The 72,089-nt window shown below is 36.9% G+C and overlaps 2 protein-coding genes across 9 annotated transcripts; both read right to left on the reverse strand.

Annotated features, from left to right (window-relative positions):
- Window positions 1–854: 854 nt before the first annotated feature.
- rgs19 (regulator of G protein signaling 19) lies at window positions 855–38,374 on the reverse strand. 8 transcript variants are annotated; one of them, XM_052594176.1, is made up of 6 exons: window positions 38,222–38,371; window positions 29,694–29,804; window positions 10,059–10,198; window positions 6,736–6,819; window positions 6,353–6,587; window positions 855–3,099 (listed from the first exon to the last, which is right to left on the reverse strand). In XM_052594176.1, the coding sequence occupies exons 2-6, from the start codon at window positions 29,706–29,708 to the stop codon at window positions 2,911–2,913; spliced, it is 663 nt and encodes a 220-aa protein (XP_052450136.1). In that variant the 5' UTR covers window positions 29,709–29,804; window positions 38,222–38,371; the 3' UTR covers window positions 855–2,910. The 8 variants fall into 8 exon arrangements, with proteins under 8 accessions (XP_052450136.1, XP_052450137.1, XP_052450135.1 ...); XM_052594177.1 differs by lacking the exon at window positions 38,222–38,371 and adding an exon at window positions 37,181–38,210; XM_052594175.1 differs by lacking the exon at window positions 38,222–38,371 and adding an exon at window positions 32,258–32,731.
- A 7,141-nt stretch (window positions 38,375–45,515) lies between these two features.
- Window positions 45,516–52,868, reverse strand: LOC128011271 (protein LKAAEAR1-like). Its single transcript, XM_052593486.1, has 4 exons — window positions 52,824–52,868; window positions 51,319–51,626; window positions 47,943–48,065; window positions 45,516–46,903 (listed from the first exon to the last, which is right to left on the reverse strand). The coding sequence occupies exons 2-4, from the start codon at window positions 51,592–51,594 to the stop codon at window positions 46,844–46,846; spliced, it is 459 nt and encodes a 152-aa protein (XP_052449446.1). The 5' UTR covers window positions 51,595–51,626; window positions 52,824–52,868; the 3' UTR covers window positions 45,516–46,843.
- Between the last annotated feature and the right edge of the window lie 19,221 nt (window positions 52,869–72,089).

Consider the following 72,089-nt stretch of genomic DNA (forward strand, 5'->3'; position numbering starts at 1 on the left):
TTGCACATTTAAATGTCCTTTTTAATAGCAGAAAATTTTAAATATTTAATAAATGGCAAACCCAGGTTACATTATTGAATTAAAATTTTTCATTTTGCAGCAGTGACGTTTCTAATAATAGGAACGTTTAAATCTGTGGCATCGCTCTGATTGCAAAGTGTTCACACTGACAGTGATTTTTCAAAGCAAACTGTTCCTTTCAATGTGAGTTGAGAATTTGAGGCAACGGGAGCGACAGCTGAGTCGAGTTCAACATTACACAAATAAACTGTAAAGACAGTGGAGCTCATGTGATCAGCTGATACAGTACAGTACAGTGTCCTCTTATTCGCTTTCAGTGTGAACACAAAGTGCACATGAAACGGTGAAATGTCCACCAGCAAGCTTCCCTCTTTAAGTGTGTCTTTAAAGAGCGGGACGGTGTGTTTCTGTGTGTATCCCTGTGTAATCAAATGACATTGACATCTCTCTCCCATTGTCTTAAGAAAGTTCACTTAACTTTTATCACACACTGGTTTAAGTTAGACTGGTCACATCATGTCGGACAATAAGAGCAATACTAAATATATGTTCATGTACATATATAACCATATACACAACTATTTTACACACACATTCCAAAATGTACATCTTCATGCACAACTGATGAAAAAAAGCTAAATAAAGGCATCAGTTGTTGTTGCCGTTTTTTTTTCTTTTTTGGTACTACAGTACATTAAGTTCCTCTAAATTGGCACTTGACTCACTTTTAGAGTCCTTAATTCATTATACATTTATTTTCTGTACACACACATATATATATATATATATATATATATATATATATATATATATATATATATATATATATTTTTTTTTTTTTTTATAAAGAACCAAATCCCGAAAGTACCTGAAAGTACACAGCGGATGTGGAGGATTTACCTCATTTCAATGTGAAATGAGAGATCTGAAATTAAGGTTTTTTTGCTCAAACTAAATGAACTGCTTAAGGAAGGAGAACGTTTAGGGAAAGTATGAACAGCAGTTTTTCAGATCAGCGCTGATATAAAAAGACCAGCTCCATAACAGAATTTCTCTATTGTGGACCCACTCACACAGTACTGGTTGGTTTCAGATTCACATTAAGTCAAATATGTTTTGAGGCATACGTTTCGAGCGGTAACACAGTGTTAACATCAGTCCAACCGGTTCTCCGATATTCCTATTATTTTTTAAATCTCGAGCGGGTTCACAGTCTGTTGAAGGCATCTGTAAAGAAAATGAGTTTAAAGCACAAGTGCAGGCGCAACACTGAGCATTAAACATAGAAACATGAACTGTACTGGACCAGTGAGTATGCCTGTGTACAGCGACTCATGACTTCTTTTTTTTAAGTTTTCTGTACAATACTTTAAAACCTGTGCAATGCTTTTCTTATTTGTTAATGCCAAGATATTATCTTTAAAACATGTATATTTTGTGAAAAACTGACTTAAAAAAGTTAAATTCAAATGCTATTATTGCTGTAACATTTATTACAACAATATAAATCTGGATTAAATTACTGCAATTTTGCCATGATTCTTTTTTAGAGGCAGAGCAAGTTTTTACAATTACAAAGACACAATATTTTCTGTGGAATAACGTGCACTGACCGATAAAGTTAATTTTGATTTTATGATGACTAAAGTCATCTGCATTTGCCTAAAGAAAAGGTGGGAACACTGAGAAATAGCTTGCAAAACTGTAGTACCTGAGGCATTAGAGAGACTTGTGATTTTCACATCATACAACCACATTAACACACACACACACATGCACGCACACGCACACACACACAGTGAGGCCAGAGAGAGATACAGCGCAACTGAGCACTCAGGACTAACAGCTTGCTCGGTATGTCACATATGTTCCAGATTTTCTTTAATATATGTACAAGAAAAACAAATCAAGTCACAGTTTAACAAATCAAAAAAGAAAAATACTAATATTAAAATTTGAGTGACCAGTCTAATTAAGACCATGGCATTCTCTCATATCATGTATGTTTGATTTATATAATATCTCTAAAATAGGCAGTCCCCCTCTTGTATATTTTTTTTTGTTTTTGTTATAACAGTTGCTTGAAATCAACAGGCCCACACTAAATCTGTACAATCATAAATCTCAAACAAAACCATTATGCCCTCTTTTACATAATTCCTAGTTCCCTGTTTAGTAAATCTTTTGGCTAATTTGAAAATTCATCAGCTACAAATATGAGTTTAGTACTCTCATTTTACCGTGTTTAAATCCATTCCGCAGATTTTCCCTCAAGATCAGTGCAGAAAAGCTGGAAAAATCTGTCTGGGCCTGGAAATTGATTTATGATCGAAATAGTGTGTAAATATTTTTGTACCTATTTGTTTAGCACCTTGAAGAAGTGCCATTCCTCTATTTAGCCAATCAGCTCTCGACCCCCCCGCCTCAAGGAGCCAATCAGAGGACAGAGACAGTGGACAGGTCAAGGGTCAGGAAAGAGGAGCAGTTTGGTCAGGCCACTCCAGTGTATGTTATTGCAGAGGCCCTCTCAGCTCTCTTCAACTAGAGACATCAGGAAATAAAAGTAGAAAAAAAAAAAAAGATGGCTGTAAAAATCAGTCGTTGATACTACTGCTGCCACATACGCTTGGAATGATGGTGAGAAAAAAAAAGAAGTTTTGAAAAATGAAAACTGCATTTTCAACGCTGTGTCTTCCAGTTTCAGTCTGTGCAGGTTATGTATCAAAAATGATACAGGAAAATGAAGCAAAAAAAAAAGGTTATCCAACTGTGACGACACAAAAAAGGAGTACTTTCTCCTCTAGTGGTTGTGCAATGGAGCGAGATGGAGGGAAATGGGGAGAATTGGGTGGCGAGAGTGAGAGAAAGAAAGAGGAGGGAGTCGGGGGTCTATGACTCAGACGAGGAGCGTGACCCCCCCTGCACCAGTGATCTGTAGACGGAGGAGTTGAGGAATCGTGGGTAGGAGTCTCTGTGCATGAGGGTGTAGATCTGCAGCTGTGCATCCTCAAATATGTGAGGGGTGGGATCCTGCAACCTCCTGTTGATCACTTCCCTCACGCGAGAGTCCAGACTCACCTTCAAGACAGAAAGAGAGCCATGAGAATTCCGATCCACCCTGGTTAGGATAATATTATTAAAATAAAATGCTTATGAAGGATAGTTTTATAGTCATTTTACAATACTCACGGTTACAGAGGTCACATTTTTGGATTTTGGTATATGTCTTTTTAAAACCTGGGTTAAACAAACTTTTGAAATGGGGTTTAAACCCTTCAAATTCCGAATGTTAGAAACCACGCTTGCCTCATTAAATAATAATGCTCAGTGTACATTTGCAGAAACATTTACAAGCTGTTTAGTTTCCTCAGCTCAGGAAAACATTTAAACAGTTTGAACAGTGACATAAAATGCTTCTACTACTTTTTTTTTGACCAACGGATTTCAGTGACTTCTCCTGTCATTAAAAGGTCATTCATGATATTCAAATAAATGTTGTTCTGTAATGCCAATGTTAATGTGTTTGGTCTTGGCAGTACAGATCTGCTATGCTGCTGCCACGGCAGAGGAAATACTGAGACCTGGTACTGCCAATACATCCACAGACATGTAAGAAATACTGCTGCTGCACATATATCATACATGAAACAACCCCCATATATAACATACACAAAATCACCCCATTGCAGATCCACACAGGTGGAGCTGGGGAAGGTGGAAGGTTTCTATTATTGCTGTAACTGTTACAGCAAGCACTAGCCAAAGTTTTGAATGTTGAACAGTGAGCTTATTGGCTGCTGTTTCTTGAGCAGCAAGCAGTAACGTATTTTCAGGACTACAAGTCTCACTTTTTTTCATAGTTTGGCTGGTCCTGCGACTTATAGTCAGGTGCGACTTATTTATCAAAATTCATTTGACATGAACCAAGAGAAATGAACCAAGAGAATGAACCAAGAGAAAACATTACCGTCTCCAGCCGCGAGAGGGCGCTCTATGCTGCTCAGTGCTCCTGTAGCTCCTGTAGCCTACCCCAGAGCGCCCTCTCGTTGCTGTAGAGGGTAATGTTGGTTCTTGGTTCTAAATAAATGTGACTTATAGTCCAGTGCGACTTATACATGTATTTTTCCTGGTCATGATGTATTTTTGGACTGATGCGACTTATACTCAGGTGCGACTTATAGTCCGAAAAATACAGTACAGTTTCTGAATGACCATGTGACCCTGAAGATGAGTGATTTTGCTGAATATTCAGCTTTGCATCACAGGAATAAATTATATTTAAAAAATATTATTACAAGTTAATAATAATATTTCACAATATTACAGTTTATTACAGGATTCCTTTAATTCTCAAACTAGACACTCTGGAAATAGGAGCTCAGGTCAACACGAAGCTCTTCCATCTGAACTCAATGACACCCACTCTCACTCTGCGGCCTATTTGTATAACCACTTCTAGAACTTTACTACTAGAAAGTATGTTTTCCTCAGCTGCTTCTAGAAGGTGGTGGAGTTTGAAGGTGTGAGTTCTTGCTCCAGTGATGAAAAAGCCAAGAGTCACATTCAACATGTCAACACAATGAATTAAACCGCATACCAGCAGCACACATGCGCACAGTAATAGTCTGTACAATACATGCACACTCTGCTGTCTCACATCGAAAGGAGACAAAACATAAACAGATCGTAACAGAAAGCAGAATCAACTGCTGCATATGGTGCTAGATGACTGTATATCAAAATTAAGCTTCAATAAAGCATCTTTGTCACACACAAACTCTTAAACATTTACTCTCTCAGCATTTAGTGGTGTGAAGTTCAAGCCAAGCATCCAAATAAGTTTTGTTTATAGATAAGGCCATAGTCGCTTCTCATTGGACCGAATTCAGCCAATCACAGACCTGCGAATAGCCCGAAATCCGCAAAGCAGAAACAAGACAGAGGTGATAAAAAACAGCTACCATTCTTTCCACTGCAGTTACAACTGGTATTTTATGGTTATTATATTCAGTGCCTTTCTTAGAAAAGATTTACATGCAAACATGCATGGAAATATGTTAATGTCTTTTAAATTACTTTATTTTTGCAAGCTACAGTGGCTGCAAATGAGCTGGCTATCTTTTGGGTTCCAGCAGTGATAGAACGCAGATACTTAATACATTATCCAAAAAAAAAAAAAAAAGAAAAAAAAAAAAAAAAAGAGTGTAAATACTGTGCCTGAAGAGCTAGAATTATTAGGGCAGTAGCATTGAAGGGAAATCTTTGTAGCTTATCTGCCCCTAAAAATGCATTTTAAGGGTAATTTTTATTTTAAGGGTATTGCTCCAGTGGCAAGTTGTAACAGTATTTTTTTTCTGAGGCTAAACAACACTGGAGGCTAAAATATTTCTTACGGTATTCGTGCTATAATCAGGTTAAAACTGCTTGTTACATATATTTAACCACTATGAATATTATTTTTATTTGATTTCAGAAGTTTCCTGAACCATATGTTCTTTTATAAAAACAAACATTTGGAGAGGGGGAAAATTAAAAGAAATATCAGTTCAGATTACATTTTTCATGACTTTTTTTATACATGCATTTTAATTCAGACTATTTTACTGAATACAAATAATGAATTTAATTTAATTTCATTATTATTATTATTATTTTAATATATATATATATATATATATATATAGACACCCTGGTTGAGAACCACTGCTTTACACCTACAGAAATGGGCAAAAAGTCCTTTGCCACAGACATAATCACTTCAGACTTCAATCTCTCAAATCTGTTATCAAGTCAGTTACTTTGGACCAACTTTAAACCAAACCAACAGAAAACTTACAAAAAATTACAAAATCTAAAATCAAGTTGAAAATGTATTTATGAATGCATTCTCTAAATATGTACATACCAGGATGTCTCTCCAGTCCACACAAAGACTTATTATTCCTATTTTCTATAACAACTTGGCCTGATAACACAAGTACATCACCAGCATATCTGTTTGATGTATGTTTTGTCATTTTAAGTGCCATGTGTGATGACAATGACACACTGCAAAACAGCATTAACCGTCCCCTTATGCAAACTGCCATTCAGTGGCTGTTTCGCAACATCTATGATTCAGATTGTATGAGAATCTGCTTTTTTTTATCATAAGTACATAAACAAGAGACTTAACAGAGCACAACAATTTCAGATGACACATTCTTACAGATGTGCTTACAGTATAAACCCTTGACTGTAGAACAGCTAAGTCGTTTATACACTGAACCGTTGTGCTACTTTACTCAGTCATTATGAGTGTGTTGATTAGGTTGTGTGTTTAGGTTTGTACCTCTTTGGGCGAGAGGATGGAGATATAGTCTTCGTAGATCAAACGCGTCTTCTCCTCGATGGCACTCTTGTTGATCTCCTTCTTCAGGTCTTCGCAGGCCAGCCAGAAGAGCATGTTCTCCTCGCTGTACTCCGTCCGCAGGAACTCACGGAACTTGTTTCGCCCTGCTGGGTTCTTCATCAGCTTATCGAAAGACTGCGCCCACTGTTTAATCTCCTCTATCGTCGGTTTGGGGCTGAGAGAGAGAAAGAGAGAGACATTAGGCACATTCTCATACCAGACAAACGTAATAATCCATGATGACGTGGTTGAGAGAAACGGATCAATCCTCATGTTGAAAACAGTATCTGGGATTGTATGTGAGTTTGCATGTGTGTTCTCACCAAGGTTCACATGGAAAGGGCTCCAGCTTTGTCTCCTGGGCTTTCCTCCGCCCACGCTTGTCATCTTCACTCCTAACAGTGAGACTAGAAGGTGGTAAAACGGCATTGAGAAATAACAGCAGTGCCTGAACAAAACAACAAAATCACACTCACATTCAACACGCCAGGCCCTTTAACTTCATGTCCAGGTGAATTCATCAGTATTCATTCATTTTATTTAAAAAAAAAAAAAAGGTTTCTAATTTAATTATGAAAACATATTGTGTGAATTTGTTGGACTACCCAAGTCATATACACTTGTCTGAATCACTAAAAAGGACTTGCTCATAAGAGTTTTTTGTTTGGGACTTGGATGGACTACAGTGCCTATACTGTAGGATTTTGAATAACAACAACAAAAAAAAAATCATTTTGGCAATCAGTTGGAATACACTAATTGCACTGTACGGCTTTAAATGACTAAACAGAACTGGTTCATAAGACCCATTCATTCAGGAATTGGTTGGACAATAATGGTCGCACTATGTATGGCTTTGAATCACTAAAAACAACTGGTTCATAAAAGAGTCAATCAGGTGGGAATCAGTTAGACAATGCTGTTTTTTTTTAAATCACTAGAAATAACCAGTTCATATAAATCATTCATTTGATAATTATTTGGATGCACTAGATCACTCTAAGGCGCTAAATAGTAACTGTCAATTGTATACTATAAGCACTGTCTTCTATCGAATCACTAAAAAAAGAACTGGATTAAGTCATTATTTCAGGAATCAGTTGGATCACACTGATTGAAAGGTGTTGAATTACTCAAAAGAATTGATTTCTGAAATATCCACAGAATGAGCTACATGAATGAAACTTTAAGAGGTCATCAGAGTTTGGACCTCAATGTTCACTGTAAACAGCAGGTATGCTTGAAGAACGAGTGTGAGTGGTTAAGTGTGTGAAAGATGTGTGGGTGTGAATATGGCTCCAATCTCCTCCGGGGCTTCTGGTGAAACGAGAGCAATCTTAACCACATTTACTCTCCTGATTCATAGCACACTTGAATTTCACTCAGAGAAGCTCACACACACAGCAATTAACGTGTGTGTACATTCACAGAAGCATGTATTAACCTGTACTCACAAACACGTCATATATCAGACTGAAAAACATATCACATCTCATTCACACACACATATAAAAATAACTGTGTTTGAGGGATCTTGATATGACAGTTAGGAGGGAGAGCTTCATAACACATTCAGCTTAATGTGGAATATTTCTGAGGGAAACCGAATATTTTATCCACAGGTATTTGATTGTATCATAAAAAGTAGGCTACGGTATTATAGGTTAATGTTATTTTCCTCAAACCAGCAGTAAAGAAAGGATATTACAGTTTTATGAATAATTATGAAAATGTTAATTTTATAGGATGTGGAATGACAAAATGTGTGTTAATGTTGTTAATGTTTCTTTACCATTTTCTTAAAAAAAAAAAGCATAATGTTTTTTATTGTTTATTTGTGCCTTTGTTTTCCATGTGAAATGTACATTTAATTCATCATCACATTAGCCTTCATTAAATACATAAATAATCATTATAAATCAATACAAATTGTGATGAAGCTGAAATGTTCCAGGGCTGAGGGCTGGGACTGAGACCATCTATATAACTTACCAAAAGAAGGCTGCAAGGATGAATTTTTAGAAGTTTTAGCACTTCTGGTTGCATCGTCCTGAAGTCAATGGGTTTTTAAATGGGTTTTTGGTTAAATGCCTGAAATAAGGTCTGTGCTGTGGTGAACTTCATGTTGTTTTGAGACAAAAATATGTCAGTCTTAAAAAAGGTGACTGCTAACAAGTGGCTAAATGGGACAACAGAGGTTGTCAGGGACATTAAAGGATTATTTCATTACCAGAATAAACATTTCCTGATAATTTACTCACCCCCATTTCATCCAAGCTGTTCATGTCTGTGACGAGTGGGGCGGGGCCGAGAGACGTGGGAACAGGAGCGAGGCCGGTGGAATGATTGGAAATGAGCGACACTTGCTCGACCCATCGGTCTCGAGTCCCAACGAGGAGATGGAAGGATATAAAACCAGAGCGACGACAGTGACGGACGAGAGAGGACCAGGCCTGGGTTTTAGTTTGTGGTTGTCAGTCGTCTGTGAGGGGCTGACGCGCTGTTTTGTATTTATTTTGATTATTAAAAATTTGATTTTGATTGTCCGCCGGTTCCCGCCTCCTTCTTCCCATAGTTATGGAGTTTTTATCGTTACAATGTCTTTCTTTCTTCAGTTGAAAAGAAATAAAGGATTTGAGGAAAACATTCTAGGATTTTTCTTCATATAGTGGACTTCAGCGCAAGCCAATGGGCTGAAGATCCAAATTGCAGTTTTAATGCAGCTTTAAAGGACTCTACACGATCCCAGCCGATGAATAACATTCGGACATTTTCTTAATAAATAAATAAATAAATAAATAAATAAATAAATAAATATTAATACTTTTTAACCATGAATGAATTTGTGTGCATGTGACATTTCCAATGTGACTATGAAAAGCATTAGTTCAAGCTAGTGCAAGACAAACATTTGTGGTTAAAAAGTACCGAAATTTGTTTCTTTGCTTTTTTCTTTCCTTCTTTTTTTAAAGAAAATGACAGATCGTTTCACTAGATAAGACTAAACACTTTTCTTTTTTTTTTTTGACTGAAGAGAGAAAGATATGAACATCTTGGATGACAGGGGTGAGTAAACTATCATAGAATTTTTGTTCTGGAAGTGAACTAATTTAAATGTCACCAGGAGAAGAGATAAAGAAGAGATCTACTCACCATACACTTTTTACAGCCTAATTTCATTAACAATTACACTCTTTCAAACTATTCTAACTCAATATTTCAGTGAAAATGTTTTTTTAATATAAACAGAAGAGTTGACGTAAGCTTAGATATGGTGAAATCACACAACCATGGTGTAGTTTGTTTATAGCCAACATTTAGCTTTTTACTTCTGATGATTGTATTTAAGCTTCAAAATTCATAAAAGTTGTGTTCATTTAGGTAAATTATGCTGATGAACAACACCTTTTGAATCATACATTTTATCATTAATCCAAAAGTCAGTAATCCAGAAGCCAACCAAAAGTTTTTGTAGAGAGAACTGAAGTGATGTTAATTCTGGTTGGCCTACAAAATACATCATCACCGCTGCACTCTATGGAGGTGAATTTAATCTTGGTGAAGGAATGGATGTGGAATGCAACACTGGCAGTGGTGATGAGTGGAATGTACCATGTGGAGACAGAGACAGGTGAGTGGGTCGTACCATGAGCAGCTACAGCAGCAGCACCAGCAGAAGCAGCAGGTGTTGGGTTTCTGTGTAGGGGAGGGATGCTGGGCACGGCTGGGGGACGTCTCGCTCCGCGTCATCGGAGACTCGCGGTCTGCCGGGACAGGGCCTGTGTACTGATACACATTAGAGTAAATACCCAACCTCACATGAACACACACACACACATGAAATCCTCTACATCTGGTGACTTAAGATTGGAAATTAACATGCACATGGCCATGAGGTCATAACTGGTCCATCTACACAACCCCACAAAGTCATAATCCTCTGACAAACAGACAAATATTAGCCTTTCCACTATCAATCCATGCTTAAAACGGGCCAAGACTCAACCTGTCACTTAAAACAGCAGATGAGAATGAAGAATTGGAGGCTATTATTGAGCATGTGCCCTCATCCAATCAACACATTTCATATGTCTGGGCACAGGGCTGGTGAGTGGAGAAAATTAACTGGAGCAGGTAAAAGAGATGCAAGGAACAGAGTGTTAGTCCATTGTGATCATAGGATATGGGATTAGCTCAGTTTATGTCACACAAATGCAAACAAAAACTAACCAGTCTAACCTGAGAGTAACTCATATAAACAAATGTATAAACCAACCACTATAAGAACGCTTCTTCAATTACTGGATGGGCACTTCCGGTTCATAAACTTTTAGAAAAGAAACTCATAAAACATATTTTTCACTCCCATTAGATAAGTCTATCCACTAACACGGTGGTTATACATTCTGCGCATCAGAGAAGAATTTTCAGTTTAACAGCATTCAGTTGCATAAATTACATTTTATGGTTTGATTGGAGTAAAATTTGGATAATGCCTCACAAGTATTGCATTACAAATGAAGTTAGAGGTTGCATGCAAGAATTTCTATCGAGTTTACCAAGTCACGTGGTTTAGTGCTTTAAAAAGTGGAAAGTCTGTGTTTTTTGTAATGTCCATTAGTCATTTATTTTCCATGGTAATTATTTGAAAGATAATTTAAATGTATTTACTACAAGAGGCTAGTATTATTCTTACTCTCTGGATGGGGAAAACTGTATTTTTTAAAATTGATTAAGTTGTTAATTATATTAATTATTGGATTTATTTATTTAATTGTTTATAATTATATTTATAAAGTGAAACAGAATGAAAAAAAAAGCTTATGTCTGAACAATTTAAACATTTAATTATATTTGACACTAAAATAATATAAGCATGAGCCCGTCAGACTGGTCTCAATGTTATTCAGAAAACAGGATACAGGTTTAATTCATTCAAAATACTTACACTGTCAGATATACAAAATAATTATATTGTATCTCTTGCTCTGGCTACTGTAAATATACCACCTGGGCAGATATACAGATTTCCTAAAAGAATTAGCAGATTTCCTCTCAGACCCATTGGTTACTGTTGATAAAGTGCTAATTGTCGGGATATTTTAACAATCACGTTCATAATAAAAATGATGCATTAGGGCTTGCATTTACTGAACTAATAAGCTCTTTTGAAGTCAAACAAAACAAAAATGGAGAAAAATAAGTTGGAATCTTTTTAATTGCATGGAAAAACAGTATGTCTAGCTATAGACAGGCTCTAAAAGCTGCCAGGGCCGAGCATATCTGCAAACTCATAGAAAATAACCAAAACAATCCAAGGTTAGATTAAAAAATAACCAGGTGCCACCCAATCTAAATATTCCCTCACAAAGTAATAGTAATGACTTTATGAATTTCTTCACTGATAAAATAGATAACATCAAAAATACAATAACAAATGTAGATTATACAGCGACTTATATTTCAGCTTCATTCATTGTACCCAAAGGAAAGCTGCAGTGTTTTACAAGTAAATAAACTTTTCACTGCCTCTAAACCAACAACATTTTTATTAGATCCTGTACTCACTAAATGACTGAAAGAGTTGTTACCTGTAGCAGAAGAACTGCTTCTCAACATTTTTAACTCGTTCTTATCTTAAGGTGACATCCTGGAACCATTCAAGCTGGAGGTTATTAAGCCTCTAATTAAGAATCCACAACTAGATCCTAGTGATCTGGCAAATTACAGACCAATTTCAAATCTTCTGTTTATGTCTAAACTTTTTTGAAAACCTTGTCTGCTCAATTGTGCTCCTTCTTGAAAAAAAAAAAAAAGATCTCTATGAAGATTTTCAGTCAGGTTTTAGGCCCCACCATAGCATAACAACTGCATTTGTTAAAATTTACAATGCCTTACTTCTTGCGTCAGACCAAGGCTGCATCTCATTGCTAGTTTTACTTGATCTTAGTGCTGCGTTTGACACTATAGATCATGACATACTCATAGATCGATTACAAAACTATATTGGTATTCAAGGGCAGGCTTTAAGATGGTTAGATCCTACCTGTCCAATCGCTACCACTTTGTTTATTTAAACGGGGAGTCCTTTCAATTATCACCAGTAAAGGATGGAGTGCCACAAGGATCTGTCCTAGGTCCTCTGCTATTTTCAATATACATGTTGCCCCTTGGTGATATTATTAGAAAATACGAGATGATGTTATGCTGATGATACTCAACTATATATCTCAACAAGACTAGATGAAACTTCTAAATTGTCTAAGCTAACAGAGTGTGTTAAAAATGTAAAAGATTGGAAGACCAATCATTTTCTCCTATTGGATATTTGGATAAGACAGAAATATTACTTACTGGACCAAAAAACAGTACCCAGAATCTCTTGGATTACAATTTGCAACTAGACGGATGTACTGTTACTTCCTCTACAGTCAAACATCAAGGTGTTATATTAAACCCTATTCACATGGGATTAGTATTACCTGGTGACCTCCAATCATCTGTAATATTTTCGGAGATCGTCTGTGATCTTAATCTCATGCGAATCGGCCATGTCTGTGATTTGGCCAGAATTTGGCCAGAATTTGGCCGGTCGTCTATAATTGTTTGAGGTTTTTGTTTCCTGTGCGCCTTTTTATTCATCTTCCATAAAGAATGGATTTGCGTTGGAGTGTTTGATCAAATTTTGGGTTCTGTCATATCGCTATACCATGCAATTTGCAGAAAGAGAAAACTGAAAAGGTTTTGAGGTTAATGTGTTACAAATAATTCAAGCATAAGGCTTGAGATTTTATTTTAACCTGGTGAAATGTAAATGACTCCGCATGCAAGCCTATACTAGTTTCTTTTTTTTTTTAAATCCATCTAACTTGACCATAGAATGGGACTCTCAAATCCTTGACATTTGGGAGATAAGTAAAATCACAGGCTTCGCTTATCCTGTGCGAATGCACCACACGAAATTCAAAAGTTGAGGGGTAATTTCAAAATCACACAAGGTCACCAGATAATACTAATCCCGTCCGAATAGGGCTTAAAACAGCAACTTGTCTTTTGAAAATCATATTTCCCATATTACAAAAACAGCATTCTTCCATCTAAGAAACACTGTCAAGCTACGAAACATAACATTAACATTATTATATTTATTGTACTTGAGTATAAAAAGTTTTTTTTAAAATCTTAAACATACTTGGGTATTGAAAGTAAAAGTACACTAAGAGTGGCAAGATTGTGTTCAGTTTTAACTCTTCCATTTTGTATTTTTGTTTAAGAATAAGAAGTACTTCATCTGGTAATTAGTGTCTTTCATTCCAACACAAGAAAACATTTCAGGAATCTGCATCTGAAAAAGCACTTAGATGTATTTACATAGTTTATGTATGTCAGAGGGGACATGGATGCATTTAAATAGACATAAAACATTAAATACTGGTATTTGAAGTGAAATTAAAACCGGCAGTAGGTGATAGCAAGTGACTGTCAATGAGTAAGTCATTGAGATTCAACCGATTCATTCAGAAACAAAGCATCTGACTTTGTTAATGAGTGAATCACTGAATCATTTATTCAGCCGGTTTGTTCACAAATCTGATTCATTCAATAAGTACACACCATTACTGCGAGAAGCAAAACTGAGTTTAACTTGCAAATGGTAGAAAACTGATTCGTCAAACCTGCTTTCCAGCAGTCTGTGTTCTTCTGACTATTTTGTAGTAAGTAACAAATATGCATTGGGGAAATGTATTAGAGTAAAAATATACATTTTAATTATGAAATTTAGTGTAGTAAAAGTTGGCTGAAATATAAAAACTCAAGTAAAGATAATCCTAAAAAATACTTAAGTACTGTAAAGTATTATTAGAAAGATCAAATTTTTTTTTTTTTTAATGACTCAGACTGGATTCATCTGAAAAAAGAAAGTCATATACACTTAGGATGCCTTGGGGGTGAGTAAAATGCAGCCTAATTTTCATTTTTGGGTGAACTAACCTTTGAATGGGTTAGCGTCTGTATAACTGACTAGTCTTCTACCACGCTACAACCCATCACGCTCCCTAAGGTCACAAAACGCTGGACTTTTGGTAGTTCCTAGGATAGCAAAGTCCACTAAAGGAGGAAGAGATTTTTTTGCATTTGGCTCCCAAACTCTGGAATAGCCTTCCTGAAAACGTTTGGGGTTCAGACACACTCTCTCTGTTTAAATCTACATTAAAGATCTCTGAAAGTCTCTCTTTGGCCAATCATTCAAATAATGCATCTCATAATCTTGTACTGCAGCTTCGACATTTAGTTTATTATTAGTAAAATGATAATCAATACAGAGTGTGAACACTAGACATGTTTTTCAAATAACTTTTTCATTTCAGACACATTAAAAGAGAACATAAATAACAGGCTTTTACAAACTGAGTGACGAGACAATGATTTTCTGTGGTAATCGACAGCATGAAGCAGTACTGAACCTGCAACATTCCTTTAAAGTGGAACAGAGAGTAGAGTGTTGTGCTTAAACTATCCTCTCCTCTCCTCCCCCATGTGACGTTCTCAATTCAGAGGTTATGTTTAATTTGCTAAAAGGCCTAAGCCATAATTCTTTTCCAATTACATTTGGGCCAGCTGTCCTAAATAGAGAGGCCCTGTCCCACTGCATACCGAACATCTCTAATGCCATCACAATAGACAAACAAATTTATGTGTGTGTGTATTGGGGAAGGTAAGGAAAATCACACAGCCTTAAAACTAAATGCTTGTGCTTTAGTGTTGTTTAATGACAACTTCAGAGAACATGGTCATATTCAGATGCATTTTAAATCTAAACTTCTATATACACAGACAGACAACCACTCCACAGTCTCAGAAACCTCCACGGCCTCTGGCAAATCATACAACAAACCCCTGAGTGTCTCTAGATGGGAATGAGCATCTGTCTGCAAGTGAGGAAAAGCTACTCACTGTAATGAGGAAACGCAAGTTAAAACAGCGAGAGGAAGCATGCACGAGAGTGACAGGGAAGTAGTGCTTTACACCCAAAATGGCAGTACAATGTGGCAGACTGTGTCCCTTTCTTTGTGCGTCTGCCTTTATGGAAGTAACTGGAAGACAGAGCCTTTTATGGAGTTTTACGTCCGGTCGTCCCATCATGATGGCCACCATGATATGATGCAACTGTCCAATTATATGAGACATTATGTAAAATGATCACAGCTACAATGTTTCCAAAATGTGGTTCCAAAATGCCATCTAGTAAAATAAACCATTTAGTTTCATGCACTCCTAAAGGTTCCAAAAGGTTTTTTTTTGCAATGATGTCATTATAGAACAATAATTTTGGGTTCCCCAAAGAACCTTTCACAAAGCATTTCTTTCTCTTTCCTTCTTTTTTGTGAAAGTGATATTTATGGACTTTTTTTTGCTTTTATTGGATAGGACAGCAGTGCTGCCCGGAAAGCTTAGGGTAGAGAGACGGGGAAAAGATCGGCACAGGACCTTGAGATTGGAATCTTACTTGGGTCACCAACAACAAGGCTATCTGCACTAACATTTCTTAAAGAACATTTTTTTCTTAGTGTGTTAAGAAAATTATATATATATATATTCCCACTATAAATAACTTTTTATATCCACCTTTTTCTTCCCATAAGAGCAGCCGCAGCCATTTGTAAATTCCACAGGTCTACCTTCTAGTCTCATCAAGATCCAGCTAGTTTTAGCTGTACAAAACAGCTCATTTTGAAGCTTGATATTGAAAATTTGTGTCTCTTACAATATTATTTTAATGTATTATCTTAATTATTAAAAGGTCCCATTCTTTGTGATCCCATGTTTTAAACTTTAGTTAGTGTGTAATGTTGTTGTTAGAGTATAAATGAAATAAAAACAATGATCGGCCCATTAGGACTACAGCCCTCTAGTTCCTGCACTAAACACCCACAGGAATACACACAAAAGGGGGCGTGGCCTTGTTGCGCTCCGACTGAGAAGAGGAAGAGTTGCGTTTGTCTTTGTCAACATGTCGTCGAAACGCTGTTATTTTCATCTCGGAGTCCATTCACCTTTGTTTGGCCTTCCCATGGACACTGTAATTAGAGATCAATGGTTACAATTTATGTTTAACTCTGTTCCCGAAAATTATAATCCACATGTAAAACTATGGATAGCTTTCTCAATCTCAATCAGTTTAATGCCGAATTCGTACAAAAATTATTCTTGAAAGATGGAGAAGTTCCCTCTTTGTCTGGAGAAGGCGTTGTTTATGGAACACAACCGGTAAGTGCATTTTATTATTTAAGTTGGTGCGTTTAACAGTTTCTATAACTTATTACATAAAGGGCAACGCTGTTTAGCTTTGTTAACTAGATGTTAGGGCTGTGCAAAAAAAATCTTATGTGGTTTTCATGCGCATCTCGTCAGTAAAAACGCTCCTGTGATTATAAGTACATCTCCAGCACGTGCGTTGACTGCATTCAGATCATGATTGCCAGGTTTTCAAAACAAATCCTGCCCACTTGCTTCTCAAAACTAGTCCAAAACGAGCCTAATAGCGTTTCCAGGAGTGCAGCATGCGCTAAGCTGCTGTCGAATCACAACACAGGATCAGAGCGAGAGCGTCGCGAAAAGTCACAAAATAAGTGTGTTTTTGGTTGCCAGGGCAAGACAACCCTGCACAGATTACCCCCAAAAAAACAGCATTAAGGGACCAGTGGATGGAGTTTATTTTTACAGAGCATCAATGGAGTTGTGCAAGTGTTTTTCTTTGTTCCCTGCATTTCGAAGATGCTTGTTTTACAAACAAGGCCCAGTTTGACGACGGATGTGCGTATCGTTTATTTCTTAAGGATGATGCAATCCCAAGGAAAAAGGGTCACGATCGTGTGTTGGAACCGCAGGCGGTGAGTAAAACTGCTTAAAATATCTCTGCCTCCTTGTTAGTGCGTTCCCTCCCATGCCGGGGACCCGGGTTCGAGCCCCGCTTGGAGCGAGTCGTTGCTGCTGCTGCTCTCGTTCAGTTTCAGCCTCGGGATCTGATTCTGGATCATAAATAAACGGCTGAATCTGACTGTAAGCCATGGTTTGTTTTGGATGATGGTTTTTTCCCTCACGGTAATGTCACAGCTTCCTCATGCTCTCAACGCAAAAGCCTACTGGCGCTCGTGATTCTTTAGCTCCGCCCACACGTCACGCCTCCAGCCGGTCGTGCTTTTTATAGTGTACTTACAGTGTATTTATCTAAGAAAGTTCTAGTAACACAAGGTAACTACATAGGGTAGGGTTAGGTTTAGGGGTAGGTTCAGGGTTAGTACCTATTTGTTACATAGTTATTGTAATTACTATAATAAGTACATAGTATGTACATGAGGAACAGGACTGTAAAATAAAGTGCTACCGACTTTTTGGAGTTATGAAGGATGCTACTCTATAGGTACTCAAGATTAACAGGATATTGAGTGAAAATGAGCATTTCACCCCCCCCCCCCCCTTTAAGGAACTTAATAATATTCCGAATAATTAAGTTCTGGCAGACAACTGAAAAATTTGTAATGAAAAGGAAATCTTGACCTTTTTTTGTCATATTGTAATGTACGTCAAAGTGTAATGGATTATCAAAATAAAGAAAAAAACAAGGGTTTAATCCAACAGTTGTTGATTGGATGGAGACAGATATTAATGTGAGGCTGCGGTCGATTGTTAGAAAGTGGGGGGGGGGCTTTAAGCAGACTAAATGATTGGACATACGTCAGCATAGAATAATTTTATTGGAAGAAAAATTATGAGGTAAATTTGTTTAATTTGTTTTTTATAATGAAACACTGACATATTTCACAATAAGATCGATAACATGCATTTATAAAATAGATTAATTTCCATTTCATGTCAAAAATTCTACATTAGCTATTTTGTCTAATTAAACAAAAATAAAACACCAAAAAACTAAAAACAATTGTTTGAATTTAAGTGAATTTAAGCATCACAATGGTATAATGTACAGGATGAAAACATATCTGCTAAAGATTAATAGTGTAATAACTCTGTTAAATGTATTGTTTTAAAAGATTAACTTTAACTGTGCATTACAAGATGGCTAAGGTCACCTAATCCTAAAAACATATTCAATAAATCTAATACCAAATTGTAATATCAACCAATATTGCACCAATATACCATGTATCCCTAAGAGAAACAAAAGCCCCATTTCCACAGCAGGAACTCACCCCAGGAAATACGGACTTTGGGCCAGTACTCAGTGTGTTTCCACCACAGGAACCAGGATCTAAATAAAGTTCTGGGTAATTGTACTCCTCAGAAAGTCCCTTCTCACAAGGTAGTACTTTTTCAAAGGTCTGGAACTTTGGGGCGGTGGGAATTTTGGCGCTAAACTTGCTGATTGGTTGAGTTCACACAGCACTGTATTTCAACCACCAAATATTCACATTATTTTCAAAATATTACTATTATTTGTGTCATGAAATGAAGTTTTAAAAGTTTTGTAGGCGAGAATGTAGTTGTTTAAAACTCAAATCTGCTGTTTATTTATAAAGACAATACTGATTTCAAAATGTGCACTGCTGATTTCAGAGACGTGAGCGCCACGCTATCTGGTAATCTTTGGTCTTTATTTTATTCATCTATTAATATTAAATGAAAAGGCAATGCTGTTTGGCATAATATTTTTTTCATTGTAATGTACGTATGTTCCCTGAATTTATGCGGCTATTGATATGTAAACGAAAAGAGGAAGTGGTGTTTGATATCATGTTTCGAGGAAAATTTCAGTAGCCAAGGTGAGCTGACTGATGTTATCAAGTACGCTGCTGTTTGCAGAATTGCCAGATTTGCGTCATCCTGTCCGCGGGAGTTCACACTACGGAGTCGAAGTCGCAAAGTCCAAACTACCGAGGATGCAAGTCTGAAATTTGCGTACTTGGTATTGAGAAACGCACACAGACCTATGTCACCAGACTATTTGCCTATTCTTCATGGTACTTCAGACCGCGATGGAAATGAAGACACCAACAGGTCTGGGGGAACAAAGTTCTTGGGACAAATTGTTCCAAGTAATTTCAGTGGAAACAATTATTTAATGTACCTTTAATGTATTATTCAATGGTGTCTGTGTTGTTTCTATCAGTCCACCGAAAAAACCAAGTTCCCAAGCAGCTACATAGAACTTCATATTCTGTTTTAATTTCTCTCAGCCTTCGATGGGCTGTAAAGTAGGCAGGAGGAGACATCCCCTCAACACCTACTCCCTCGCTGTTTTCCTTTCCTGACTTTCATTTGGTTTTCTGAAAGTTTTCACAACTTCTCTCCTCGTTCCCCCTCGTGCGTGAAATTCTCTCTCTGCAGCCGCCTGAGGTATTTTTAGCTTTTGGCAGACCCCCATTCACCCTCCCCTCTCCAGCCCTCTTTTTCTTAGCTGGAGAGCTATTTTCTACGCTGGTGTCAGTGGTGGCCAGAAATTTTCACAACACACTCCACACTTCACAAATACTGTCTAAGCAAACAAGGGATAAATCCTCCCCCGTACTTCGTTCTCACAGCACGTGGTGTTGTATTTCCCTCCGGAGAGTCTGTCTGTATTAAACGCCTCTCCTGTTTGCTTTTTTAGCATTGCACAATAACAGTCTCAAATGAGGTCTTGTAAACATTTGTGTTTTTGTTTAGTTTGCATCTTTCTCTTTTCATCTTCTTTTGCTCACTGCAATCAAAGGCTCACAAGTTTCCACAACAGACTACACAGGGATATAACATGGATCTACACAACTGCTTTAAGAATCACAGAATGAATGGCATGTAAACCATAACATGCTTCATTTATTTATGGGTCTAAGATATAATTTGTCCAAATATAAAGACACAGATATGTGTGCATTGGAGGCAAAGTGGCAGCTCAGTCCTTTCTAATTTTGTTAACCCTCCCTTCAATACTGTTAGGAGGGATTTGGTCAAGTTTTGGCAACCCCAAAAACCAACCCAATTGACCCACAGTGAGGGGGTGAAATACACAAAGCAAGAGAAAAAGTGAGTAGATGTGAGACAAGAACGTATGCTGCTTTTTTCAGATTTCTCTGGAGACACAAATCTCAATGCAGGAATCGAAACATAACCGGTAACTGGATGCCAGTTCTTTTAAGTGGCTGTGCCATTTGCTCCAACCAGAATTGAGAAACAAGTATAAAAAACGATCCCTGTAGACATGTAAGAGTGTGGTCCTGTTTACACCTTGTATTGCGGTATGTTTTCAATTAATTTAATCACAAGTCGACAAGGTAGACGCCTAGCAGTTTCCATCTCTTTTGTCTACGTTTGATATCTTTCCTGATTTCTATGGGCAAGTTCATGTATGGGCTTCTTCTGATCTTTTGATGAAATATTGCAAAATAAAAATATTGTGAATAAAAACGTTCACACAATTTACATATGAACATGAAGGAAGACAATAAAAAAAAAATGATAACGAGAGCAGCAGCTTCAAGTTCTGTTCTGATAGTCACAAATTTACGCTGAACACCTTCAATTTGTGTTAGAATCAGGAATGGTAATGGTATATAAAAAAAGTTTAAGAATTAGGTCCGAAGAACACTACAAATCCAGTTGAATGCATTTTCATTTTCAGAAAGTTGACAAACTGTTTCAGACCCCATTTACACCCCGTTGTCTACTTTTGATTGGATTCACAAAAACGCTTCTTAATACAATGTGTTAACAGGGCCTGTGTGTGAAAGGTCAACAAGTATCTTAAAATATGTATGTAACTGTTTAATGACAAGAAAAGCTTAATTTAAGTTGTAAAATGTAAACTGTCATGCAAAATGTCCTGCGGTGCAACTCCAATATTTTTTTTATATGTAATAAAAATGCATAATATTTGTAAAAAAAATTCCTATGAGGTAATACGATACAGAAATACAACCCACAGGAAATCTATTTCTGCAGATGAGAAATAGAGGAGAAGCTAAACGTGTGAGCCAGAGACATGGTGTAAAAGTGATACAAGCCACTGGGAGCTCCAGTGTCATCAGGGCCCTTGTGAAGCACATGGCAGAGACAGAAACTCTGAGAGTGAGAACCGGAATGGAGGCATGCTGGGACGTGTCTCTCTGGGTGGCGCTGCTCTGGTCCTGGAGGACTGAATAAAGCTCTGCTGTTCATGCCCGGGGGCTTAAAGCAATTAAGAGCTCATTTGAGAATTAATCTGTGTGATTATACCCTCAGAATATCACAGATCAGTGCTAGAGGACAGAGCCAGAGAGAGTGGCTTGTTTAAATAATGCCAGGCACTGTGGGCAATTCATGTCAAATGTAGACAAATGAAAACAGGCTCTAAAACACACATACAATCTGTACACATGATTATACAATGGTTAAAAAGAGAGCTGTAACCACCCATAACTGGTCTTAAAAACTTGGAAACCAAGACAAATTAATATATAGACCAAGTTGATTTTCTTATACGAACAACCCATCATGAACCTAAAGTGGAACCTAAACCAGTTCAATTTGAATCAGACATAACTGCAAAATGACTCGCAGGGAGTCAGTCTTGAATTCTTGAATTCTGTTGCGTGAATGAAACAGTGCCACACACTCTAACAAGTGGCTATTTAACTAAATCACATATAGATGACCACAAATTTTCACAACTGTTAAATAAAATGTGCATGGATAAATCATTTAGGGAAAACGCACCACTTTTGTTTTTGCCCCCATTTTTCATGAGCTGAACTCAAAGATCTAAGACTTTGATTCTAAGACTTTTTCAATTTTGGGTGAACTAATCCTTTAAAGCTTAAACATTTAAACTTTAAATGTCTGAGTTTAAACTTTAAATGCCTATAAAGAAAATGAATGGGAAATATACAGATGTCCCAAGGCCACTTAAAAAATTGGGTATTTACTGCCCTGCTCTGGTTTTGAATGGATGACCTTTAACAGTTTTCAATAAAATGCAATGATTCTTCAAACAGGCAGAGGCATGTAGTTTACATACAAAACAAGTGAAAACACACACTCTCTGATATTTGAGATTGGAATCTCACTTTGCCACGAAAATGGTACTCTTAGTGCTGGCGCTTTATGAGTCAGAACTGCCGCACCTCAGGGGGGAATGTGGTGTCCAGTACAAGAAAGGTCAAAGGTTAAAAGTGCGAGGGCAAATGTTGGGCAGCTATATCATTGGTGCCAAAAGCACTAACACTGCTTCAGAGGAATTCCCTCTCAGCTTATATTCTCAGCCAGTGGAGAGATATAATAGTAGAAATTAACTAAACTAAACTCAAATAAACTAAACTAAAAAAGTAAGATGAACTGGTCAAGGCAATATCAGTCTATCACTATACTAATAAGTTTAAAAATAGGTTCTGTCTAGCATTTGTGCAATTTTTAATGCACAGAAAAGCAACATCAGGCTAAATGAACACTTAAATCTCCAGATAAATGGGACCAAGAGCAATACAGAACAGTTGAGTGTCCTGAGACCACCCTGCGGAGACTTGGGGGCCAAACTTGGAGCTCTGGCGAAGTCGAATTGGTCACAGATTCTCAAAATGAGGCTTGAAAATCAGACTGGGTCTTAATGTGGGACAAAGTTACTTCTTACACACAGAAAAACAGCAGACAATTTCACAGAAGTGAAGAGCATTTGCTAACCCTGATCTTGTTCTAACAGGCTCTTGAACTCAAGCTCCCAGTTGAACAAAGAGAACAAGTTTTCATAACTTCACTAACTGTATACACACACACACACACACACACAGAAATCTACTTCAGCATAAAAATTTGTGAGCTAAAAGTACATGTACATTCTCTCCTAAATCAACAACCATCATTGTAAAGCCAAAAACCTTGTGTGAAATAACAGCCACATAGTATTATCACACAAATAGTTTATTTGGTCAACAGATATTTTTAATACCAGAAGCTGCTGTAAGTATACGCCGGAGTTATGCTGTAGTTTGATGTCCTTGTATGGAGATCCCACTATAAATTTCGGCCCATTTTGTGGAGTCACACGGGAAACTAAGACCTCAACTATAAAAACCATCAAGAGCACCATAATGCTTTGCACTGAACTTGCACACTGGCCATTATATAAAATTATATAAATATATATATATTTTTAATAATCACTTTTCCGTACAGTGTGCACATCAATATGCAAATAAAACGAGTAATCCAGGGTTTCCAAATGTACAGTATGAAACAGTGTACAGATTAAGAAGAACCCAGCATTACGTTTAACCAGAGTTTACAGTGACAAGTTTCAAGTGTGAAGAGTCCAAAAGACGGAGAGATAAAGGGACAGGAGAGGAGAGGAAGTGTTGTAACTCTTCAGATGTTGTAAGTGGCACACGGCACTTGAAATCTAATGATTCAGCCGCCACCTCTTCCTCTTTCTAGACGCTCACCTCTCACCAGATCAAACCAGATGTCCCGACAAACAATGAGTACACAACACCACAACTACATTTATGCTAACATCCGTGCACAATCCAAATGCCCGCTTCATCAGATAACACAGTTCGGTTCAACACAGCTCAATCAGTTTATTTATCTAACACATCCTGTTTAATGTACAGTAGGCTCATGAGGTAGATTTGGAAATTACAGTAACAATATTGAAAAGAAAATGGGTGTAGGATTTAATAAACCATTTTTGGTAGTTTATGTTGTACACTACCACACCCATTTCGTAAAAAACTAAAATAGAGTAAAAACAATAACATTTTCAAATATTACAATTTAAAATAACACATTTCTGTTTCAATATAGGCCTATTTTAAAATGTAATTTATTCCTGTGATGCAAAGCTGAATTTTCAGCATTATTACTCTTCAGTGAAACATGATCCTTCAGAAGTCATTCTAATATGCTGATTTGCTGCACAAAAGAGCAACTTTGCTGCACCAAAGAGTAACTTTCCGCTATTTACTCAACTTTACATGACGAGAAGCTGAGGTTTATGTCATACTAGTGTTTGCTAATAACATTGACACATGACACTTGGGTGACTTGTAAAATACCATGTGCCACCTCAAAGAGCTGGGATTAAAAAGAAGAAGTGTCCTGTGCCCATGATTGCAGTCCGTAACATGTACAGTACCAGCTTCCTCTGTGAGTCAATACAACAGCCTCTCTCCTGGCAGCTAGTGGGGGATCAAAAGGTCATGACCCCTGAGAAAACAGGGCTAATGTGAACTGTTACAGTTACCACAAGTCTGAGCTGGTGACTGAATAAAGAGCTTGATTTTATTAACGTAGGAAGTTCTTTATGAATAAAAGGTCTTTTTCCGGATCCACCAATTCTGAAAAAGACTAACGGTATTTCAACTTCCTGGTGGGAAACTCAAATGGGAATTGAGAAACATTGCTGTCAGCCTCTTTCCCCATCAATAGTGGATGATCTCCTCACATGCCATCCCACGATACATTATTTGATACTAGCGATTCTGAACTGTATTAGTCCTGAAGCTTTATGGCGTCTTATATCTGTGCTATATATGAACTCAACATGTGAAGAAAATTGAAATTCTATTTGGCTGATGAAATTTGAAGTAAACCACTCCATATTTGTTAGTTAAAAGCAAAACAATGACTTAAGATGTACAAAAAAGATTCAGAAAAGCATTAGTGGTCTACGAAAGTAAGAGTTTAAAAGAGGGAGCTGCCTCAGAGAAACAATGAGAAGAGGAAGTGGTTTCATTGAAGAGCAACCGCACCAGAGCAGCGGCCCGCCAAGAACGGGCTACGTTTTAGACTTAAATCACTGCAAACACACATCACAGCCATTTAAAGCAACACAGGGCTGTATTTGTAGCTTCTCTTTCACTCTGTCACATGACTGAACTATCACATTTGTTTGGAGATTACAGCATGAGGCTGAGCAGAAACGGTCACATTGCAAACTCACCCAACTACTGATGGGGCAAACTGGATGATATCAGTTAACTTTTCAATATGAAACCCCATTTAAAATGTTTAAGAGTTTCTTTAATGGTTAGCAGCTAGCATGCACATTACTGCTAAGAATGATTTCATTGAACAGAATACAACAGAAGCTTTAGCAAGCATTCATGCCATGTCACAATTACTGTAATTACTAGATGACAACCTAAACGTTCAACCCTGAGCAGGAGAAATCAACAGATAAAGTTGTCATTAATAAACTTTCAACTTTATTTAGCTCTTTTAGTAGAACATTAGACATTATGCAAGTCTTGAGTGTTTTGAATGTTTCTGTATGTGTTCTGTACTAGTTCTAATTATGATTTATTTTACAAGTCAGAATTTCATAATTATGGTAATATTGACATGGCATTAATGGTATAGTTCACCCAAAAATTTAAATAACCCTATGAATTACTCACCATATGACTTTCTTTTTCAGAGGAATGCAATCTGAGTTATATTAAAAATGTCCTGGCTCTTCCAAGCTTTATAATGGCAGTGAATGGGTTTTGACTTTTGAGATTTTGAAGTCTAATAAAGTGCACCCATCCATCATAAAAAGTACTCCACTCCGTTTCTCAGTGCTGTCGGCGCCGATTTGGTGCACTTCTTCAGCAAAATAAAGGGGTTGCACTTTATTTTACAGTACGTCTACTTACATGTACTAACAGTGTACCTACCAAAGAAAGTACTGGTAATATAAGGTAACTGCATGGGGTAGGGTTAGGTTTAGGGGTAGGTTCAGGTACCCAGTTTTTACCTAGTTATTGTAATTACTAATATAAGAACACAGTATGTACAGAACTGTAAAATAAAGCCCCAACACATCTTTGCTATGCTGTAAATTATATTATTTTTGCGCAATGCTAACAAAAAGACTAGGTGTCAGTCAGCTGCGACAGCATCCATCTGTCGCTTCGCATAATGGAAATGCCTTTTGCTTTGCATAACATAAATTGATTTTATTCATTATATTACAGAACCAGCTTTACTGAAAAATGTGCATTAAATATTGCATGTGATTTATTGTGCAGCCATAGTTATGAGTTAGTCATGGCATCTTTCAGCTCCGACTGAAACATGAGACCGCGGTCTGAAGTTTGCACTGGCATGAGAATTAGCACTCTTTCGATAAAAAGTGATTACAGGGAACGGTTGGATACACTTAAATTAAAATGCTTCTTTTAAATGCTATTTTATTAGTTCTAAAATGCTCGTTAAAAGAGTTTAATAATATGTAATATTGCAAACTATGCTGTATTCACCCAAATAAATTCAATTTTGTCCATGTGGTCTTGCTTAATAAATGTTTACCTTTTGATTATTGGTGTTGCCTCTAATAATTCTGTGTGCGATTTTTAATTTCCAGCCCATTTCAAGGAAGCAATATAATAATTTTTAAACAATAGTTTACTTCAAATAAAACAACCAAGCATGTTGGGTAGAAACATTAACACAACCAGCTCGGTCAAAATAACCCAGCGTGTGTTCTGTCCAAAAAAAATACACGGAGCTGGGTTGCCAAATAACCCAAGTTTTCTTGTTTTTAACCCAGCAACTTGTTTTTTTTAAGAAAGTGCAGAAGAAAGATGCTCACACAAATTTCTTGTGTTGACCATAAAAACTTATATCTGTGTGCTGTGCTTAATACATGTCTACACTACTGACAATGGATAATACACCTTTTTTACTTCTGAAATTTCAACAAAAGTTCACTAATGTGACTGGACCAAGTATTTTCACATGGCATTAAAATAGTATACTATTGTGTGAAAAGAAGCATAAAGGTGTGATCACATTAGTACTTTTTTTGCAGGCAAAGCAGGTCCGTTGCCCAGTATTACACTGATTCGTCTGGGAATCCGTCTGGGAAATTATTTTGCCTCATGCATCCCTCATAAGAATTTCCAGATCACAGATTCCTATTGAAACGACAGCATTTCCCCAATGGAATTTCACTGTACAAAGGTAAATGTGCCCTAAACTTAAAATACGAAATAATTAATTTCACAATTTATAGCTTTGTTTATTTAACATTATATGTAACAATTTAAAAGTCATTAATGCCATATTTACTTAGTAATTTAGCCATCATTTTTCTTAAATCAAATATGCTGGAGGAGGTATGTTGGAAACACTGTGGACCCATTTGTTCATAACAATGGCATCTAGCTGTAGGGGCTAACAGGGTCATGCTAACTAGCTCAACCTTGACCACATGATTCTACTAAGAATACGTCTCAGTATACAGTGTATACTGCAGTATGCAAGCATTCTGTTCTATACATAGCCTACAATGTTCATGCATGTTCACCACAGCACACCAACACGGTGACAGAGAATCAATCCTTGTAAGACTGGAACCTGGAGCTTTTTGGAACGCAGCCCAGATCCACTAGGCCACACCACCTCCATTCCTTTAAAAAAAGACATAGCCACTTGTTTTCTAAAATAAGTATCATAACCAACAGGCTTGATAGCACAGAGCACCCCCGACATGGCATCAAGCGTGAGAAACCCAGGGATCTCCTGAGGGCAAGAAACTTAACCCAGAAGAGGGGGAGGGAGACAGAGAATGTGCACTGATGTTCGGCTTTCTATATATATATATAGTCCTACTTTAGTCTATGGAGCAGAAAGATGTGCAACTAAATAAACTGCTGGAGATAGGAGTAAGCTGCTCTGTGCTGTTAAAGACAAGAGAAAAACTCCCTTTCACACACACACACACACACACACAAATAGAATGAATGCCTGTCTGCTTGTCTGTTTTTAGATCTAAATCTTGCTTTCCTCTAACTTTATCCAGATGCCATGGCAGACTGGCCATGAATCATGTGACTTATCGCTCCCTCCCTCTGCTGACTTCTCCTTTCTGTCTCTCATGCTGTCTCAGCTTCCCAGCAGTCTTTGTCTCTTTGATGAAGATCTCTCGTTCTCCATCCATCTCTGCTTTTTCGGAGAGCGTTAATAAAAAAAGACTAGCAAAGAAAGTGTGTGTGTGATTTTAAGGAGTAACGCATGTTTGAAAATTACAGGAATTTAGCAAAACATTTAAAATGTGATTTTTACTTTCTAGAGCTTAACGTAGAACACAAAAATATGTCTTTAGGGATCTAGTAATTAGTAATAATTAGCTTAATTTAGGCTGACTTGAAATAACTTTATGGGAGGTTCTAATAAATTGGTGTGTGTGTGCAATAGGCAAGAAGAAAAAGAAGATTATTAAGGAGAGGATAAGAAAGCAGAAGAGACTAGATATGATGTGAGGAGTGGAGAAAAGAGAATGAAGAGAACGAAAGAAAAGAGCGGAGACTTGAGCATGCTGCAAACAACTCAAGAAACTACCAGAATACTTCTCTCAAGTGTTAAACACAAAGAGCAAAAGAAAACACAAATAATGCTAAACATCAGAGGGATTGCTGATATATGGGTTTAACCAGAACCAGACAGGTCTGCAAACATGTTTCACATTTTCTGCCATGATTTTGGAGGGAAAACCCCTGGAATGGAGTTGGTAAAGTTCAGTAGACTGAGCTGGGAGTGCTTCAATCCTATAGATAGCATTATCAAATTATCAAAAACTTTTAAATGATTAGTTCACACAAAAATCTAAATTCTGTCATCATTTTATCTCCCTCAGGTTGCTGTTACCTTGTATGACTTTCTTCTGCAAAACACAAAAGAGGATATTTTAACCCTCTCAAGGCAGGCGTTGCAGATTTGCAACAGTAAAGTAACTAAAAACCTTATTACTCCAGATACATATTTTATGAATCTGGAGTACTAAAAACTTTACTATAGGTTACTAAATTTACTAAGTTACTAAAACTTAATTTGAACCTGAGAGGGTAAACACTTTTGGTAACCAAATTTTGGTGACCACCAACTTGTATTGTATTCTCTCAAGTTCCACAGAAAGTAATTCATACAGGTTTGAAACAACATGAAATAACTGGGAATTTTCAATTCTACTGCAAAAGTAAAGACTCTTTACTGGTTATCTATGTTTCCATGAAACCTTTCCATTCCACAAAATGTTCTTTATAGCGAAGAAAGGTTCTTTCGATTATTACAATTTTCTTCAAACTAAGAAAAATGATTATTTTAATAACTGTTCACTGAAATGTTCTTTGGGGAACCCAAACGGTTCTTTTATGGCCTCACTGCGACCCCACTCTCTAAGAGTGCAATTCCACATGGACTTGAATAAATCAAACGGACAACACAGTAACTAAAATGGACAAAGCACATCAAAACACTCTTCAACCCACTAAAACACCACGAAAACACCGCAAACACAAAGAGCAATGAAAGAAAAAAGGCCAGTTACCAGAATGTCCATCATGGCTTGGCGGAGGGCAGCCTACTAGTCTTAAAATCCTCAATGATGTTAAATGCCTGGACACATGCATGTCATCCCCCCGCAGGCTGCGGACCTCTCCTTCACACACAAACACACACAGCACAGGCCAGAGAGCACAGGAACACACAAACGGGGAAACAGTAAGACACAGACAGACACACAAATAGGGAGAGAGAACGGTGAGGGAGAAAAAGAGAAACAGACTTTATATTAGTCACATCAAGCAAATGCTCCCACTTAAATCTATGAGTTTATGTTTTATGAATTAGGCTAATTCATTCAGGCATGTTAAGTTTAATCATCTACTAAAATGAGCATATGGTAGCAGAATGTGAAACGTTAGGGGGAGATTAAAATAAAAACATTTTCAACAAAATCATTTCAAGGCAAGTAAACACCCTGGACAGATGGCCAGGCCATCACAGGGATTTTAAAATTTAAGTCCATAAAGCACCTTACAAAACACTCAAACGTACAAAAATATTTCACACTGTCCTAACCAAATATGAAACAATGATGCAACACGGTTAGACTTGCCTCATTGGTCCAAACCCCTCCTCCACATTTACACTAGTGTTCAAAAGTTTAGGGTTGGTAATATTTTATTGTGAAATATTATTACAAAGTTTTCTTAAGCATGTTTTAAAATTGATTTCTGTGATGCAAAGCTGAATTTTCAGCATAATTACTCCAGACTAATAACGTGAACATTTCAAATAATATGAACATTTCTTATTAATATCAGTGTACAAGAGTTATACTTAATATGTCTGTGATAGGCCTACTTTTGCAGGATTCTTTGATGAGTAAAAAGTTTGCAAGAACTCTTTTAACATTATAAATGTCTTTACTTTCAATTTTGTGTCCTTGCTGAATAGAATTATTAATTTCTTTAAAACAAACAAACAAAACTGACCCCAAACTTACCCTAACCCTAAAAATGTTCTGATCTGTTGCGTCACATCATGCAGCTTCCTCATATTCCTTGTGGAAAGACATCATCTCATCTCATCATCTCAGCTTTCCATATAGCTTCATTTGACATACACAAAATAAGGGCTTGGAGTGTTCCTACATTCTCTTGCCAGTAAACTTCCATGATTTTTCAATTACCTTAATGTTTATGGTTACTAGATGAGGAAAGCTAAAAGCATATTATAAACTGTACTCTAAAAGATGGGAGAACTGAACATAATTAAAAAACATAATTATTGCATTTTCAATGATTTGTTAACGATTCTATTCATTTCCATGACTTTTCCAAGCCTGGAAATTACACTTTTTAATTCCCTGGTATTTACAGGACCATGGGAATGCTGGGAATGAACCACAATCTATTCAGTAGGTTGTACCTTAATGTCAAAGGTCACATCTCATTTTCACTACCAATGTTTGCTGGGCTTTCTATTAGGGTTGCACCGAATCTAGGATTCGGATTCGGTCGAATACTGGGCTTTTTGACAGGGTTTGTTTCGGCCGAACCTTAGGTTTTTTTTTCACCGAACCGTTCTAATCTTAGCCTATCCTACTGTTATAAACGAAAACTAAACAGCCTACTATCCATGTTTATTGAGTTAATGTTCAATAACATTAATTTCAGTTGAGTCACCAAACATATTCTGATTTTTAAAAAGAAAAGAAAACACTTTTCTTTGCATTACGGCACTTTTATTGAAAGGTTTTGGTTGTTTACTTGGGTAAGCATAAGCTTGGTAATTGTCAAAAAAGTTTTTCTCACTTGTCATCCTGGCATAATGTTGCCTATTCTTTTTTTTTTTTACAGTTAAAATTAAATAAAATGAAAAATCCATTGCTGTGGACGTTGTTTGCTTCATTAATGTGTTTTACTGTGTTAATGGAATAAGGATACGAGTAGGATTTGGTATTCGATTTCGCATTCGGCCGAATCTTAAACAGTGGATTCGGTATTCGGCCGAACCCCAAAAATCTGGATTCGGTGCATCCCTACTTTCTATACTTGTAAAACTCTGTTAAAACTTATTTTCAATGTTTTGTTGGCTGATCTATGCACACCAAAGTACATATTAGCCTTGTTTCCATTCACATTGAATCAAATATGGCACCTAATATTCTGATCCACACTATACAGAAAATATCATACAAATGACATGGAATCAAAGTACGTCTAATTCATTCTGAGAACTTAACCAATATCGAGCAATACTAAATCACCATGCATTGCTTGTCTAAACTTGTCTAAAATGTCAAATAAAGATCTGCCAAGAATCGCCCACAAAACATGATCAAATCAGCCCCAGATGTTCAGCCAGCTGCCACGACCCGGTTTCACCCTCAGATTCGAGCTAAAGGGTCAATCAGTCCATGACCCAATGAACAACTGGCATATGCTCTTATATATCACTGAACATAGTACTTTTATTAATATTTATCATTTATTTAATGCATGTAATAGTACTTATACAACCACTACTGATAATATAATCTTACTTCCCTCAATACTCTCGTTAAAACAAACTATTAATAGCACTATAGATCGGACTGATACTTACATGGTTGCTGGTTTTGTGGGGTAGATAAATATCTCTGGACTGTCAACTAACCTCTACTAGATCTTCTGGTGAGGGGTTTGTGACTACGTAGGGAACTAAAAGGCACTGCTGAGTCTGCTATGGCCAAAATCTCCTACTTCCCTTTTGACACTGTGAAGGAGAGAGGAGGAAGGGGAGCTATACATGAAAAGAGGAAACGGTCAACAGAAGACTGGGGAAGAAAAGCGGACATTGGCGAGAACATGCGTAAGAAAAAGCAGAGACGGAAGGCAAGAACATGAGCGCTCAAAGTAGAAGGGAGTGGTTTTTGTTAGCCTGCCTCTCCACAGACACAATGTGGTGTTTCAGGCATGTATATATTATGAATTTGCATTTGGAAACTTGAAAAATTACATAATCAAACTGGCTTCATTAGCTCAGAGTTAAGAATGCTTTGGCCTGAAATGAATACTCCCGCATCGTTTATGTTGTTCCAAACGTGTATGCTCTTTTCCATGCATTTATATAGAATGGTGAATAGAGCTTTCAAGTTTCAAAAGTAACAAAAAAATTCAAAATAAACATCTAAAGGGATAATTCACCCAAAAATGAAAATTATGTCATTAATAGTAAGGGCATTGTTAAAACAGTTCATGTGACATCAACCTTTATTTTATGAAGCTACCAGAATACTTTTTGTGTGCAAAGACAACTAAAATAATGACTTTTTTCAATTCGGATTCCATTAAAAAAAAAAATGTTAACTTGTGTTCCAATGATCGAAGGTCTTGCTGTATTGAATGACATGAGGGTGAGTAATTAATGACACACTTTTCCCTTTAAATCAAGTGTTTCATAGGACTCCACTTATGAACTGATCATATGAAGAGATACAATAGAATTGTAAAAGGAACAGACTGAATCATTAATTAAGATAATTAACATTATAATCTCTGCATCAGTCAGCTGCTAATTTGAGAATCACTGCAAATGAATCACCAAGTCAGTGAGTTGAATACTAAAACAGAATCTGTCCAAATCATAAATTAATAATTCAAACTGATTTTAAACAGAATCAATGATTCATTGAAATGATCTGACTGGAACGGTTTGGACGGAAGAAGAAAGTGGGATTTTCAGTTAGTAATGACTTACTATTTCTCACACAAAGGAATCATGACTTCAGAAGTCGTGGAATATTACAAAAAAATTGTATACACCTCTTTATGACCCTTTTTGCATCATTTTTCTGAAGCTTGGAAGAAGCCTGTCTATGGAAAATAGTGACAAGTGTAAAGTCATACTGCTTTAGAAATACATGAGATGGGTGAGTAAATAATGTTGCAAAGACATGATGTATTGGAATGTAGAATGCAAAGGTAAATTAACATTAAGTGTAAATGAGGTCATCGGATGCAAAATTCACTTTTACATGTTGTTTGAACTGAAATGTGAAGAAGAGTGAAAAAAATGAGGATTGTGAGCGAGGGGGGGGGGGCTCCAGTATGACACAAGTGACATTTTTCTTACAGTGAAACCAGACTAATCTGCTGGTGACGTGCACTCCAGCCTTTCCCATCAACCAGCAAAACAACAATGGCGCAATAAACTCTTGTTCACACAAGTTGTTTATGTGTACACTCAAATTCTTAGGTTGTAAACTGAAGGGTCATGACCCAAATCTGAGTTCTGTTCTGACAGGGGTTATGGACAGCAACAATATAATCACTAATAAATGCAAAATAAATGTTTTGTAACACCATACATTTGATTTTGGGAATATAATTAGATGTGTTGGTTGCGAAAGCCTCGCATTCATCAAATTTGACAGTGTTTTGGCCCGTATTCATTTCTCACTTGCTAAACTGAAACGTTTGATTGAAAAGTTGCTTGACATGACCTTATCCTTGAAAACCGTCAAAAAACTGTGCATGATGCCTGTCTTTATCAGGGATGAGTTCTGATTCAGCTCCAGATTTAAATTGTATTAAACTATTTAAATGTTTGTTTCACAGATGTTCTTCTGGCTTCTCTGCAAATGTATGTAATTTTTATTTCGAGGCTTGTTTTTGCCAGAGAATGATACCAGCATTGTATTTAATAATGAAACAAACCGCATCATGAAAAAACAATCTTGGTTGTTGCTGGACAGCATTTGTCCCTTTAACAACATTCTGACAATTTAACAACTCGGTCTTTTCCTTTTTATCTATTGATCAATAATCACAGTTTTACCAACAAAGCTTGTCAAAAACATCAATAAAATGCTTTTGTTATAAGTAGTTAACACACACATATATAAATATTCTTCGTCTGAGTTTGCTTACTTGCTCTGCCAAAGCTTAATGTCCATCGTCGGCATACAATATGCCAGAAGTGATTAAAATACAGTATTTTCAAAATATGTTAGTTTTAAAAAAACAAATTCTCTTCAACAAGCAGACTAAATATTTATCTAGTCACAGGTTGTTGTAAGCTAATATGCTAACTGAAGATCAAAATGTCCACATAGCATTCATTTGTAGATAATATTGCTAAAAACTAAAATGAACACATATCAATGTGATTGAGGATGTAATCTTTAGTATTATTTATTATTATATTATTTTTTTGAAGTTGAATTAATGTGTCATTGTCATATTTTGTCATATATAATGTGTCATTGTGCATTATTTGTCCACCCCGTCATGTGCTGGTCCACCCTGTCATCTTAATATTTTACAATAATATTTTAAATAATAATTTTAAATGAAAATGACAATTCCAATTTAAATTGTTATAAACTGTGAATGCTTTGGAGCACAGACTTAAGATTGGTCTTCTTTAGAAAACAGATTATTGTAGAAGAGAAGAAAAAAAAGTTATAAAATGTATATTACAAGAAAGTTATGGAAGTGTAAGTTCATGAAAATATAAAATGTAAAAATGTAAATATTTATATTTTACATAAAAAAAAAAAATTATATATATATATATATCTTACAAAGAAAAAGTCTAACTTTAAAACTGCCAGAAAATTAAAACAAAAAATCTGAAGTTGTGTTCCAAATTTGAGGTTAATATCTCAAAAAATGAGCTTTCAGTGAGATTTTGTTTGGGCATAGTGCCAAGCTTTTCCACTAGATGACCATCAAACCCCATTAATAAACATAGAAGCGCGTCAAAAATGGAGAATCTATTGTTTTTTGTTTCTTTATATTCAAAACACTTTCAGACATTTTTTCATGCTAACTTTTGGACACATGACATGAAAATTAATAAAGGATTTTACAGATTTTTCATGATTTCATATGAGCATCACTATTTCAAACTAAAGGTCAGAACTTGCTCTCTGATTCTGATGATATTCTTCTTGCAAATTAATAAATTACAGTTGCTCTGTAAAATATTTCACAAATTAGTCACCAAATATGAAAACTAGTCTTTAAGCTTTCAAACGATATAATGTAAAAGGACTCGGTTGCAACTTGAAATTGTGACTCACTTTTGTTTTCAAATGATTTTGCTAAGTGGTGTTCTGATTGAATTAGGGCTTCAGAGGGAGCGACTGGCCCCTTATGAACCCTGCACAACCCTGAAGGCCCTGAATAAGGGAATCATTTATTCAGGATTCTGCTCCAGTGACTGGTCACATTGCTTTTCTATTTTTTCTGGTTTTGTTCACTCAGGAACTGCTGTTGAATAATGCCCATACAGCAGGCAGAATGAGTTTAGTTTTTATCTTGCAATAGGATGTGGTTAAAGATATCTCTCTCTGCAAACCTTACTGGAACTTTTTTTTTTTTTTATATATGCAAATTTGCAAAAACAATACACATTTTTCGATCTTTATCACATCATTTTAGTCTTTAAAGGTCAGTAAATGTAAAATTAGACTAAATTGACGTTTAATTATAATTGGGCATTTATTTTCAATCCAGAGATGAACACAATATCAAAGTATTCAATACGCATGTTTAAGTTAATAGAAACAGAAAACATGTTACAGCACGATTTCCTGTCTACATTACACATCCTTGTAAATAGAACGAGTTGGAAGTACTACACCCAATATAAATTTTTTTTTTGTCAAAACTTAAGTTTAGTGGCTTCCACTCGACAAACTGAAGCCATCAATATGTGCACATTTAAAGGCTGATAAAAATAACTGTCCAGCACAGTGTTTCCAGCATTTTTTATGCCAACAGTTTAATTGAATTTGATGATTACTCTTCTTGCACTACACAGATTTTTGTCCAAAAAATACTGTCTAGAATGAGAATATCCCACCCCTCAAAACAGACTGCAACTGTCTGTGAGGTCTACTGACAATTTTACAAATAATAATACATTAAAAATAAATAACTAAATAAAAGCCATTGGAATTATCTTGCTCAAACTTGCTTTTTTCATCGGAAACACGTCAACACAAGAAAGAATGTAACAGGGTTCTTAAAGTACTACTACTACTAATAATCTCTCGGTCTCAGTGGCTGACTTAAATTTAGTTTAGCTACTTTTCAATGCTTTAATCTCTGACATATATTTATATACTCTCTATCTCGGCTCACATTTTCAGAGATAACAATCTGGTTTAATTAATTTCAAATGCACTACTAGAAAGACAATGCAAACAATGTTCCCTGTGAACTTAAGAGTGTGACTTTGTGGAACAACTGAAGTAAGCTCACTAAATCTGATTCCTGGTACAGCAGAGATGCTGCAGATATCAAAGCAGCTGAGTTTGACTGGCATGCTCACGTGGAAGCTTACTCGGTGTTTCAAAACATTCAGTCATTCTTTTGGCTAAATATAGACCTCGTTGTTGTCGCCACAAACTAGGAAGGATACATGCGGAGCCTACACTAGGATACATTTAATTTCGTCGAGTAACAGACGGCCAGCAAAAACTAGGCATGACTTCTTAAGAGAAAAGTCATCGACTGGACACAAATATCTCTTTACCTCGGGAATTCTCGCTCTGACGTCAGAGCTGCACGCGCGCTGTGTCTCCCCTCCGGTTCCGCAGCGACACGCGCGAACGCGTTCAAAGCGCCGCCACGCGACACCGCGGCGGGGAGCACGCGCACACGCGCAATTCATTCACCCGAAGGTCCCGCGCGCGTCTCGCGAACGCGCTTTACTACACAGCCAGCTAAAGGTAAAGAAGAGAATCTTGTGAGACGAAAACGACATGTGAAAACACACACAAAAGGGCGTTCGGGCTTTATTCTCCTTTGCTTACATAAAATACGCGGTTAATTTATAGAAATGCATAAGTCAACGGCAGTGACAGATGATAACCTGAGCTTTATCCTCCCCCACTTCCTAGATGTTTGATTTGAAAACATCCCCATCACACAGCGCTATAATCCGTGCATCAGCTTTCACTCTCCGTTGCTCCGAAATGACACAAACCAACCGAATCAGCCCATACTGCTCAACGGATAGCGATTTAAAACAACGACTGAGGTGAAACCGGAATGTGCTATGCAAATGTTGTTTCATTTGAGATGAAAAATCAAACCCGTAATGCCCGTGACACACACACACACATGCACCGGTCTTCCTGTAATAACTGTACACTGAAAACACATCACTCCCGAAGCACGACTGCTGCATAGGGCTCGCTAAATACATATTACAACAAATGACAACTCAGTTTAGCTTTCCAAACACACATCTATCTCATCCTGATAAAGCGAAACGAGCAGAAACAGAGACGCGAAGATAAGCGGCATTCCCTCCTCGACTGCGAATAAGCGCTGTAACGTTAGTCTCTCGTTGACATTCAAGCGCTTTATTTCTAGGAAACCTTCGTCCTCACCAAGCCTCAGAAGTAAGTTCCTGCCCATTAGACTATACAAAAAACAAATGCAGCAACAGAAGATTAGGATTCACGGAGGACGACCCTTTCATCGGGGGGAAAAACGGGAAAGAACCCACCATCCACTGGCGAACTCAACGTTCACGCTGTTGAAAAACGCTAAGGATGACAATACTTACAAACTTAGCATTAAAACGATCTGGAGGGCGGTAGCCGTTTCGTTTTCTGAAGCACATCCGTTTGTTTTTTGGCTGTTTTTGTGGGTAAAATACAGTATCTTTTCTTTTCCTCCAATGCTCCAGCTTGAGAATCGACACCCTTACGGAGGCAGGCTGGGGATGAATTGCGCATGCGCTGATTTAGACAGTTCTACTCAGTCGATTGACGAAGGACTTCCTCAGTGGTCATTTCCAACTGATATTTTCAAGTTGATCTTCCTATAATCATACAGCTGAAATATAGCACACCATGTGTTGATTAAACAATAAATCAATACCGTATGTATAAAGAACACTTTTTGTGGGGTTACAAAGCTATTGGGATTTGAGTCATAGAATAAGGCTGAATGTGTTTTGCATTACTTGACTTTTAAACAACCCAGAATTTGAGAATAGTTTCCCCTTTTCTCTCAAATATAAGCCTATGTGGATAACCTGAGCATTTGTATACTGTAACTTCTATTCTACTTAAATATGTTCATGGCATTTTTACAGGAATAATACTTTACTGACAGAAAATCAGACATAAGATGTTTTAAATTACACAGAATGTCAATTAACCCAGCCATAATTGTTTAATAGATTATAATCACTTCTTTATACAAAACTTGTAAATATCCATTAGGGGGCGCCAAACACAAAGGAGAACAACGCGTCACAAAAATCCCTCAATAGCATTTCTGCAAGATTTTTGAAGATTGGAATGTTCATTATATATATAATGCAACTCAGCTGTGTTGATATACAAGTTTGATAACTTTAAATGGTTTGGATCAGTTTCATTCCAAGACTCCACATGCTTTTACTGATAGAGTACAGCATGGCTATTGTGAAGTGATCTGAAGTACATCTCTCTTGATAAACTTCACTGTAACTTCAGCAGTTACTGACTATGGGAGGTGGATGAGGGTTACGAGGGGACATCTGTGTGATGGCCACTTGGTGTCAGTAAAGCTCTGCCTCATTTGTAGGGCTGAAACCCCTCCCCTATACACTATTAAGAAGCCCAAAGTTTGATTTATCATAAGATTAAATGCTTATCCCTCCTAAAAGGACCTACTTTGCTGAGCATTTAGTTAGTGGGAGCAATAAGAATGATTTTAAAAAGCATTTGGTAGTTAAATTCCTTTTAGGTATAATTAATGATAGTCTATGTTGTTAAGGCTACAGGCAATTTTCTCTCCCCACCTTTAAGTAGCAGCTCAGCTAATTGTGTTATCTGCTTCCTGTCATCTTCGGCTTCACCCCCATCTTTAATCTAAGAGACACAAAATTGACCAATCTTTCACGCTCCTTCCTTTCTAATTACAATGCTGACATAATGACTTCTAGGCATAATAAGGGTGAATTCTGACTTTGTTTACCTGCCTCCGATGAGGAAAACCAAAATGTTACCTCAGGTTGAACAATATATCGGCGTTAAGGCCGTTTACACCAAAGGACGGTAACTATAATAATAACAATATAGTTATTATTGTTATTATTTAATAACTTTGTGTTTAATTTAAAATAATCCACAACACAACTATAATGATAACATCACATAGGAGTTATAGCATTTTAATTGACAGACAATGGCAATATATCCTGATTTAAAGAGCTTGAGCATTTAAAATGGCAGGAGACAAAAATGCAGTGCTCTTATAATAATAATAATAATAATAATAATAATAATAATAAAAACACATTATCGTGCATTGTGTGAATGCTAATATAGTTGGTAACCTTCATAGTTATCATTATTAATGTAAACGTGCTTTAACTATAGTTTTAAAACTGTTCTTAATTTAAGAGAATAGCAGCCCAGCTAACAATTTTTGGTTCCCAGAACATCCTGGGAATGTTATTTTTTAGTTATAAAAATAAAAGCTCCAAAAAGCCATTAGGGAACATTCTAGGAAACTCAGTTCTAAAAAAAACAGAACAGTAATCAACTGAGAACATTAGTGGAATGTTCTGTGTTTGCTGGGAGAGTCCACATCACTGTAAAGACAACGACACACAGAGGAACAATATCATTAAAATCACTTTCAGAATATTTTTTTTCATTGACAGCCATTTAGAATCCATCCTGATTTACAATGTTTGAGCAAGTAAAGTGGCAGACAATAATAACTGCAGTGCGCACTTACAGTAAAAACTAATAAATACTAATATAGCTATATTTCGTTATTGTTCTTGGTGTAAATTGGCCTTAAAGGGATAGTTCACCCATGATTTGCTCATCCTCAAGCCATCCTAGGTGTAAATACTTTCTTCTTCTTTTAGATGAATACAATCTGAGTTATATATATGTGTGTGTGTGTTCCATATTTGAAATTTTTAAAACCTTAAAATTTTGATTCCGCTAACTGTCATATGTGCATTCACAAGAGAGTTGTGTTTCAGAATGAACGATCCCTTTAACTATAATGCTAAAATTAGTTATAACAATGGTTCTAAGAATAGCAGCCCAGCTAACTATTTAGGTTCCCTTAATAGAACAACTCATCATTAGCTTTTGTTAATGAAAACAAAACCAACGGAGAACATTATGAAAAATAACAAAACAGGAACATTATGGGGACATTTAGTGTTTGAGAATCCACAAAATAACTCTAACTCTAACGGCACAAATGATAAAAACAATGACAGCCACTTAGAATCTATGCTGCTTTAAAGAGCTTGAGCATTTAAAACAGCAGGAGACAATTGTGTGAATGCTAATATAGTTGGTTACCTTTATAGTTAACATTCTTGGCGTGAACGTGCTTTAACTATAGTTTTAAAACTATTCTTAATTTAAGAGAATAGCAGCCCAGCTAACAATTTTTGGTTCCCAGAACATCCTGGGAATGTTATTTTTTGTCCATAAAAATAAAACCCCAAAACAGCCATTAGGGAACATTCTAGGAAACTCAGTTCTAATAAAAAGAAATATAAAATAAGTAAAAATAAGAAAAACAGATCATGGAAAAAAGCAGCCAGACAGTAATCATCTGAGAACATTAGTGGAATGTTCTGTGTTTGCTGGGAGAGTCCACATCAATGTAAATACAACGACACACAGAGGAACAATATAATTAAAATCGCTTTAAGAATATTTTTTTTCATTGACAGCTATTTATAATCCATCTTGATTTACAGTGTTTGAGCAATTAAAGTGGCAGACAATAATAACTGCAGTGCGCACTTACAATAAACAGTATTAAATACCAATATAGTTATATTTCGTTATTGTTCTTGGTGTAAATAAGCCTTACAGGGATAGTTCACCCGAAAATTACATTTGCTCATCCTCAAGCCATCCTAAATGACTTTCTTCTTCTTTTAGATGAATACAATCTGAGTTATATAAAAAACAATTACTGGATAATGACAGTGAAGTCCAATAAATGGGATATAAATATATCATAACAGGTGCTCCACATGGGTTAATGAAGGCCTTCTGATTTGAATCGATGTGTTTTTGCAAAAAAAAAAAAAAAAAAAAAAAAAAAAACATATTTAAACTTTATAAACCGTATTTTTGCTTCCACTAACTGTCATATGTGTGTTCACCAGAGATTGCGTTCCAGCGGATGAAGGTTCCCTTTAACTATAATGAAGAAAGATAGTTAATAATCGGTCTAAGAATAGCAGCTCAGCTAACTATTTAGTTTCCCTTAATAGAAAACAAAACCAATGGAGAACATAATGAAAATATAACAAAACAAGAACATTAGGGGGACATTTAGTGTTTGCTGGGAGAATCCACAAAATAACTATAATACTAATGGCACAAAAGATAAAAAACTATGACAGTCACTCAGAATATATCTTGCTTTAAAGAGCCCGAGCATTAAAGAGCAGCCTCGTTACAGAAAATAATGTTATTGCGTGTCACTTTTGATGCTAAAATAGCACAACACACCTATAAAAATAAAGTCCTGTTCACACCAAGAAGGATAACTATGAACTCACTTTCCATCATAACATCAGCAATCTGCAAGGTGATTAGAGGGCAGCTCTATTACTCGGACACTCACATCTTACAAGCTGATCATTCGCTCACAGTCTGATCTCCCGCTGCCAGATTCACCCCCTGATGCTTCACAGACACTTCACACACAAAAAAGCCTTACTGCCAGCAATCTGTGTTTGACTGCTACTAACATGGCAAGCTGCCCTGTTCTTTACTCTCTCTTCTGTTTGTCAGTCTGGGTTTTTTTTTTTTTCACCTGGAAACCTCTGTGCCTCAGCTGAAGAGTTTCATTTTGTCTAGATGGGTTTTTGCTCTCGATCATAATCTGCTGAGATGGGATTACTGAACATCCAGTCTCCACTTTGGCATCCCCCTTTGGCTTCCACATGAAAGAAAAGCGGGTTTGAAGACATAAGAGAAACTATGAAATATGATATAATAAGATCAGAGGTTTAGACCTCTGGTTATTGGAAGTGCAGCACAATGGATTTCATATTGAAGTCCAAGTCCTCTGATCTGATATTGCTTAAATATGAATGAATATTTCTAAAAATGAACAGAATTAAGGATGCATGATACTGTATACCAGTAACATATCTTTTAGCTGTCAAAGGTCTTTCGATATATTTTACATCGAATGCACTGAAAAACTTGAACTAAAAACTTGAATGTGTAGCATATCTGAACCGAACCAGACAAATGAAAGAGTAGATCAGGACTGTGGTTGAAACATGAGCCAAATTCCTCAGGAAGGCAACAGGAGGTCATAAATCAGTCATAGTGCCACAAGTCAGAAACAAGTTAACCAACCAACTCTTTCACAGAACAGCTTTGGACATTAACACCATTAGAACAATTATTGACAATTTCAATTCGGAGAAGAGATATGGGGCAAGTAATTGAGATGCAACGCCGGACATCATGTGTAAACCCATGAGAGTACTACACAAGATTTTGATTGACTTCCCTCACCTACCAGAACCAGACTGAAATTCCTAAGGGGGGCCTTTTTAACCTCTGGTCTCCACAGAAATCCTTATGTCAGAGAATGGCACAGAAACTGTCTTTTCTAGATATAAATGGACCAAAATGAACTCAAAATGACTTATAAATGAATATCAGTCCATTGCTTAATTCCATAGGCCTATTAATTTATATGTAACCCACACATTTGACTATCATGTTATAATCACTTATTGAGTATGTATTTTAATAACTTTTGGAAAGCTTAAGGATACATAGTCATGATTAGTATGTACGTGTTTGAATCTGTCAGCTTGAAACTGTCCTGACCATCAGTTATTAGTCAAATGTATCATATTAGTGTTATAGGAGTCATGTCCAAAATTAGACCCTGCAAGAGCGGGAAAATTCGGACCACGTGCTCGATAAGGTAACATATGATTTATGATACCCCGAGCCAAGACAATATCTGATTGGTCAAGACAACATTTGAGGTGTGGCCAACAGGCCAGTTTAAATACTCAGGACACCATAAAATTTAGCTTTTAGCTTTTGTTTAGCTTTTGCTATCAGTCATGCCGGCTTTTAGCTTTTAGCTTTGCTTCTGCTATTAGTCATGGCTGCTTTTAGTTTGCATTTAGATTTGCATCTTAGCTTTAGCTTTTAGCCATGCTGTTTGTCATCACTGTTCTTTGAGCGCGGTTCCAGCATGCGTCGGCCTGCATGTCTGCTGCTACTTAGCCACGATGAGAAGAAACACCACCTAGTCTCGTCAAACTTTACTTCTTTTCTTTTCCGTTTGAGAGTTTCGTGTTCTGAGTTAAGTTTTATAACACCGTGTCTCCAAGTCTGACCTTGAGTGCCCGTTCAACTTCAACCAGCCACACACAACTCTGCGTCTTCAGCCAATGCCCAACCACAGGCTTCCCAAGACATCACTTCAACGACTACTGAACTTCCAGCCAATCAGTGACATCGGGAAAGCCCCTTTCAACGACAACTTTACACAGGAGACGCAAGTAGTACCTCCAGACATTTGTACTGGTGTATCTAATATAATTTTAACCTCACTGAGGAACTAAATGCGAGAGTTAATTAAGTGATTTATGGCTGTTTATCTCTATGCAATTTCACGTATTGCTGTAAACTTGGGATTCCATATTGTCATTCTCTTAAACCCATTCTTCCCTAACGTTCTATCTTCCTGCAACTTGTGTGAATGTCTGAGTGCATGTGCTAATGTGTTAGATTAGTTTATAAATTATAAAGTATAACTCATATAAAAAAACATCACACTTAATGTTAACACTAATAATATTGTAATAAAAACGCTAATAATAACACTGTTAAATGTATGATTCACATTCAGCATTAACATTTTAGCATTTTGTAACAGATATGCAGATCATCGATTCATGGGTTAAATTCAGGCATAAAAAAATGAAACCCATTTTGCACTAATTGCCTGGCCTGGCGCCAGCCTGGCTGGACTTAAATTAATTTACGATACCCCTCAAAGGAGGCAAGCCTCAAAGGAGAAATGAAAACCCCCAACCAAATTCCTGAAGACAAAGGAAACCTTTCGTAAAGTTCCTTACTTTTGTAAGTCCTTATTAATATGTATTTTAAATATGTTTACGGATTGCATGAAATGGTTAATTCTTGTTATGTGAAGAGTATAAGTTGCTAGCTTATACTTTAGGAAATGTCTCTCCTCACTTTAACTTTCTCAAATAGTCATGTGTATGTAACCCCCACCTTTGCAGGTCGTAAAACTTTACGACCTCCCTGGACAACAGGAGACGAGAGAAGCCAAATCTTCTCCCCAATGCATTCTATGGAATGAATTCATTACCTTTTTGTTTTTATGTTTTATAAATGTATTACGTATTCCCTTTTGGTACATTTAGATGTTTCCCATATAAATTGGGACTATCTGCAGTGTTATCATGTGTTAAGCAAATCTTTAAATATGTGTAATTCTGCATTTGAATGTAACTTCATGTTTTGATCACATATATATATTATGTTTAGTATTGTTCTAATCGTCATGCTCTGACAGACCCATTTATCTAGAGCAAAGTAATGAAAAATGTATGTAATCTGAATTACAAACTTGCTAGAAATATCCCTGATGGAATCGGACAGGCCCTAGATCATCGGGGGGGTTGTCTCCACAGAGACAAAGGAACTTTTCCCTCCGCTTCAGATCGCGGACTTTCATTGGCTGTTTATGCGAAAAGAGGCGGGGCCATCTTAAGCCATAAGAACGACCGAACAAGGTCCGCCCTTCCTCTTCTTCTCCTTCTCCGTTCTCGGACACGCTGCTCTCCTGTGCGACCAAAGTTGCTTCCACGCGGCCTTAGGCCGCGCTCATAGCGCAAACCCCCTCAGCACAGGGGCTGAGAGAAAAAGCCATTTTAATGGCTCCTTTGGAAGCTTTCGTTTTTGTTGTTTCTTTTCTTTTCTCTACTAAGTTTATTCAACTATTCGCCTCTCCACGCAAGGAAGACGAATTCTGGAACATTGTTTGTTGAACCTTTCAAATACCGCGCGAGGACAGAACAAAAGACCACGTGCTCCAGCGTGCGCCGGTCTCCAGCACGCGCACGCCGGTTTCAAAAGATCCAGTGCGCCCCGATGTCCAGCTCATGCACATTGGACACTTTGCAAGTATCACTTTCTCTATGGAGATTTAAATGCTGCTTTAAATTATTGCTGTGATCTGATCGTTGTTGGCTTCCAAAAGTTACTGACTATGATTTCCATACCCGAGCTCCTTATGTGATCTCATTCTATTTTCTCTCTCTCTCTCTCTCTCTCTCTCTCTCTTTTATTTGGATTCAGTTATGTCTTGTAAAGCTTACTGTTTGTATTGTCGTACGCATATTTACTCTGTGTGATTTGTAGTTTGATGTATTACTAGTTTAATTATTAAAAACCCATATACTGACGATTGGCTTGGACTCCACCCCACTCACATTACGAGTCACTGAGATGTCTGATCTATAGCTACAAGCTCTAAATTTAGAAACTAAATTTATCATAAGGATAGGATAATATTTTCATGGCCAGAGAATACTTTTCCTTGAATTATAAGGCGTGATAACTTTATTGAAAATTGATAGGTCAACAGTGGTTTGCTGGACATACCACTGTTTGATTTGCAGTAATTTACAGTAAGAGATATCACAATAATTGGTATGAAGAATGGAATATTGACATATTAATGAGTAAGTTACAGTGCCCTGTGATTATTTATTGGTATAGGCAATTGAGCTATTTTTCATAATCAATCAAATTTAATGTAACTGTCATCTGAGATATAAATTAATCATATTCCTGATTAATTATTCAAATTCCCTATATATCATTTGAGTTAATTATTCTGTAAAACTCATTGTTGTTACAATTTAATGTTTTATTCTTTATTTATTTACAAAATAGCATAGAATTTTAATATAGCCCATCTTTCAGTATACAGACAAAATATATATATTTGGAAATCAAAACCAGCTAGAATCCCTAAACATAACTGCTTCTCTGGTCTGTGGTAAGGTAATATATCTTGAAATTTATAATGCAAACATAGGCATAAAAAATTGGCATACAAGGCCACAATACTCAGCATTTTCAGTCTCAGATCATTCAGAAAATATGTTCCTTTTCATCTTTAGTCATTTACGACTAATGGACAGGCCCTTCTCATCCTCTAGGATCTCCTCAATTCTTCTTCTCTAAAACAAGAGCAGAGGAAAACAGAAGAAAATTTAAGCAACAGAAGGTGCTAAAAATTTGATGTGAAAAGTTCTCAAAAATGCCCTTCTATTGCTTTTATCCAAAGCGACTAACAAATGAGGAACACTTCGAGCAGTTAAATTAAAGGGACAGTTCACCCAAATATGAAAATTCTGTCATCATTTACTGCCCTCATATCATTCCAATCCTTTATAGTTTTCTTTCTTCTGAATAGATTATATTTTAAGAATGGTTTTGTATATACAATGAGAGTCAATGGGGCCCAAAACACTTTCATTTAGCATTATAATAATTAACAAAACAAACGTTATTGAAATCATGTTGTTAACGACTATGAAGCTAAAATAAGATGAAATAAAATAAAATCTGAAAATGTAAACTACATAAAAATCACTCATGTTGCCTTGGAAACATTTATAAATAGCCTATTTTGAACTAATGTCAGTCCCATCACTGTAGGCTCTCTCATGGCAGCAGTTTAACCAAGTATGCTGATGTTACACAGATGACACTTGGCACTGCATTGGCATTTTCCACATAAAGGTAACATGACTTTGAAAGGACAGTCAGATAGGACCCCTGTTGTCACGATTCGTATAAATACTTTTTTTTTTAGTTCATTGAAGAACCCTTTAGGGTAAAATTAAGGCTGAGACAAAACAGGAGCAGTCACTCCTGCTGAGGGGAGATAATGGTAATGCGTTCCTCCACCTGTTAGAATATGTGGAGATGTGAAAGAGATCCTCTCTCTCTCTTTCTCTCCTCTCTGATTCTCATGCTTATTTAAGAGATACCATCAGGACTGTGACGGTCAATGAGAAATTGTCAACTGGGAGCTGTAATGTTATTACGACATTACAGCAGTGGGAAAGGGGATATGAAGGAAAGATCTGCTCCTCGTTCCATTGTTGAAAAACATTTTAAGTCCTGACTTGGCACTTTCGTGGGAAAACATTTACATTTATAATAAAAGAAAAGAAAAAAGCGATCTATGAGATTTTCAGCAAATATATCTACCTGTAATTGGTCCAAGCAGTCTGTGTGGTTTATCTTCCTCTCTCTCACAAGGAGTAGCTGCTCCAGGCGGACAGCCCTCTGCGCGGTAGACTGGCATGAAATCATTAAGTTAATTTCCTGCTCCTGAACATTTGCGAAGAGAGAGATTAGACTTTTAGGCAAGCTGCAAGGAGGCAAATGCTGTATTGAGATTCGTTTCAAAGAACTGCATGAGATGTAAATCATTAACATGTTCACACTTGGGTAACTATAGGGGGTCTTGTGTTTTTGTAATTAAAGGTGCACTTAGTATTATTTATTTTATTCACTGTTAAAGTTTTATCCTAAAGAAATTAATTTAGAAAAATGGGTTTAAAGTCACAGTGAAACTGAAGTAGAAACATATCTTTTCTTTGATCTGGGTGTCATGGATTATCGGAAACTAAAAATATGGGGACTTCATTCAGTTCATTGATTGTTCCTGAGAGAAATCTGTCATTTTTGAAGATGTCATTAAAGGGATAGTTAACCCAAAAATGACGTTTATCTGCTTACCCCCAGGGCATCCAAGATTGCAGTCTATCAGTCTTATAAAGGAAGTGGATGGGAATCATGGCTAAAACATAAAAAAAAAAAAAAAAAAAAAAAAAAAAAAACATGCTCAAACATAACCAAATTAAACACTGAGGCTTGTGGTTGATCTATCTACAGTCGTGTCATTAGGAGTGTCAATGGTCCACTTGAGAGATACTGTATGTGGTGTTAATGCATTAATAAGTCTGCGATCTACTGAAGAAGAAGACGCCTCATGCACCTGCTGCTGAGAACGTGCACAACAGGACATGCTCAGGAGAGTTCTAACAGTTTGGACAATGCGTGAATCAGAAGTTAAAAAACTATATAAATACTGTTCAGTTTCTTGCAAAGACTGATTCTTTTGTGACTTTACACATCATTGTATCGTAACGAGCCGCAGGGTTTAATTTTTTTTTTTTTTAATTTTTTTTTTTTTTAATTTTTTTTTTCAGCCATGGTTTCCATCATTATAAGACTGATAGACTGCAATGGCAAAATCTTGGTTTGTGTTCTACTGAAGAAAAAAAAGTCACCTACATCTTGGATGCCCTCTGCGTATGCAAATAAACATCACATTTTCATTTGTGGGTGAACTATCCCATTTAATGTTAAAATTACAAGCAAGGTCAAGATAAAATATAAAATTAAACCTGAACTTGAAGATAATGTTAATTAAATAAAAGGCAACTTAAATGTAGAGAATACACTTGCATGACTATGTTTGTTTACACACATTAGTAATATATATATATATATATATATATATATATATATATACAGTATTGTTCAAAATAATAGCAGTACAATGTGACTAACCAGAATAATCAAGGTTTTTCGTATATTTTTTTATTGCTACGTGGCAAACAAGTTACCAGTAGGTTCAGTAGATTCTCAGAAAACAAATGAGACCCAGCATTCATTATATGCACGCTCTTAAGGCTGTGCAATTGGGCAATTAGTTGAATTAGTTGAAAGGGGTGTGTTCAAAAAAATAGCAGTGTGGCATTCAATCACTGAGGTCATCAATTTTGTGAAGAAACAGGTGTGAATCAGGTGGCCCCTATTTAAGGATGAAGCCAACACTTGTTGAACATGCATTTGAAAGCTGAGGAAAATGGGTCGTTCAAGACATTGTTCAGAAGAACAGCGTACTTTGATTAAAAAGTTGATTAGAGAGGGGAAAACCTATAAAGAGGTGCAAAAAATGATAGGCTGTTCAGCTAAAATGATCTCCAATGCCTTAAAATGGAGAGCAAAACCAGAGAGACGTGGAAGAAAACGGAAGACAACCATCAAAATGGATAGAAGAATAACCAGAATGGCAAAGGCTCAGCCAATGATCACCTCCAGGATGATCAAAGACAGTCTGGAGTTACCTGTAAGTACTGTGACAGTTAGAAGACGTCTGTGTGAAGCTAATCTATTTTCAAGAATCCCCCGCAAAGTCCCTCTGTTAAAAAAAAGGCATGTGCAGAAGAGGTTACAATTTGCCAAAGAACACATCAACTGGCCTAAAGAGAAATGGAGGAACATTTTGTGGACTGATGAGAGTAAAATTGTTCTTTTTGGGTCCAAGGACCACAGGCAGTTTGTGAGACGACCCCCAAACTCTGAATTCAAGCCACAGTACACAGTGAAGACAGTGAAGCATGGAGGTGCAAGCATCATGATATGGGCATGTTTCTCCTACTATGGTGTTGGGCCTATTTATCGCATACCAGGGATCATGGATCAGTTTGCATATGTTAAAATACTTGAAGAGGTCATGTTGCCCTATGCTGAAGAGGACATGCCCTTGAAATGGTTGTTTCAACAAGACAATGACCCAAAACACACTAGTAAACGGGCAAAGTCTTGGTTCCAAACCAACAAAATTAATGTTATGGAGTGGCCAGCCCAATCTCCAGACCTTAATCCAATTGAGAACTTGTGGGGTGATATCAAAAATGCTGTTTCTGAAGCAAAACCAAGAAATGTGAATGAATTGTGGAATGTTGTTAAAGAATCATGGAGTGGAATAACAGCTGAGAGGTGCCACAAGTTGGTTGACTCCATGCCACACAGATGTCAAACAGTTTTAAAAAACTGTGGTCATACAACTAAATATTAGTTTAGTGATTCACAGGATTGCTAAATCCCAGAAAAAAAAAATGTTTGTACAAAATAGTTTTGAGTTTGTACAGTCAAAGGTAGACACTGCTATTTTTTTGAACACACCCCTTTCAACTAATTGCCCAATTGCACAGCCTTAAGAGCGTGCATATCATGAATGCTGGGTCTTGTTTGTTTTCTGACAATCTACTGAACCTACTGGTAACTTGTTTGCCACGTAGCAATAAAAAATATACTAAAAACCTTGATTATTCTGGTTAGTCACATTGTACTGCTATTATTTTGAACAATACTGTATATATATATTTTTTTTTTTTAAATGTACTGAACTACAAACTAATTGTTATAAATATGTAATTACAAATATATTTAAATACATGACATAAAAGTTTCAGTAGAAATTACATTCTAGTACATTCAGTCGCACTTAAGTAGCTATCTTTTATATTATTTCCGTAATAAGTAACTTAGGCCTACTATTTTTTTTTTTTTAAGTATAAAGTGTCATATAAGTAGCTAACCCACAAAGCAGTTTTATTTTGCATGTGTATGTCCTCATTGGAGTAGAACATTACAATCATGGCTGACCATGTACAGCCATCATACCGATACTGGCCAGGGTAACATAAAGATGTACAGTAATTACTGAGGGCACCTTTAAGTGTTTGCACATAATGAAATAAACCATTATTTTGAGGTAATCCCCTGCCTTCAGGTTTTGATAGCGTTGTCTCAGCTGTCTAATACGACTCCTTGCCTCGGCGGCTTTTAATTGTGCTGTGAGTTGATTTTGACGCTCAGCAGCAGCGGTGAGTTTGCAGACTTGGCGAGGTTTTTGATTATTCTGGTGCGTGCACACGCGCTGTCTCGCCACTGCCATCCAGCTCTGAGCTTCTTTAGATGGCTCGCTGTAGGCTTCATGACGAGCTCTCTGCTGAGGGCACATCTTCTCACAAACACTGCTCCGAGATTCTCGTCCTGCCATATTTCACTTCCACAAGTGTGTGCAATCATGACCTGCACAACAAATTATTATTATTTTTTATTTTTAACTACCTTTCCAAGTTGACAAGAACGTAGCCTAAAGTTTGTTTTATTTTTCTTACGCATATTTTTCATGCACACCAAACTGTTAACGTTTAACATAAATTTTACTAAAAGAATGTTAGTTTATGTCTTTGAGCGAAATTCTGAAAATGTTCCCTGTTAGCTGGGTAACGTTAAGCCCAAAACACACTACACGATTTGTGGCTGTCCCAGACGGAAAATTGGCATCGTGAAACAATTGTGGTGGTTTCTGTGATTGTGGCTCCTAATCGGTGGTCCTGCATCGTAAATGATCTGTATGCTATTACGACGCATGTTACTATAGAAAAATAAACCATCATCAGCATCATTCCAAAAAGTGTAAGTGGCAAAAGAGGAAGGCATAAGAGCTTGAGGTAAGTAGTTTTATGTTTTAGTGCCAATGTCGCGTTGATTTCATGTTGCATTTTTATTGGTTGGTCAGAAACGTCGATCGTAGCAACAAACACAATGTATGATGATCATGCTGTATTTCATGATCATGAAAATGATTGTCGACTATCTTTGGTAGCAAGATCATGACAACCCCCATCTTTGAACCTTTCTCGATGCAGGAGCACCAATTAAGAGCCATGATCACATTGCCATGATTGTTTCACAATGCCAGTCTTTTGTCGGGGTCAGCCGAAACTCATGCAGTGTGTTTCGGGCTTAAGTTATAAATAAAGCAAACGTTTAATTGTTCTACTTCAAAATGTCACATTTAATTCAATTTGTTACTTGTCGTTTCTTTGTAATTATTTATGAAACTTACTAGACATTTTTGAGTGTTTTAAAGTAGGGTGAATCCTCCAGATATTTTTTCAGTGTAAACTCTGAAGTGTACTTTCCCTTAAACGTGAAAAATAAAATACTATAGTAATTAAGTCATAGTAAACACTATAGTGTTTTTGAACCATACTTATACTATAAAGTACTTAAATTAATTTGTTGTTGTAATTCTATAGTTGCTGTGGTAATAAATGTCTTCAGGTGATTTAATAACTGAGATCAATAAAAACCTCATCGGAACATTTAAGCAAACCTTTTCAGATGCCTCTCTATGAAAAGCATTATAAACATCTCAGGTCAAAAATAAAACTATACATACATGAAACGTAAAAATAAAAGAAAATAATAAAAAAATACCTCACAAAACCCGAACGAGTTCCTCCCTTCTATCACCAAGGTTGTAAACGTGCTGCTGTTTACTAAAGTCGTCATGGTGACATGATCTTTGTCTTGTAGACAAAAGCAATGAACCAGTTCTTTACAATGAAAGTGTAGGTCAGTGAAATGAGAGCAGTATTCATATCCCATTACACTCTGAAAGGCGTGCTGACATTATTATAATGTTTGGACATCACTGAATTCTTTAAGGCATCTTGGAGCACATATTATGGTATATGAATATGGCAATAATTCAGCACCATGTTATTTTTCAATGCAATTGATTCCACATTATCAATGTTATACATTTTGAAGTGATTTTATGGAATGTAGAGTTATGAAACAGACAAAGTGAACAATAACTGCATCAAAGCATTACAAAAAAGAGGATATTGCATGTGTGTTAGAAACTTGGCTGGTTAATATGTCCATGTAAAGGGAGGAACTGGCGATTGGCACAAGTCCCAGCTCCTCCTCATGACAGGTGCTGAGACGAAGAGAGACGAGATACACACTGTCTGTTCGCATCCTGTTCTGCGATGAGTAAACAAATGAAGACAGGAATTCAAACATACACACACTTCCTAAAAACGAACTTCTATACACACACCTGCACCTCTTTTTTCTCGACTCCCGCTGTTGGCTTATAATTGGTGAACCACAAGCGTTGCTGGAGGGAAATTGGACTGGCTGATTATGTCACCTTACGATTAACATTGATCTCAGAGTGCTACATAAAGTTCAGTGTTCTCCATCACTTTGGATCACTTTGGATCCCACAGTAGCACACTGAACTCCGGCTGTTAAAAACAGCAAAAACACTCAGTGGAACATTATGTAGCATTTTACAACTTAGTTTCCATGGCAATACAATGGCCATGGAATATACATGAACCTAAAATGGTAGAATAAATAAATTTGATTTATTGATGCTAAATATATAAACATTGTGTTTATAGACATTATGAAAACATTCTGATTGTATTGTGTAAGTTTTAGTTGTTTCATTATGTGTATTAGTTTTATTAATTTACTATTTTATTTGCATTATTTTTTTAAATAAAAAAAATAAAACAAAAAAAATAAAATAAAATAAAAATAAAATTACATTTTTTTTATTTATTTTAAAAATGGCACTATTTATTTATATTGCATACTTCATCATTTTATTTTATTTTATTAAAGAAAAAGGAGTCCAAACTTAACTAGAACCCAGAGTATTTGTTTACCAACCTAATGACACAATAACATGCTTTGTTTGTACAGGAGGAAAAACTGTCCATCTCTTCCAAAACTTCATTTTTGACAAATGTGTTTCTAAGAGCTCCCTCTATTTGGCTCTGAGCCCATAAAGGCTCTGAAAGCTCTTGAAAGCAATGATTCAAAGTCCCTCTGAGGGTGCTTTTATTAATCTTTGGAAACCCACAATACCAAGCTGGAAGAGAAAAAAAAGTTAACTTCCAGTATAAATTGTAGAAATGTTCAGTTGTGTTTGTGTGTGTAGTTTTCCATCAATAATATCTGACACACTCACTCTTTGCTTGGAATTTAGGCTGCTTAGCACTTCAGTATACAGTATCTTTTAAACATGTGCGTAAGAGAGAGTGAAAATACTATATTTCTCTTTAGCAGCTGAACATTCATTTATGCCCCACCGAGCATGTCTTAGTGGACATCTATCACTATAATTGTCAAATTAACCAGTTAACACCACTGGTAAAATTCAGAGCTGACGGGGGAATCAGGTCCTGATAATGTGAATTCAAATTTACACATTGCCACTTTTGTGTCCTTACAACCTCTTGGAATAAAGATGTAATTTGATGCTTATGTACTGTAGGAGAAGCAGATGACGGCTGTAGAACAAGGCTTTTAATGGGCTGCCTCCAGAGTAGACCATTGACCTTCAAGAGAGAACAGAGATAGGTAATAATCTTCCGACTGCAGGATGCAGAACGTATGAAATGGTGTAGGAGGAAGATAAGCATGTTTAGCTTGTTCAGTTTTCTGCCATATGTGAGATTTCACTCAAAATGAGGTCTTATTTAATTTTGTTTCCTTAATTACTTCACTCATCTTTCAAGCAGCAGCATGCCAGTAATCTGATGTAAAATGTAAATGTAAAATGTGCAAATTGATCCCCTCAAGGTGAAATGTGACCCTGAAAAGGAGTTCCTACCTCTGAGCTTTTGTAGATGAGAGAAACTGTGTTGATTTTGTAACAGGAAACTCAGCTGATAGAAGTGACGAGTGGCTTTGCCAAAGTAACTGTTCTCTGGCTTATTCCCGCAGGCTGTAGACTCCAAACAACAAGCCTGCCAAAGATGGAAAAAAGGAGGGTGGAAAAATGGAGTGGACAAGACACAATTAAAGCCGTAGCCAACTGCTTTTTGGCCTTGGCAGTCAAAAGCAGTCTAGAAGGTGTCCAGTTTTCTCTTTTCATTTGAAGCTGAATGCAAGAGATGATAAATATAAGGACAGACAAGGTCTGCAGTTACTTGACAGAGTGCAGACACACCACACACAATAACTGTCAGCCTTGGGCCTCTCTCTCGCTCTTTCGCCCTCTCCACTTTCTCTGATTAGTGGAGACAATGACTCAATCAATTGCTCAAAGTAATGTCAATTCCTCATGCTTCTGTATTTCTTAGTGCTCAGAAGGCAGGGTATGTTTGGTGAAGAACATTTCTGTTGATTTTGTTAGCATGATGCTAGGGTGCTCTGAATGGCAGTCAGGGTGTTGCTACAGTATATGGTTCTGATTGTTTTGGGATTTGTTGGTGTCTGCAGCAAAAATCACGGCCTCTGTTTCTTCTCTCGCTATTTATAAAGCTTGATAGCTAGCTTACTATTAAACATGCAGTCAGGGTCAAGTCTCACTTATCTGAGCCTGGGGCATCTCTTTGCATTGTGTCTTAACAATCACTTCACCATTATGCTTGGCTTTGCAGTAATTACAGATGGCCTTTTGAGCAGCTATTGTGGATGTGGGAAGTGGGAACATCTGAAAGCAGAAACAAGGGCAGCAATAGCATGTTGTCTCATTGGCACGCAAAGGTATTTTAAGATTGTAATTCAGTTGGAAAAGATGATGCACTGTGTCCTCTTTCACCCTGGACTGTCTGGACTTCAGAACGCTCTCCATCTGCCAGCTGCTCCTTGTGTATCTTTTAGGTCGTCTGTTTATTTTCCTGTGCATGTGCGTGGGTGGGTGTGTGTCAGAGTGATGTGATTAATAGAGTGAGATTATTACACAAAGATTAGAAGCGCTGAGAATGAGTTTCAGGTGCTGTTATCAGTGTGATCCAAGACCAGATGATGAGTTTACAACCTTTCAGACAAATATAAAACAGAGGCCATGTAATTATAGTAGTTATTTGTCTTAAACAGGCTCTATAATGACTGGGTATGCAGTGATAAATTGGCTGTACCCAGCATGTATGAGCAAAGTGCACATTTTGCTCAGGTGCTTCACTGTGCTGATATTGATGCTATTGTTAGAGTGAACAAAGCATTTAATCACCATCTCCCTATGTTGTTGTCCTCCCCTTTTTATCCAATGAAAGTTGTAAGCCTGATTGCTTAAAGTACCATTATACTTTGTGCACTATATGCAGTTCACCGCTTTTCAGAGTGTCTTATATGTCTTTAAGGTCAAATACACACTGCTCAGTTTCAGGAGTGACAGGCGGATTTACTGTATATGTAAGAGTGAACACCCTTAAATGATTCTTTGAACACGAGTTGCTCTTAGAACGGTGTGGACTGAACTGATCTATATCACTGCTTATAGAGATCTATCGACCATACTGTGATTCCCTGACCACCAGTGGGCAAAGTAACAATCGGGTTGAGAGGCATCGGAAAATCCCGTTCATTTTCTCCATGGGGAATTGATTTTTAACTTAAAACCATTAAAACAGGCCTACAGTGAGCTACAGGGTTGTTATATAAAGCATGTAGGTATTTAAAAAAATAAATCTATATTATATAATTATATTTGCCTGAAAGTAGTGTAATTATTATAGTAGTTATTTGTCTAAAAAAGCATTACGACACATTAAGGCGAGACATTGCAGGTGAATAGGGAAAAATTTTGTATTTAATCAAGAAAATTATATATGAACAAATCCCTCTGTAAAAACCTTTGGAATATGGACAGGAAGAAATATGTAAACTTCTGTGTGTATGTGCTACTGAAGTGGAGATTTATGGCTCAGTGTTGGAGAAAAAAATTAATTTTTGCCTGCAGTGCCCCCCCTTAAAAGCCTCAAAACTGAATTTCGTAAAAAAAACATAATAAAAAAAAAAAAAAAAAAAAAGAAAACAATTGAAAGCTGTCTTTGTTGCTCGTGAATGAGCAGTTTTGTGAACTGGATCAATCGATTTAATAATATGCAGTGATTAACGATTGGCACATAGTTTCTCTCATGAACTCTCAGCAACGCAGCAAGGAGAACTTGACCGGAAGTCAACATTTTTTATAGAATATTGATTTAAATCTCTGCCTTTTTGTAGCAGAAACCTATCATATGGCTTCATACAGTGCACTTTCGTCATTTTGCAACTTAACAGCCTGTTTGCTAATTTACTTTATAATGAAAATTGACTCAAATATGCAGTTTTGTGTCCCACTGAAAAAAATAAGGCCACACACCATTGGACTGACAGGTTGGTGAGCAAATAATACCAGAACTGTAATTTTTGATGAACTAAAGATATCTCTAGACGACAGATGTGTGTATCTTGCTGTAGGATAGACTGATTTGAATGTGTCACATGCCACCATCCCTTTCTGATTCAACAGGGAACATTTCAAGGTTATAATCCTTCACTGTCACAATGGATAGAATACAGCTATAGGTCTTCCATAAATAAACAACAAGAGCCATGTTGACTTTGGGGTTGTTTTTTTTTTTTTTTTTACTTGTGTTTATGTTTTATGATTTTACTCTGAGGATTAAAGGTCCAGCATTGAGTGCTGGATCACTGTTCAGATGGCCCTTGGTCCTCCCACGTGTTTACCATGCAAAGCTAGTTGTTTGCTTTTAATGATTTATATTACCTCCAGGCCTTTCGTAAGGCTTCAGGGCCCAAGTATCGATCTGGGGGTGATTTGCTTGTCTGGTTTGTACAACCTTAAGAGTTCCCAGGGGTTGAGGACTGCCCAGTCTTCAGCGGTTCTCAACAAACACATTAGCTCAATGATCCAACCCAATTTATGATCTAGATCAAGAGTGCTCAGCCCAGCTCCTGGAGATCTTCTTTACTGAGCCAATGTTTAACCCCACTTCTAATAAACACCCTTTAAAAGCAAACCCAAAGACCTTGTGTTCGATTAGCTAAGGGTCTGAACTATGCAACTGAACTTGAATTACCAACTTGAATACGAGCAAAATCTGCATGCGGAACTTTTTCGCCCTCATGCAAAACTCACACTAGTGTAGATTTCTAATAAAATGACTGTATATCGCCTGTGAAAATTTGTGAATAACAGTCCATGTGGACAGCACCTTAAAACAGTGGTGTTTTATTGGGGCAGAACTCTTTGTAAGACCAATGGAAGACTGTGGGAGGTGTCCCTTGAAAATTATTTACAAATAAACTTTTATTGGGATGGTTTGTGAAACGCACAAAAAAGAAAATAAAAAGAAAATAAAAAGTAAATTCAGTGTAAAAATGTGCATAAAACTACAAACTGTTGCTTCCGATTCAGTGGAAAATTACACCACAATTTCCTCTGCTTGTTTCTCATGAATAACGCTCATTACTTTTGAAAATGACATGCTTTAAAATGTGTTGTTGCACACGGATCAACAGTTTGAAGATGCCCGTTTGAGGGGAAAGTGACAGCAATGCCTAAAACAAGAGATACGCTAAGCAATCAGACTGCTGATGGATTCATTGTGCCGGAGATCCAGCATTGTGAGTGATAACAGTGTGTGATGTGTGGGTTATTCTGTGCTAGAGAAAATAAAAAAAAAAATAGCTGAAGTGAAACACTGCAAAGAGGCTGTTTAAAAAGAAGACCCATGTGGAGTTCACAGGAGGCAAAGACTACAGCCAGAGAGAGATGCCAATGGCTGCAAAACCCTAAACAGAGCGAATAGATGCCAAATCTGCCATTTCACAGTTTACCCAAGCAGTTAAATGTGGCTATTTTTGATTTTTATGTGTCATACAATAGCTTGAATGAAAAATGTAAGAGTTGTAGCTATAATTATTGCACGCTGAATAGGCATGGTGGAATTTATCCATTGAAGAGGAGATGGCACCCCATAAACACCAAGCATTTTCTTTGTCAAAACAAAATTGCGATGCATTGCTGGCTTCAATTGGCACAAATCATCTTTTCATTCTGTCAGTCAGCCATCTGCTTACATTACCATTACAATTTAGCTCTTCCTCACAGCGTTCTTTCCTCCACCTCATCTTAATTTATTCTTCCCATCCATCTGATTTGCAGTTTAGACTTGTATACAAGCTAATTGTCATTGACAAGCCTTTCCACCTGCACCATGTTTGATTTCACAGCATAGCTTTTTTCTGCTTTCGGTCTTATGCCTCATAAATCTACATGAAAATAATTTATATGGAAAATGTATTTTAATCTTTGTGGTATTAATAAATGATGCTCATGTGAATCATCAAGAATATCAATTTGATTTGTTTCTCTTTTCATAATTATTAATGATAGTACTTGGTTTCTCTTAGGCCAGTAACCAGTGTTGGGCAAGGTGGGAGAGGTTGGCAGCTTTCGCTTGGACCGGCTGCCATGGGTCAAAGGTTCGCTCATGAAAGAGTTGTGCAGCGCTGATCGGTGATAGCCCAACCCGGCCCAGGATCTCCTTCCTTAACTCTTCGTAGGAAGCACTCCGTTCCGGCGTAAGTGCAAAGTACATTTGTTGCGCTTCTCCCGTCAGGAGCGGTGCCACGATCTGAGCCCACTCGTCCCTGGGCCATGCTTCCTGGGCGGCAATGGATTCAAACATTTGCAGGTACATTGCTACATAATCGTGTTCCATCATTTTTGGCAGCAAAACTGGACACGGGGTCAGGTAGTGGTGTTTGCTGGGCAGCGGCGAAGCGGAGTTCAGAAAGCTCGCGTTCGGTTTCCCCTTGTCGGGAGGCCATGTGCTCCATAATTTGCTGCTGGCTGATGCTCACCTCGGTGAGGCGTTTCAGCAGGTCTTCCATCTTTGGGGGAGGAGTGCCACCTGGGAAAACAGAGAGTGAACGTGAGCCCCCCCCCAAAAAAAAAAAATTCGGTAGCACTTTATTTTACAGTCCTGTTCCTCATGTACATACTATGTACTTATTATAGTAATTACAATAACTATGTAATAACTAGGTACTAACCCTGAACCTACCCCTAAACCTAACCCTACCCCATTTAGTTACCTTGTATTACCAGAACTTTCTTAGATAAATACTCTGTAAGTACACTATAAGTACATGTTAGTACACGTACTGTAAAATAAAGTGCAACCAAAAATTCTGTATCATTCCAAGTGGGGTAACACTGAATGTGGAGGGGTCGTTGTTGGTGACTTCTTCACTGTAATGCCCACATTTTCCACCAGTGTGACGGGGTGAATAAGCATATGACACAAGGATGCAGGTAAGTTCCCCGAAGGGTGGATTTTGTTTGTGAGGTGAGGGGAAACAAAGGGCTAACGTGAGGCGTTTTGGTGCTTGGCTTCTCTCTTTCTCTCCTCTTCTTGTGGTGTGCTGTGCTGTGTGGGTCCGTGCTCTCCTTCCGTGATGGGGCTGGTGGCCACACAATGGAAGACAGAATAAGCTGAGTCTGGTGGAGACATCTCTCACCTCTGTGTTCGTTTGCCGGGTTTAAAAAGGCAGAGCTTGATGGTGCGCAGGTGTGGCTGCTCAGCCCGTGACGAGCAGGTGCAGGTGTGACTGCTCGGTTTCCAGGGCGATGCTGATGAGAGCTCGGGACACGTGTCACAATACATTTACACACAAGCTGACCACCAAACGCAACTTTCAGATGCCATCTATATTTTTTAGCTCAACAGTCACGGAATGGAACGCACAGGATTGTGGGATATCAAAGGAAGCGAAGGATACATCTATGCTACCTTCAAAATTTGATAAGAAGAAGGTGTCTCTGGAGACAGGAAGTAAAGCAGTATTTGGATTTGGACATCCCTTGATGCCCCAAACGTCTCAGCTGGAAAAATGCTGTGCCACTAAAGCATTCTACAGCGCCACCAGTTGGCTGTTTTCAGGATATTCCACTAATTAATTCATAGGCGGGATTATCATTTTGCAATGCTTTATGGTGTTGTAGTTCTTTCCCTCTAAAACCAAGTTTTGTACCTTTTTGTCTGATTTTCAAATGCTCTTTTGCTTCAAATCAAATTTTGTAATGTTGTGATTCACCTCATAGCTGGTTTATTTGGTCCATATAGGCAATTTATTGACTTTTAGTTAAAACATAAAAAACAATTACTGTCATATCACAGTGACCATAATTTTAATTCCCTTGCATCTCTAAATTCTCTTGGTTCAAAAATGATCAAAAATGTTCTGAATGGCTGTACTTGAGTAATGTCAGAGCATTTTCTCTTTCATTGTGGACTGACAAATTTCTTATGCCTTAAAACAGGAGACACATGAGGAGTAAGTTGCCCATGCATGCATATCCATTCTCCCCCATGCTATTCAGTAGAGTCTGACTGAGTGAACCAGTGAGAGAAGAAAAGTCACCAGTCAAGGTGTTGCTAGGAGACAGTCTATTTATTGGAGCCCTTTGGTCTCTCTCTGCTTAGTTGTGATAAGTGAGATGCAATAACATCACACATTGTCAAGAGAGCTGGCCAAAACACACGTTCTGTCTTTCATCTTCCACCCTAAAGAGCAAGTGTGCCCTTCACAAATAGAGCTCAACTGGACAGTGAGTGTGTGTTTCTGAAAAAGGAAAAACAAAAACAAAACAGAGGCTTTTTAGATATCACTTGGAGTCTTCTTGTAAACGTTTGGTTTAAAGATTGATTGAAAGCCCTCATTTTGGATGATCTTAACTTATTTGTGCATTTTTCCATTGATGATGGATGTCTTTAATACTTTCTATTAAAGACTATTACATTTGTCCCTGACAGCTCATGCAAAGGAATCGCAGCCACAGACCTTGCAACTCACCTTGCAGTTGTCTGTTTTCGTGCTTTTATACAGTGTCTTATAAATCAGATGACTTCAGCACATTAAAACCACCACAGTGCACTAAAAAGGCAATGCTTTCTGTGTTTATACCACGTGTAACCACATCCCACAGCAGCCCAGGACCTCCACATCCAGCATCTTCACCTCCAAGATTGTCTGAAACCAGTCACCCGGACAGCTGCTGCAAAAATCGTTTTGCATAACCAAATAATTTCTGCACAAACTGTCAGAAACTGTCTCAGGGAAGCTCATTTGCATGCTCGGCGTCCTCATTGGGGTCTCAACCTGACTGCAGTTCATCATCATATCTGACTTGATCGTGTCTGGCACTTTGTGGAAAAGTGTTCTCTTCACGGATGAATCCTGGTTTTCACTGTACAGGACAGATGGCAGACAGCGTGTGTGGCGTTGTGTGGGTGAGGGATTTGCTGATGTCAACGTTGTGGATCGAGTGGCCCATGGTGGTGATGGGGTTATAGTATAGGCAAGTATATTTTTTGAACAACGAACACAAGATCATTTTATTGATGGCATTTTGATCTCACAGAGATATCATGACAAGATCCTGAGGCCCATTCTTGTACCATTCATCCAAGACCATCACCTCATGTTGCAGCATGATAATGCACGTTCCAAGGCTCTGTATACAATGACTGGAAGCTGAAAACATGCCAGTTCTTGCATGGCCAGAATACTCACCGGACATGTCTCCTATTGAGCATGTTTGGGATGCTCTGGATTGGAGTATACAACACCATGTTCCAGTTCTGGCCAATATTCAGCAACTTCGCACAGCCATTGAAGAGGAGTGGACCAACATTCCACAGGCCACAATCAACTCTATCAATCAAGGACAGGGTTGCACTATGTGAGGCAAATGGTGGTCACCCCAGATACTGACTGGTTTCGGACCCCCCAGACCCCAAATACAGTAAAACTACACACTTTAGAGTGGACATTTATTGTGGCCAGCCTAAGGCATGCCTGTGCAATAATCATGCTGTATAATCAGCATCTTGATATGCCACAACTTTGAGGTGAATGAATTAATTAGGCAAAGGAGAATTGCTCACTAACACAGATTTAGACATTTTTGTGAACAATATTTGAGAGAAATAAGCCTTTTGTGTGAAAATAAAAATCTTAGACCTTAGAGTTTAGCTCATGAAAAATCGGGGCAAAAACTAAATTGTTGCATTTATAATTTTGTTCAGTATATATAAACATCTGCATACCAAAAATATCATGTCACACGTAGGTGTAGAGTTAGAGTATTCATGACTTTTATTTCGACTGCATTACATCAGACAGAAAAGGTCTCCAACTGAGTTCTTCTGCCATCCTCTGGTGTATTGTCCAGACTAAAAATGAGACGGACCAGATTCAAAATTCAGGTAGGCATAGATGCATAAGTTGTTTGGCTGAGTATTCATGTTTACCAGCCAGAGCTGGGTGATTGAGTTTGATTGGATCTCATGGTGTGGACTGGCACACCCTGGCATCTGTCTCTCTCTTTCCTCTCCCCATCCGTCATCTTCAGAATATCTCTCCATCTCAGTCCATACTGCACCTGTCAGGCAGAGATACTGCTCAGTCATGATTTTACCCTAGTGACAGAGGGAAAACGAAGTGGTAGTCAGTGTCATACCCAGATCAAACTCTCACAGGTGTGCACTTTCTATTTGTATAAAGATAACAAGTTGCAACTTGCTAAACTTTCTTTAGATTCAGCATAACAGGGATATGTTTCATATGTTTTGATATTGAGGGTGGACAAATGTGCTCATAATGTGGATAATTAATAGGAAAGTATTGATTATTATTATTATTATTATTATTATTATTATTACTATTAATATTATTATTTATTTATTTTATTTTTTTGAGGAGAAACGGAAAAGCCAACCAAAATGTTATTAGTCGATCAGTTAAAAATAAATAAAATAATAATAAATAAATAAAATAATAAAAATAAAACATCTGTTAGTGTCTGTGGTGGCCAGATTGTTAACGGCTGGTCCTTGGGGTAATTATCCTACAATTAACCTATTATTCATCAACGTTAAATATAGATTATCATTTGAAATTGAAATATGTAAGAAATAGCAACTTTACATGGCTGCTCACTCAAGAGTTTAACCTAGATAAGTGTGCATGAATTGGCATGAAAAATATAATATATGTGATATATATATATAAAAATATATATATATTTAGTAAAATATAAATAAATAAATAAATAAATAAATAAATAAATAAATAAATAAATAAATAAATAAATAAAAAAGTATGTGCTTTCTGCCATCTAGAACTCTGTGACTTTTTGTGACTCTTGTCACAAAAATAAATGTAAACTCGCAGTCTATAGACTACTTGCCTCACAGACATAACCTTTTTCTTTAACATGGAAGTAAGCCTATGGGCAAGATTTTCAGTTCATTAGCCTCTATAGGGAAATGATAACAACATGCAAATCATGTAAAACTGTTTGAACTGCAACCCAGTGTGTTCATAATTAAGATTAAATAATATGGTAAGACACACCAGTTTTCAATATCAAGCAGCAAAATGAGCTGTTTTGTACAGCTAATAATGAGGCTGCAAGCTACATCCCAAGGAAATGAAAAAAATTGGCCACGCCCACTCTTACAGGAAGAAAAATGTGGATAGAAAGCTTGAAACGTCTACTTTTAAATTAGCCCCTTTGCAAAAGCCCACCCTCCTTAGTTACTGTTGCTATGTCTGACTAGCCATGCCGCTCTTACACAACACATAATGTTCTCACACAGTAAAAAAATACATTGAGAGCAAAGAGGAAACACACACAGACAGACAAAACAGAACAGGTTACTTCTGGTATGAAACAAAGTCTCAGCTTTAAAATGTTGTAATTTTGTAAGAAATTCTAACAATAAATAACATTTTGTGTCTCTTTAATGTGTCGGGATTCAGGACCGATCACTATTGCACCTCAGTTCAAGTAGCACGTGAACTGATCGTCTTTTCATATTTACTTACAAAAATGAACATGAATGAACATCAGAACGTACTTTATTTCACTCAAGGAATGTTGTCAGTACACACAATTTTCACGTTTAATTCCACCAAAGTTAATCTACTCTGGATTGTTTGTCGGGAAAGATGGTGATTCGGCATTATGATTGGTCAGATCGCTTGTCCATCAAGCTCTTTACGTAGGGTCAATTCAGATAAATGATATTAATAAAAATGAAAAATAAAATGAAAGAAGGAAAATTAACACTATGTTATTCATATGAAAGGAGCATTTCTCTCTAAAGGCACTCCACTATTGGAGAAGGTGAGTCAGCATCAACTTTATATTTGCAGCCGACACTGACTCAGAAAACACTTCTTAATTAATTACTAGTTTATTATTTATTTACTTTTAATGAATTAAAACATATATTTGCTATTATTCCCGACATATTCACAGTCATTTCTTTTGCCAGCTTTGCAGCAAGCTTCATACATGCACATAAGCAAGGAATAGGCTTTATTAAAGGCTCATTATGATTTCCTACACCCCAATATGTAAGTTATTAAATGAATATAAATGTGCACATAGCTGACTACTTGTAGACTACAAAAATCTTTAGTTGTGCGACAACACTAGTGAATTACATGAAAAAAAAAAAAACACTGGCACATCTGATTTAAGCACTTATTAAGTTCTTCTTTAGCTCAATTAGATTTAGTTAGCTTGGAAAACAAAACCTGTCCATGGGTTCTCAGACCCACTCTGAGAAACAAACCAATTGTTTGTAATCACTGTTCAGAATGTTTCCCTGGGGATGTTTTTGACCTTCTGTGGAGTGTGACCTGACACAGAGGGAGTTGTTTTGTACTAAACGTCTATTATAATCCAGTAGAGAGGGAAAAGTTTTATTTATCATTTTGTAGAGGCAGATGAGTCTCGTGAGGAAATGCAGAGTGGTTTGCTTTGGTAAGATTGCTGATTTGTCAAAACCTTGACAGACGATTGACTTTAAAGTGCCATTCTAACAAACAAAATGAATTTTCCAATAATTAGTTTTGAGTCATTTATTTTTGAGTAAGTGTCTTCTCAGATGATTTTCACATGTAAAGGCATGACTCTTGAATGGGTTTGTCATGCTTTTATATATGGCATCGTCTAATGCTCATTTAAGGAAAAATAAAAGCATTGTAACATGCATGAGTGGTTGTACATTCATGCACATTTCACATGGACCAGGAAAGTTTTGCATTCTCTGCATGAGTGACAAACTTTAACTCTTTGAATTCAAACTATGCTGTAATATATACACATTTCTGCAATGTCATATTCATGTCATATTCACTGTGTACTGTTTGTGAAATTGCATTGGACTTACCTGGTCTTAATTTGAGAAAATATGACTTCCTTTGTGCACTTAAAATCTACTTCCTTTTTTATTAAAGTTTTCAATAATTTCTTTGTTAAACATACTGTAATACGATTACATAATCCAGAAGGTGGTATCAAAAGCATAAATCTGTGGAAATGTTCAAAGGCATTGAGTTCACTGTGAAACTTGCATTATGTAGTTCCCTATCTGTCGGTCACTATGAGTTATGTTGTGATGACATGGGGGTTTCACCTGGAAGCCCCAATCTTCTCTGACTTTAGGAGAAAATGCCAATGAAATGTGGCTAGTGGGTTTTGCATACCTGAGCCACTCCCCATTTACGGGTATACTGTAAATCTAGGTGCATCTCAATAAATTAGAATGTCTTGGAAAAGTTAATTTCGTCAATTCGGCGTGGCATGGAGGTGATCAGTTTGTGACATTGCTGAGGTGGTATGGAAGTCCAGGTTTCTTCGACAGTGGCCTTCAGCTCATCTGCATTTTTAGTCTCTTGTTTCTCATTTTCCTCTTGACAATAGCCCATAGATTCTCTCTGGTGAGTTTGCTGGACAGTCAAGCACACCAACACTATGGTCATTTAACCAACTTTTGGTGCTTTTAGCAGTGTGGACAGGTGCCAAATCCTGCTGGAAAATGAAATCAGCATCTTCAAAAAGCTGATCAGCAGAAGGAATTATGAAGTGCTTCAAAATTTCTTGGTAAATGGGTGCAGTGACTTTGGTTTTCAAAAAACACAATGGACCAACACCAGAAGATGACATTTCGCCCCAAATCATCACAGACTGTGGAAACTTAACACTGGACTTCAAGCAACTTGGGCTATGAGCTTCTCCACCATTCCTCCAAATGAAATACAAAACTTGCTCTCATCTGAAAAGAGGACTTTTTACCACTGGGCCCAGGTAAAAAGCCTCAGGAGTGGCTTAACAAGAGGAAAACGACAACTGTAGCCAAATTCCTTGACACGTCTGTGTGTGGTGGCTCCTGATGCCTTGACCCCAGCCTCAGTCCAATCCTCATAAAGTTCACTCAAATTCTTGAATCAATTTTGCTTGACAATCCTCATAAGGCTGCGGTTCTCTTGATTGGTTGTTCATATTTTTCTTCCACACTTTTTCCTTCCACTCAAGTTTCTGTTAATATGCTTGGATACAGCATTCTGTGAAACAGACTTTTTTGGCAATTAATGTTTGTGGTCTACCCTCCTTGTGGCCTACCCTTCTTGAACCGATTCAAGAAGAACCGGTTAAATCTAATGATTCGTTCGCGAACCGGATATCATTACACTGCAGTGTTTTGAACACACTCACAACAGACCGGGAAGAGAAGAAAATGCTAAATAAAGTCATAGTTTTTGTTATTTTTGGACCAAAATGTATTTTCGATGCTTCAAAATATTCTAACTGACCCTCTGATGTCACATGGACTACTTTGATGATGTTTTTAATACCTTTCTGGACATGGACAGTGTACCGTACACACATTTTCAATGGAGGGACAGAAAGCCCTTGCACTAAATCTAAAATATCTTAAACTGTGTTCCGAAGATGAACGGAGGTCTTACGGGTTTGGAACAACATGAGGGTGAGACATTAATGACATAATTTTCATTTTTTTGTGTGAATTAACCCTTTAATTAACCCATGAATTGAGTTCCTCAATGAGGTTAAAATTAACATTAAATGCACCAGTTCAGCTAGAATCTGGAGGTACTTGTATTACCTGTGTACGGGGGTTTCCTTCGTCCTTGCCGAAAAGGGGGTTTCCCAAAATTGCTTTTTGGCTGGAAGTTCAGTAGTCATTGAAGCGAGGTCTTGGGAAACCAATGGTTGGGCGTCGGCTGAAAATGCAGAGTTGTGGGCTGGTTGAAGTTTAGAGGCGGTAACAGACTCGAGATAAATTTGGAGATACAGAGTTGCAAAACTTAACTCGATTCGAAACTCTCAACGGAAAAGAAAATAAACTAAAATATAAGCGAAAAAGAGTAAAGCTGGTGAGAGTAGGTGGTGTTTCTCCTAATGGTTTGGAGGAGCAGCTGGCTTGTAAGCCAGAACATGCTCAAGGAGCGTTAAAATGCAAAGCTAAAAGCTGTTAATAAAATAAGCATGACTAAAAAGCATGGCTAAAAGCCATGACTAAAAATTGGTGGCTAGAAGTGATGACTAAAAGTATTTAAACTGGGTTTTTGGATACATCTCAAATGTTGTCTTGAGCATTTAGAAATTGTCTTTGCTCTGAGGGTTGAGATGTTTCTCCTCCAAATACATAAATCACATTATTTTATCAGTCACATGGTCAGAATTTTCCCGCTCTTGCAGATAATTATTTTTGACATGATTTCTATCACAAGAATATGATACATATGACAAATAATTGATTGGCAGAAACGTTTCAAGCAAGAAGATGCAAACACACACATACTAAACATGAATATGAAGCTATTCAATAGTAATTAAAAAGACATACACAATAAGAGATTAGAACATGATAGTCAAATGTGTGGGTTACATATAGGATCTTGTTCGTATATTAATGTCTTCATGTTTGCAAGTTTCTGTTTTCCTGTGAAAACCACAGCGATACCTGGATGCTTTTGTCCATATTAGGAGTTTCCTGATATGACTATCAGCGTGAGAGCGTGCTCCGGATTCTAGTATGAATGAAACACACACTGCATGAGAGTTTAGCACTCCATGATGTTCATCTCGCTGTATTCTGGGTCCGAATATTTCTACTTATGATTTTAAGAATTTGATGGAAATGATATGCTGTGTCTTTGACCATTAATCTTGGTTACTTGCCCCAAAATTGACAATCACAATCCTGAGTTTGGATTATCCACAAGTGTTCTTTTGTTTAAATGTTGAAAGCTGTTCTGTGAAATAATTGGTTGGTTAGGCTTGCTTCAGACTGGCTGGCGCTAGGATCTGATTTACCAACATCCTGTGTCTTTGGCCTTGCAATGGAATTCGGATCGATATCCTACATCACTAGTTACTTTTCACTAGGGTTCCCCTGTATGTTTTAGTTTAGAAAAATTTAGTACATTACCAGTCAAACATTTTTGAACATTTTACCAGTCTTTTGACCAGTCCAGTTTTCAGTGTCACAAGATCCTTCAGAAATCATTCTAATATGCTGATTTGCTGCTCAAGAAACATTTTCTTTATTATTGTTATTATTATTATTATTATTATTATTATCAATATTTAAAACAGCTGAATACAATTTATACTTGATTACTGTACTTAAGTATTTTAAGAGGGGGTTGAACTTAAAGTACAATTTAAACGGGCTACTTGTTCTTTTACATTATTACATTTCTGAAGAAAAAAATTATTGTACTGGAAAAGTGCTCATTTTAGCATTTTTATTTTATCTTATGCACATTAAATATGGTAAATGGAAGCTTGAATGTGTGCTTGAGTTGCTAGAACTAATGATATTTATTTTCACGCATCCAGCACATGCATTTTAGCTTCTGTTATAACTTTCATCCGGGTAAATTCTGGCTTCAGAGGTATACCATCACATCTGACGAAGCATATTGAGTAACAAAGTTGCATTTTATTTTACACGTTATTTTATTTATTATTATAATTTTTTTCTACAGAGTGAAGGTCATTGCACACTGAGTCCAAAAATGTTGTCAGAAATTTTTGCACATTAAAAAATAAATATGAGCTCACGTTATGTCAATCACGTTTACACACTGCCTCCAAAATATTCGTCAGTCATTTTTCCGTTTTCCCCATCCGTAGCAAGCATTTTGAGAGGTGTTTTGACAGGTTCATCCACTTCATCACACAGCAAAACAATCAAACTGAGCCGCTGACATCCTTAAAATAACTTAGAATCACCTGCTGCTTTGAAGGAGAACTCTCTATATCTCAGAATTGGATTGACCCAAAATTTCCTTTTAACATTTTTTTTAGAAGCGGGAGGACAATAAAACCATCCTCAATGCTTGAAGACTCCATTTAGTTCTGTTCTTTGATTTGTTTTGTTTTTGTCTGCAACAAATTGATTAATACACATCTGACTCAGTGTGCAAATTTTAAGTGTGTGACAATTTTTTAGGATTTCAATTACAAAAAAAAAAAAAAAAAAAAAAAACACTTATGAAAATTTCCAGCTCAACAACGGCAACAATAATCTTGCTTCCTGGTATTGTAGTACTTTTACTAACTATGCTATGAAGTATTCGCACAAGTAAATGACACATGATGTATTGTAGTAATGTTGTCTCTGGTCATATGTTCTTTTGACCTTTCAGGGAGGGTGGGATGTTCACTTTCAGTGCTATCAGGCTAAAAATAGCATTTTCAAAGATCTCCTAATGCACCTTTAAAAGTTAATGCTCTGATTGGGGATTCAAACTCTTGACATCTGGCGACATCTGGTAACCCTATAAAAGCTTGTAGAGACTTGATCCTGATGCAAGATAACAGAAATGTCAAATAGGAAAAACAACAACAAAAACTTTACAACAAATAAGCTACAGGCCAGTATTGTGGATGATTATGCTTAATCAATTGAGAGAAGCAGAAATCGATCATGATTAAAATATGATTGATCGTGATCTGATCATCTGTACACAGTCTGTATGCAAAATGTATTTGATAACTATCTGAAATATTTGATTTGATTTTATTTGTACCATAACATTTATTTGTTTTATTGTTTGAGCATTCTAAAACTTTTAGTTTCAAGCTTAAATTAGATTTTGAAACCAGATTTTCAATGTGGACCCTACTGGATAGAATGTACAGTACCTCTAATGCATTCTTGTGGTTGAAAGCAGAATCAATTGAAACTGTATATTTTATAAAGTAATTATTTTCCTGACTCTCAAGTTGGAGCTGCTGACATTGATATAGCACCCTAATGCTTGCAGAACCTGGCAGACAGCAAGACTGCGGTTTTCATTGATTTTCATCTAGTTAATCTTCAACATTATATTTAAATAGTTATGAAAGAGCCACACAAGGCAAAATCATATCGACTGATTCCCAGCTTTTAACATCAAGTCAAAAAATAACCTTTAAAATCTAAGTTGGAGAATTGAAGTCTTCCTTTGCTGTTGTTTCCAGTTCTTTTGGGAGTGCTAGCTCAAATATTTACATTTAAATTTGCTAGCTGTCACTTTTTTCAGCATAACACAGAGGGGTCTACAGAGGAATAACCACACCGTAAAGGGTGAAACTAAGTTTTAGAAGGATAAGAAATAAGAAAATGCAATAGATAATGTGCATGCTGTGGTGGTGTGGCTCACAGTTCATGCCACCTTCTACATTAAAGTTACTGAGCTATTACAGTAGTATTTCTCTGCTTTTGAGCTAGAGATTTGGCGATATTAAAATTCTGATACAACCGATAATTATTTTCTTGTTATAGAAAACAAACCACTAAAAACTATAATAAATCATTTTAGAAGTGACATTATAATGAACAGTATGAAATGGATGTTGAGATTGCATATCTAGAGATTTATTTAACAGTGATATTATTCATATTTTAGAGATTAACTCTAAATGAGTGTTAGACGACGACAAAGGTATTTTAAACGTAAAAACAGAAGAAACGAGCACTGAATATCATTAAAAAATAGATTGTGTGGTTTTATATATTCTGCATCCTATTTTGCAAAGTTTTTATATTTTTTATTGAGTAA

This window comes from Carassius gibelio, chromosome B23 (assembly GCF_023724105.1).
Source record: "Carassius gibelio isolate Cgi1373 ecotype wild population from Czech Republic chromosome B23, carGib1.2-hapl.c, whole genome shotgun sequence".
Lineage (NCBI taxonomy): Eukaryota > Metazoa > Chordata > Actinopteri > Cypriniformes > Cyprinidae > Carassius > Carassius gibelio.

Coding starts and splice junctions, on each gene's coding strand:
- rgs19 (XM_052594172.1), bottom strand. CDS start 38,278: ATGTGCTTCAGAAAACGAAACGGCTACCGCCCTCCAGATCGTTTTAAT. Junction 6,820..10,058: donor TGCTGCTGTAGCTGCTCATG/GTACGACCCACT, acceptor ACCACCTTCTAG/TCTCACTGTTAGGAGTGAAG. Junction 6,588..6,735: donor CCCTTTCCATGTGAACCTTG/GTGAGAACACAC, acceptor TCTCTCTCTCAG/CCCCAAACCGACGATAGAGG.
- LOC128011271 (XM_052593486.1), bottom strand. CDS start 51,594: ATGGCAGGACGAGAATCTCGGAGCAGTGTTTGTGAGAAGATGTGCCCT. Junction 48,066..51,318: donor AACGCTATCAAAACCTGAAG/GCAGGGGATTAC, acceptor GCAAATGTTCAG/GAGCAGGAAATTAACTTAAT. Junction 46,904..47,942: donor ACTGCTTGGACCAATTACAG/GTAGATATATTT, acceptor CTCTTGTTTTAG/AGAAGAAGAATTGAGGAGAT.